General features: G+C 46.7%; 1 protein-coding gene and 1 long non-coding RNA gene across 2 annotated transcripts; one reads left to right on the plus strand and one right to left on the minus strand.

Moving 5' to 3' along the window:
* Window positions 1-16,932: 16,932 nt before the first annotated feature.
* LOC139460584 (uncharacterized) lies at window positions 16,933-47,636 on the minus strand. The gene is made up of 3 exons (XR_011652810.1): window positions 47,556-47,636; window positions 26,875-26,947; window positions 16,933-17,217 (listed from the first exon to the last, which is right to left on the minus strand). It is a non-coding gene; the product is annotated as an uncharacterized lncRNA (long non-coding RNA).
* Window positions 47,637-59,266: 11,630 nt separating this feature from the next.
* LOC139460238 (mucin-2-like) lies at window positions 59,267-68,042 on the plus strand. Its single transcript, XM_071241746.1, has 2 exons — window positions 59,267-59,289; window positions 66,560-68,042. Exons 1-2 carry the CDS (start codon window positions 59,267-59,269, stop codon window positions 68,040-68,042), a joined length of 1,506 nt encoding a protein of 501 aa, XP_071097847.1.
* The last annotated feature ends 4,047 nt before the right edge of the window (window positions 68,043-72,089 follow it).

Here is a 72,089-nt window from a genome sequence, read left to right on the forward strand (position 1 = left end):
AGCTATATTAACCATGTATTAGACACTCCGTGTCTATTGCTATATTAACCGTGTATCAGACATCAGGTGTCTATGGCTATATTAACCGGGTATCAGACATCACGTGCCGGTGGATATATTAACCGGGTATCAGACATCACGTGCCTATTGCTATATTAACCGTGTATCAGACATCAAGTGTCTATGGCTATATTAACCGTGTATCAGACATCACGTGTCTATGGCTATATTAACCGTGTATTAGACACTCCGTGTCTATTGCTATATTAACCGGGTATCAGACATCACGTGTATCTGGCTATATTAACCAGGTATCAAATATCACATGCCGGTGGCTATACTTACTGTGTATCAGACATCACGTGCCGGTGGCTATATTGACCGTGTATCAGACACTCCGTGTCTATTGCTTTATTAACCGTGTATTAGACACCACGTGTATCTGGCTATATTAACCCTGTATCAGACATCTCGGCAGGTGGCTATACTAACCGGGTATCAGACATGAAGTGCCGGTGGCTATACTAACCGGGTATCAGACATTACGTGCCGGATGCTATATTAACCATGTATCAGACATCACGTGCCGGTTGCCATATTAATCATGTATCAGACATCACGTGCCTATGGCTATACTAACCGTGTATCAGACATCACGTGCCAGTTGCTATACTAACAGTGTATTAAACATCACGTGCTGGTGGCTATATTAACTGTGTATCAGATATCACGTGCCGGTGGCTATATTAACCGGGTATCAGACATCACGTGCCGTTGGCTATATTAACCGTGTATCAGACGACATCACGTGCCGGTGGCTATATTACCCGGGTATCAGACATCACGTGCCGGTGGCTATATTAACCATGTATCAGACATCACGTGCCTATGGCTATACTAACAGGGTATCAGATATCACATGCCGGTGGCTATATTAACTGTGTATCAAACATCACGTGCCAGTGGCTATATTAACCGGGTATCAGACATCACGTGCCGGTGGCTATATTAACCAGGTATCAGACATCACGTGCCGGTGGCTATATTAACCGGGTATCAGACATCACGTGCTGGTGGCTATATTAACCATGTATCAGACATCACGTGCCTATGGCTATATTAACCGGGTATCAGACATCACGTGTCGTTGGCTATACTAACCGGGTATCAGACATCACGTGCCGGTGGCTATATTAACCGGGTATCAGACATCACGTGCCGTAGGCTACATTAACCGGGTATCAAACATCACTTGCCGCTGGCTATATTAACCATGTATCAGAAATTACGTGCCTGTGGCTATATTAACCTGGTATCAGACATCACGTTCCGGTGGCTATATTAACCGAGTATCAGTCATCACGTGCCTATGGCTATACTAACCATGTATGACATCAGTTGCCGGTGGCTATATTAACCGGGTATCACACATCACGTGCCGGTGGCTATACTAACTGTGTATCAGGCATCACGTGCCGGTGGCTATATTAACCGGGTATCAGGCATCATGTGCCGGTGGCTATACTAACTGTGTATTAGACATCACGTGCCGTTGGCTATATTAACTGTGTATCAGGTATCACATGCCGGTGGCTATATTAACTGTGTATCAGACATCACGTGCCGGTGGCTATACTAACCGGGTATCAGACATCACGTGCCGTTGGCTATATTAACTGTGTATCAGACGACATCACGTGCCGGTGGCTATATTAACCGGGTATCAGACATAACGTGCCGGTGGTTATATTAACCAGGTATCAGACATCACGTTCCAGTGGCTATATTAACCGGGTATCAGACATCATGTGCTGGTGGCTATATTAACCGGGTATCAGACATGACGTGCCGTAGGCTATATTAACCGGGTATCAGACATCACGTGCTGGTGGCTATATTAACCGGGTATCAGACATCACATGCCTTTGGCTATACTAACCGGGTATCAGACATCACGTGCCATAGACTATATAAACCGGGTATCAGACATCACGTGCCGGTGGCTATATTAACCAGGTATCAGACATCACGTGCTGGTGGCTATATCAACCGGGTATCAGACATCATGTGCCGGTGGCTATATTAACCGGGTATCAGTCATTACGTGTATCTGGCTATATTAACCGTGAATCAGACATCATGTGCCAAAGGCTATATTAACCATGTAGAAGACATCACTTGCCGGTGGCTATATTAACCGGGTATCAGACATCACTTGCCGGTGGCTATACTAACTGGGTATCAGGCATCACGTGCCGGTGGCTATATTCACTGGGTATCAGACATCACGTGCCGGTGGCTATACTAACCGGGTATCAGGCATCACGTGCCTGTGGCTATACTCACTGTGTATCAGGCATCACGTGCCGGTGGCTATATTCACCGGGTATCAGACATCACGTGCCGGTGGCTATACTAACCGGGTATCAGGCATCACGTGCCTGTGGCTATACTCACTGTGTATCAGGCATCACGTGCCGGTGGCTATATTCACCGTGTATCAGACATCACGTGCCGGTGGCTATATTAACCAAGTATCAGACATCACGTGCCGGTGGCTATATTAACCGTGTATCAGACGTCACGTGTCGGTGTCAATATTAACTGGGTATCAGACATCACGTGCCGGTGGCTATATTAACCGTGTATCAGACATCACGTGCCTATGGCTATACTAACAGGGTATCAGACATCACGTGCCGGTGGCTATACTAACTGTGTATTAGACATCACGTGCCTATGGTTATATTAACTGTGTATCAGATATCACATGCCGGTGGCTATATTAACTGTGTATCAAACATCACGTGCCAGTGGCTATATTAACCGGGTATCAGACATCACGTGCCGGTGGCTATATCAACCAGGTATCAGACATCACGTGCCGGTGGCTATATTAACCGGGTATCAGACATCACGTGCTGGTGGCTATATTAACCATGTATCAGACATCACGTGCCTATGGCTATATTAACCGGGTATCAGACATCACGTGTCGTTGGCTATACTAACCGGGTATCAGACATCACGTGCCGGTGGCTATATTAACCGGGTATCAGACATCACGTGCCGTAGGCTACATTAACCGGGTATCAGACATCACTTGCCGCTGGCTATATTAACCATGTATCAGAAATTACGTGCCTGTGGCTATATTAACCTGGTATCAGACATCACGTTCCGGTGGCTATATTAACCGAGTATCAGTCATCACGTGCCTATGGCTATACTAACCATGTATGACATCACTTGCCGGTGGCTATATTAACCGGGTATCAGACATCACGTGCCGGTGGCTATACTAACTGTGTATCAGGCATCACGTGCCGGTGGCTATATTAACCGGTTATCAGGCATCATGTGCCGGTGGCTATACTAACTGTGTATTAGACATCACGTGCCTATGGCTATATTAACTGTGTATCAGGTATCACATGCCGGTGGCTATATTAACTGTGTATCAGACATCACGTGCCGGTGGCTATACTAACCGGGTATCAGACATCACGTGCCGTTGGCTATATTAACTGTGTATCAGACGACATCACGTGCCGGTGGCTATATTAACCGGGTATCAGACATAACGTACCGGTGGTTATATTAACCAGGTATCAGACATCACGTTCCAGTGGCTATATTAACCGGGTATCAGACATCATGTGCTGGTGGCTATATTAACCGGGTATCAGACATGACGTGCCGTAGGCTATATTAACCGGGTATCAGACATCACGTGCTGGTGGCTATATTAACCGGGTATCAGACATCACATGCCTTTGGCTATACTAACCGGGTATCAGACATCACGTGCCATAGACTATATAAACCGGGTATCAGACATCACGTGCCGGTGGCTATATTAACCAGGTATCAGACATCACGTGCTGGTGGCTATATCAACCGGGTATCAGACATCATGTGCCGGTGGCTATATTAACCGGGTATCAGTCATTACGTGTATCTGGCTATATTAACCGTGAATCAGACATCATGTGCCAAAGGCTATATTAACCATGTAGAAGACATCACTTGCCGGTGGCTATATTAACCGGGTATCAGACATCACTTGCCGGTGGCTATACTAACCGGGTATCAGGCATCACGTGCCGGTGGCTATATTCACTGGGTATCAGACATCACGTGCCGGTGGCTATACTAACCGGGTATCAGGCATCACGTGCCTGTGGCTATACTCACTGTGTATCAGGCATCACGTGCCGGTGGCTATATTCACCGTGTATCAGACATCACGTGCCGGTGGCTATATTAACCAAGTATCAGACATCACGTGCCGGTGGCTATATTAACCGTGTATCAGACGTCACGTGTCGGTGTCAATATTAACTGGGTATCAGACATCACGTGCCGGTGGCTATATTAACCGTGTATCAGACATCACGTGCCTATGGCTATACTAACAGGGTATCAGACATCACGTGCCGGTGGCTATACTAACTGTGTATTAGACATCACGTGCCTATGGTTATATTAACTGTGTATCAGATATCACATGCCGGTGGCTATATTAACTGTGTATCAAACATCACGTGCCAGTGGCTATATTAACCGGGTATCAGACATCACGTGCCGGTGGCTATATTAACCAGGTATCAGACATCACGTGCCGGTGGCTATATTAACCGGGTATCAGACATCACGTGCTGGTGGCTATATTAACCATGTATCAGACATCACGTGCCTATGGCTATATTAACCGGGTATCAGACATCACGTGTCGTTGGCTATACTAACCGGGTATCAGACATCACGTGCCGGTGGCTATATTAACCGGGTATCAGACATCACGTGCCGTAGGCTACATTAACCGGGTTTCAGACATCACTTGCCGCTGGCTATATTAACCATGTATCAGAAATTACGTGCCTGTGGCTATATTAACCTGGTATCAGACATCACGTTCCGGTGGCTATATTAACCGAGTATCAGTCATCACGTGCCTATGGCTATACTAACCATGTATGACATCACTTGCCGGTGGCTATATTAACCGGGTATCAGACATCACGTGCCGGTGGCTATACTAACTGTGTATCAGGCATCACGTGCCGGTGGCTATATTAACCGGTTATCAGGCATCATGTGCCGGTGGCTATACTAACTGTGTATTAGACATCACGTGCCTATGGCTATATTAACTGTGTATCAGGTATCACATGCCGGTGGCTATATTAACTGTGTATCAGACATCACGTGCCGGTGGCTATACTAACCGGGTATCAGACATCACGTGCCGTTGGCTATATTAACCGGGTATCAGACATGACGTGCCGTAGGCTATATTAACCGGGTATCAGACATCACGTGCTGGTGGCTATATTAACCGGGTATCAGACATCACATGCCTTTGGCTATACTAACCGGGTATCAGACATCACGTGCCATAGACTATATAAACCGGGTATCAGACATCACGTGCCGGTGGCTATATTAACCAGGTATCAGACATCACGTGCTGGTGGCTATATTAACCGGGTATCAGACATCATGTGCTGGTGGCTATATTAACCGGGTATCAGACATGACGTGCCGTAGGCTATATTAACCGGGTATCAGACATCACGTGCTGGTGGCTATATTAACCGGGTATCAGACATCACATGCCTTTGGCTATACTAACCGGGTATCAGACATCACGTGCCATAGACTATATAAACCGGGTATCAGACATCACGTGCCGGTGGCTATATTAACCAGGTATCAGACATCACGTGCTGGTGGCTATATCAACCGGGTATCAGACATCATGTGCCGGTGGCTATATTAACCGGGTATCAGTCATTACGTGTATCTGGCTATATTAACCGTGAATCAGACATCATGTGCCAAAGGCTATATTAACCATGTAGAAGACATCACTTGCCGGTGGCTATATTAACCGGGTATCAGACATCACTTGCCGGTGGCTATACTAACCGGGTATCAGGCATCACGTGCCGGTGGCTATATTCACTGGGTATCAGACATCACGTGCCGGTGGCTATACTAACCGGGTATCAGGCATCACGTGCCTGTGGCTATACTCACTGTGTATCAGGCATCACGTGCCGGTGGCTATATTCACCGGGTATCAGACATCACGTGCCGGTGGCTATACTAACCGGGTATCAGGCATCACGTGCCTGTGGCTATACTCACTGTGTATCAGGCATCACGTGCCGGTGGCTATATTCACCGTGTATCAGACATCACGTGCCGGTGGCTATATTAACCAAGTATCAGACATCACGTGCCGGTGGCTATATTAACCGTGTATCAGACGTCACGTGTCGGTGTCAATATTAACTGGGTATCAGACATCACGTGCCGGTGGCTATATTAACCGTGTATCAGACATCACGTGCCTATGGCTATACTAACAGGGTATCAGACATCACGTGCCGGTGGCTATACTAACTGTGTATTAGACATCACGTGCCTATGGTTATATTAACTGTGTATCAGATATCACATGCCGGTGGCTATATTAACTGTGTATCAAACATCACGTGCCAGTGGCTATATTAACCGGGTATCAGACATCACGTGCCGGTGGCTATATTAACCAGGTATCAGACATCACGTGCCGGTGGCTATATTAACCGGGTATCAGACATCACGTGCTGGTGGCTATATTAACCATGTATCAGACATCACGTGCCTATGGCTATATTAACCGGGTATCAGACATCACGTGTCGTTGGCTATACTAACCGGGTATCAGACATCACGTGCCGGTGGCTATATTAACCGGGTATCAGACATCACGTGCCGTAGGCTACATTAACCGGGTATCAGACATCACTTGCCGCTGGCTATATTAACCATGTATCAGAAATTACGTGCCTGTGGCTATATTAACCTGGTATCAGACATCACGTTCCGGTGGCTATATTAACCGAGTATCAGTCCTCACGTGCCTATGGCTATACTAACCATGTATGACATCACTTGCCGGTGGCTATATTAACCGGGTATCAGACATCACGTGCCGGTGGCTATACTAACTGTGTATCAGGCATCACGTGCCGGTGGCTATATTAACCGGTTATCAGGCATCATGTGCCGGTGGCTATACTAACTGTGTATTAGACATCACGTGCCTATGGCTATATTAACTGTGTATCAGGTATCACATGCCGGTGGCTATATTAATTGTGTATCAGACATCACGTGCCGGTGGCTATACTAACCGGGTATCAGACATCACGTGCCGTTGGCTATATTAACTGTGTATCAGACGACATCACGTGCCGGTGGCTATATTAACCGGGTATCAGACATAACGTGCCGGTGGCTATATTAACCAGGTATCAGACATCACGTTCCAGTGGCTATATTAACCGGGTATCAGACATCATGTGCTGGTGGCTATATTAACCGGGTATCAGACATCACGTGCCGTAGGCTATATTAACCGGGTATCAGACATCACGTGCCGGTGGCTATATTAACCGGGTATCAGACATCACATGCCTTTGGCTATACTAACCGGGTATCAGACATCACGTGCCATAGACTATATAAACCGGGTATCAGACATCACATGCCGGTGGCTATATTAACCAGGTATCAGACATTACGTGCTGGTGGCTATATCAACCGGGTATCAGACATCATGTGCCGGTGGCTATATTAACCGGGTATCAGTCATTACGTGTATCTGGCTATATTAACCGTGAATCAGACATCATGTGCCGTAGGCTATATTAACCATGTATAAGACATCACTTGCCGGTGGCTATATTAACCGGGTATCAGACATCACGTGCCGGTGGCTATACTAACCGGGTATCAGGCATCACGTGCATGTGGCTATACTCACTGTGTATAAGGCATCACGTGCCGGTGGCTATATTCACCGGGTATCAGACATCACGTGCCGGTGGCTATACTAACCGTGTATCAGGCATCACGTGCCTGTGGCTATACTCACTGTGTATCAGGCATCACGTGCCGGTGGCTATATTCACCGTGTATCAGACATCACGTGCCGGTGGCTATATTAACCAAGTATCAGACATCACGTGCCGGTGGCTATATTAACCGTGTATCAGACGTCACGTGTCGGTGTCTATATTAACTGGGTATTAGACATCATGTGCCGGTGGCTATATTAACCGTGTATCAGACATCACGTGCCGGTTGCTATATTAACCGGGTATCAGACATCACATGCCTTTGGCTATACTAACCGGGTATCAGACATCACGTGCCATAGACTATATAAACCGGGTATCAGACATCACGTGCCGGTGGCTATATTAACCAGGTATCAGATATCACGTGCTGGTGGCTATATCAACCGGGTATCAGACATCATGTGCCGGTGGCTATACTAAACGCGTATCAGTCATTACGTGTATCTGGCTATATTAACTGTGTATCAGACACCACGTGCCTATGGCTATAAAGTAGGTTTTGACGCAGGCCTACAGTTGGTATTGTGTATCTGCGTTTGGTGTGTTCGCATGCAGGTGATGGTGTAGGTGTCCACTGTGAGAACAAGATTGAAGATCAAGGATTAGGTTTTATTATTGACCGATATCATATCATAATTAATAATTATCAGCAGGTGAATCAAATCTTCCCAATCTACTATAGCAGGAATGAAACGTCGCACGGGGTCTCACAGACTAGAAACATGACAACATGTAAATTAAATTGAACGTTTATTCAGTGTACATATGAAGTCCAGCAGCGGGTCACGGAGTGTCCACCCTCTTGCATTGTGGTTTCGGTAGATATGGGCTTTGGTCATTCCGCCGGATGGTCACCCACAAGCCCTTATCAGTTCTCCGTCCAGTGACCAGTAGCACACGGGACGAACAAGTGACAAGGAAACGTGAAATTGGTGATATGATGTCGACCGTCGCCACCCGTCTCTACCCCATGTCATGGCAGCTGAAATTTCAAATGCACGCACTCAGGATTCTCACCAAGCGTTCATAAAATCTCGACACCCGACCTCTCAAAACTCGCATGGACATGCATGCAGTCACACAAAACATGCAGTCACACAAATTATTGGACGAAAAACTGATAAGGTGTACAGGTGGAGATCGAGTATCCTGTAGACGCTTGTAGTCGCCTGAACATGGCCGATGACGTCTGAACCAACAGCTGTGGATAGCTCCAGGGTATGTTCAGTCCTCGGGCGGGTTCAGATCTAGGAAAGTAAAACGTTTGTGACTATAGATGAACACTTTGACTACATTTAAGCGTCAGTCGGATTGGATGAAACAACCAATAGAGTGACCTTGAGGTGGGGGTTCAGAGATAGGGGGCTGACTGGAGTTAAGGTTTGGGGGTTAATGATGGGCTGAGATTCTTTGGGCAGGGGCTCTCAGGCCTAGGTAAACTGGGTTTATGGGGTGGGGAATGTGAGGGGCTGTTGGGGGGGGGGGGGGGCTGTCAGCGGGGCTGGAGTTGTGGAATGTGCAATGTCATGGTTTGAGGGTGGGAGGGACTGTGCTGGGCTAAAGTTCGGGGTGAGACTGTAACCTGTGACTATATAAGGATGAGGTAAGGGGACTGTGAGATGATGGGTTGGGCATCCGGGGCAGGATACTGTAGATTGTAGATGGGGTTAAGATGGTACTGAGGTGGAAGTTATATATATGGTTGAGGTCGGGTTTTGTCGGGTCGGGGTGCAGGAGTGTCTGTGGGAAATGCAATCGGGCTCACTGAGAGGAAGAACTGTTGTACCTAGTCGTTCATTCCCTCATCGATCTAGATCAAGTAGGATAAAGTCACTGAACTCAGAGTGTTGCTGGGTTGGCCTAGATAGTACGCTACTCCCAGCATACTTGAGTGAGAGCTGAAAATCCTCCTCCCTTGACAAGCATAGACACAACCTGCACAGTGACAGTAGCTGGTCTCAACATGAAAGAATGATCAGCTTAACAAGGGGAGGTGACAGGCGAATATAATACACCCGGGCTTCGTGCTGGGAAGATGAGTACAAAAGAGATAGGAAAAGATAACACAGTTTTACCTTTGTCCTAGTTACCTCCCTTGGTATGATCCCAATAATAACGTTGCGGTTTCTCCGCGGCTGGAGTCAGCAGGTTACCGGCGACGTGTCTGTACACATCATCTGGTGGGAGGCAGGGGGCTCCCCTCTCACCTTACCTATTGACTATCTGGCTGGGGATGTTTGTGCAACACTGGGTGCAGGGCAGGCGACTGACACCGTTGAGCCTCCCACACACTGGGTAGGAGAAGGCTACATAGCTATGTGGCCCCTACATCACAATGCTCACTGTAAAGTGGGTTCAAGTGACAAAAACTAGAAAATGGTAATAAAATATAACAACGTTTTTAGGTGCTTGAAAATAGTATATCACATGCAAAAAAACTATAATTACCAAGGTGCAACAGACCATGCGTCAGAGGATACGGTGAAGGAATTCACTTAGTCATGCATTAACTGCAATATTCCACCTTCCGGCACAGCAACGTCCTGCCCCGCGCACTGCGCTCCTGTATATGTCCATCCGTAAAGGTCAAGTTGACTTCCGCCATAGTCACGGCACCAGGCGGTTGAAAGCATTGGCATTTATCTGATTGGCTGTGGTGTGGGATGCAGCTTGTTCATTGGACAGCTAGATGCCAAGCACACGGTCAGAAGAGGAGGTGAAATAGTTGTTGAGGACGCCGCCTAGGAAGTTAAACACAACACGTGCCCTTATCAGTTTTCCGTCCAGTCTCGCTTAACACACGGGACGAAACAGTGACAAGGAAACGTGATCATGTAGTGCGAGATGTTGCGGATCACGTGACACAGTCGAGTGAAACACCACTGAGAAGTGAGCACTTCCGGTAGAAACTGCGGGCCGTGTCTGGCAACTGAAAAGGAAAATGGTACATGTGTTCAATCAGCATCTAAACCTACCATCAACGTGTTGTATATATGGTCAGTGGTCACGGGAGTCCAGCGGTGTTATGCCCGCGGCTACGTGGACCCCTCAATACCAAAAGTCTGAAATAGGGGGGGGGGGGGGGGGGGGGGGACATAATTAATGACGTGGGAAGTGCTCCAGGCCATGCTCTGTCACGGTCAGTGTGGGAAACCTATAGCTTTGACTCACAATGGCTGATGCGACATGTTGGTATCACAGCTGCACTGTATTCTGCATCAGCTGTCAATTAAAGGCTGGCGAGTTGGGTCTGGTCTGATTGTTAATACAGTCCACCAGATAAGCCAGTAGGTTGAGTCAGTTTACCTGTACGTGGATCCAACACACTTGAGTCACCCCTGGGGACGGCCGCCACTACACCGTGGTAACCAGTTCACGACGACACAACTTTAAACACGTCCTTCCGTGACGCAACGCGGGTCATAAACCGCTCCACAGATCTGGGCATCGAGGCATCGACCTTGCCGTGTGAACTCAACCCCTTCATAGTCCTAACCCGAGGTGACGTCGCCCTGCCTCGGTGGAGCTTTATCTATAAACCTGTCTAACAATAGCTGATTCAAGTGAAGGCCCCTATAATCGACTGTCATTTAATACCCAAACACACAGCTGTCGATGTGCCTTAAATAGGCTGCAACATCTGGCGACCTCGTACAGCCACTATACCTGCGCCCTGTCGTGTATATTCAACAGAAACAGTAACATATACACAGACGAAACCTGTACCTTCAAATGTCACCCAGGCGAGAAGAAGTCGAAAACAGACGTGTAACTTGGTGAAAACAGACTAAATAGTTTTCTTTCCAAAACGTACATTGCGCTTGACAATACAGCAAGACCCGAATCTGTACAATGTAAAGTGATGTCCTCTACATAACTGGTGTGGACCAGCTGAGGGGTGAGAGACCGTGTGAACATACCTGCCTCTGGGGGACCGACAGCTAGCCATGTGTGTCATCCCTAGATGTCTATCCCAGTAAAAGCGTCCTGGTGCTGTGGCCACGTGTTTTATCAACTATCCTACTTCTGCAATGGCTGACACAGGGACACACTCCTCCCCCGACCGCCACGACATCACCGTATACATTCATACACCGACCGTCCAGTGACTGGCCTTCATGTCACAATTGATGTGTTATCAACAAATGAAATGAACACCTCCCTCACATCCACCTGAACTTCGTGAAATCACATGACCTACTTCCCTGCACCACGCGCTATGTTGCGTAGGCCATAGGGTCACGACCTTGCAAATTACTACCTTTCGCGCCAATGAAAATATTCATAGGAGATACGCTCCCTAAAATAGCCTCCCTCAGTAAATACTACCCGGTATATTGTATGAGATGATCAAGTTATGCCACCCATGTTTCTCTGTATTATGCTGCATGATTTACATGGGACTTGGTCGGTATGTTTAACCACCACAGCTAACGGGTTTGTCAAAAAATGTGACATAACGTTCATAGCTCGTTTGAACATAAGTGAACATATCATTTTAAACACAAGCCACCAACAAGCAGCTGGCAGACGGATCTGGACATGGGCGCTGTACTCATGTAACTGTATTGAGTCGTGGAGCGAACCAGGAAGGCTGATCGTTGGACACAAACCACAGCGTGGGACACAGGTCGTGAAAAAATGTTTAAAAACGGGGAAGTAAGTTACTTACGTGCAGCGGGCAGCAAGATGAGATGATGGTGTATCTAACTCCCTCGTCAAGTGGTGGATGGTGAACCCGACAAGCATGCCCTTTATATGGGGGACAAAAGGGTGGTCGGTACATTCAGGATAAGCAACACTCGGGGCAAAACAATAGAAGAGAGGAAAGGGGTAGCTACAATCAATCAGCGCTTATAGACAAGGAGGGGTGGGGGAGGGTGGGGTGAACTAGCCCCAGGGATTACCTATTGTGGGTCGTACAGTAGGTGCTGTTTTGTTTGGGTTTATGAATAAGCTATTGTACTCTGCGGGCGTCTGGTAAGTACTTGTGTCAACACAGAAAGCGAGACAAGTTGTTTCAGGCTTATGTCGACATTAAAACTAGACGGTGGAAGTAGATTTTATACGCATTACAGATGGACGAGTTGATTTCATTTCTTTGAATTTATAAGGCTATCTAATCCGTAGCTTCAATAATTCAAAGGGATAATACTCCAGGTCGACACCTTTAGCATGGTATTCTGCTGCTGGGAGATTGGCGATGCCCCATGCCTTTGCAAGACCCAAGCAAGCCTCCACGACTTCCCGAGCCTGTCAAACATGTCTAATGCTTTCCCCAGTACTGACAGGAAAACATACACAACCAGTTACACATCACTGTAGGATTACACCGAGTTACACATCACTGTAGGATTACACCGAGTTACACATCACTGTAGGATTACACTGAGTTACACATCACTGTAGGATTACACCGAGTTACACATCACTGTAGGATTACACTGAGTTACACATCACTGTAGGATTACACCGAGATACACATCACTGTAGGATTACACCGAGTTACACATCACTGTAGGATTACACTGAGTTACACATCACTGTAGGATTACACCAAGTTACACATCACTGTAGGATTACATCGAGTTACACATCACTGTAGGATTACACCAAGTTACACATCACTGTAGGATTACACCGAGTTACACATCACTGTAGGATTACACTGAGTTACACATCACTGTAGGATTACACCGAGTTACACATCACTGTAGGATTACACCGAGTTACACATCACTGTAGGATTACACCGAGTTACACATCATTGTAGGATTACACCGAGTTACACATCACTGAATGAATAAAGTACTTATTGGTGAGAACCAAGCAAGGAATTGCATCGTGATGTTGTACACTGCTTTATCACATGCCGCCCAAACGACTGACAATGCACAGTTATGTCATGGTGCAGGTTTTACGCAAATTACTTTTTTTAATCGCGGAAACCATGCCCACTTTGGTGGGCAGATCAACTGAAGAAGCTGCATGTCAATTGTGTTATTGCCAGACTTTCCGCCAACACAATGCCCCTTTCCTTCGCAGGAGAAACATCACGTGTACCTATTTCAATACTGGTCATGCCGTCAACAGCTCTCAACCCATGTTGGCCATTACCGATGTAATCTCGTGTAGTCAGTTTTTTCAAGCGCGGATGTTAAGTTATTAATATTTTTCTTGCAAACAAAACGCACTTGCAACTTATCTTATACGGGAAATCATCAGTAAATTGCACATCGCAATGAGCAGACTGCACCTCCTAACCAACAGAAGGTAAAGTTGCAACAAGAAATTCAATTACATTAGAGAAGCGAGTCTCCTAAATATAAATGAAATTCCGCTGCAGTGATAATGGGACGTTTTTGATGAAAGTTGCTATGACAATGGACAAGCCCGCGCATGCGTCTGGAGCCCCGAGGGCGTGCTCTGTTTAAGATTTCGCGTGTCTAGTCACAGAGCTAGTTAAATGAGTGGTGATGGTTGCGTAGCAGGAGTAAGTCAACGAAATACTGTCGTATCCCAGACAAGCTAAACTCTGTCATTTTGTTTTGAGATTCCGCTCCGATACTGCACAGGGGCGCTCTCAATGTCACAGTGCTGTTTCGCTTTCACTGATCTCAGGTCCAGCGAAACCGGAGACGATTATTCTCTGGTGTGATAACCTTATCTCACGCAGCACATCGCCCTCTCGGGAAACGCTCTATCATTTAATTCTCAATCACAGGAAAATCGGTTTGATTTTATCTCCGGAATAAATGTAGCATTGTCTGCATAGTGCTGTGTGTTTCTCACAATTGCGTTACACAACGGACTAGTCTGAGGAAATTGCTGTTCCCGATAACGTTATTGTGAACTAGCTCTTATACAAACTGAATAAGGCAAATGTATTCCACAACTTTGATTTCCTTTGACCTTGTCCCTCAATTTGCATTCTGTTAAACATCCTCGCACGTTCGACTTACAAACGACACACACCATCAGATGCTGAGTCCGCTAAGTACACACACCATCATATGATTGACCCCACAAACTACACACACCACCAGATGATTGATTTCACTACGTGCACACACCACCAGATGATTGACCCCACAAAAGACACACACCATCAGCTGATTGACCCCACAAATTACACACACTGTCAGATGATTGACCCCACAAACGACACACACCATCACATGATTGACCCCACAAACTACACACACAATCAGATGATTGACTTCACAAATTACATACACCACCAGATGATTGACTCCACAAACTACACACACCCCCAGATGATTGACCCCACAAACTACACACACCACCAGATGACTGACTCCACAAACGACTCACACCATCAGATGATCGACCCCACAAACTACACACACCATCAGATGATCGACCTCACAAACTACACACACCATCTGATGATTGACCCCACAAATGACACACCCCATTAGATGATTGACCCCACAAACGACACACTCCATCAGATGATTGACTCGACAAACGACACACTCCATCAGATTATTGACTGTATTTACAACACTACACCAACAGTCGATGGAGTGCAATGATTGTAGTAGACCGACTACTCCACGTATAATGTGCCATATCTGAATGTCACAAGAAACACAAAAACTACTGTTTGACAACCAATGCCCTATCTTGTACAGAATGTTCATGGGTTGCTGCCTGTACAACACAACCAGGAGCTCCTTACACTGGCCACCCCCAGTGTCAACTCGTCACACAGCAAACGTCAATCCCCAGTGTCAACTCGTCACACAGCAAATGTCCACCCCCAGTCTCAACTCGTCACACAGCAAACGTCCACCCCCAGTCTCAACTCGTCACACAGCAAACGTCCACCCCCAGTGTCAACTCGTCACACAGCAAACGTCCACCCCCAGTGTCAACTCGTCACACAGCAAACGTCCATCCCCAGTGTCAACTCGTCACACAGCAAACGTCCATCCCCAGTGTCAACTCGTCACACAGCAAACGTCCACTCCCAGTGTCAACTCGTCACACAGCAAACGTCCCCTCCCCAGTGTCAACTCGTCACACAGCAAACGTCCATCCCCAGTGTCAACTCGTCACACAGCAAACGTCCGCTCCCCAGTGTCAACTCGTCACACAGCAAACGTCCATCCCAGTGTCAACTCGTCACACAGCAAACGTCCACTCCCCAGTGTCAACTCGTCACACAGCAAACGTCCACCCCCAGTGTCAACTCGTCACACAGCAAACGTCCACCCCCAGTGTCAACTCGTCACACAGCAAACGTCCATCCCCAGTGTCAACTCGTCACACAGCAAACGTCCATCCCCAGTGTCAACTCGTCACACAGCAAACGTCCACTCCCAGTGTCAACTCGTCACACAGCAAACGTCCCCTCCCCAGTGTCAACTCGTCACACAGCAAACGTCCATCCCCAGTGTCAACTCGTCACACAGCAAACGTCCACTCCCCAGTGTCAACTCGTCACACAGCAAACGTCCGCTCCCCAGTGTCAACTCGTCACACAGCAAACGTCCATCCCAGTGTCAACTCGTCACACAGCAAACGTCCTCTCCCCAGTGTCAACTCGTCACACAGCAAACGTCCACTCCCAGTGTCAACTCGTCACACAGCAAACGTCCACTCCCCAGTGTCAACTCGTCACACAGCAAACGTCCACTCCCCAGTGTCAACTCGTCACACAGCAAACGTTCGCTCCCCAGTGTCAACTCGTCACACAGCAAACGTTCGCTCCCCAGTGACACCTACCCACATACATGTAGTTAACATCATCAATGTCCCAGTCTCACCTACCCATATACATGTACTTAACGTCGTCAATGTCCCAGTCTCACCTACCCACATACATGTACTTAACGTCGTCAATGTCCCAGTGACACCTACCCACATACATGTACTTAAAGTTGTCAATGCGCCAGTGACACCTACCCACATACATGTAGTTAACGTTGTCAATGCGCCAGTGACACCTACCCACATACATGTAGTTAACGTTGTCAATGTCCCAGTCTCACCTACCCACATACATGTAGTTAACCTTGTCAATGCGCCAGTGACACCTTATATTTAGCTATATTTATCCAAGATATAGCAAGAGATAAGTCTGCGAGATTATACCGGGTTGTCATCTGGTCAGGGATGAAACACAACCACACATTGAAGCACGTGCATATCCCCTGTATCTAAGTCCGGTACACTTACTTGATACAGTGAGCCCCATGGTGGTGCCATACTGGTGTTGCGGTAGTTACGTCACCTCGCCGTCCGTCCAGCTCAGAACACCGGCATCATTCTGTTAGAGAAAGATTCACAATTACAACAAGCGTCGAGTCTAACAAAGTATTCGTCAGTTCTTTGTTCGTTGTGTTTGGGGCGTTCCGTTGGTTGTCATAGTAACAGTCTTTGTTGTGGCTAAGTCTCGGGTGAGCGGGCGGGCGGGCGGACAGAGAGGACGGACACACTGGGTGACAGTCGACACCGCGTCTTTACTGACGGGAAGGGAGCGCTCGGGGAGAGGGAAGCTGGGTGTTGGCAAATGACACTAACTGCTACAGATACATAACTGCTAAAAAATCAAACGTCGATACAGTTTACCCCAGTAACTTTTCATTAATGTCTTTGAAGCTAATAATACGTGAAACAACGTTCCGAGGTCTTTCACCATGGACCAATATGTTACCAGGCACACGTTTCTTGAGCTGAACAGCATTGTGACGTTAATATACGATTTTGTTTTTACCTCGTGTGGCTGTAACAGTGGGAAGCGCTTGACGCCAGAGTCACATCAACAAATAGTTTGGCATGACACCCTGATCACTGAGTGTTTCGTGTAATTGTGTCTCGCTCTATGGTTCCGCAAGGTCACAGCGTACAGTGTTACAGACTTGTTACAGACTTATGACAACACAGAGTCCTCAACCGTAATTAAAGGGTTCCAGATATTGGCTTTTACTGTTGTCGCGAGCTTTGATGGCTATATTTAATGGACAGCAATGTTCGGTGGGTTTTAGTCGAATCCATCAGTAATGTCATGAATAATAGGGGCGGAGACGAGGGATCACGCAATCTAAATATATAAAGTTGCACGTGCTCAACAGGGTCCACTCAGACCACACAGCACAGTGCCCCCATAGACGACAGGGTCAACTCAGACCACACAGCACAGTGCCCCCTTAGACGACAGGGTCAACACAGCACCACACAACACAGTGCCCCCTTAGACGACAGGGTCAACTCAGACCACACAGCACAGTGCCCCTTTAGACGACAGGGTCAACACAGCACCATACAGCACAGTGCCCCCGTAGACGACAGGGTCAACACAGCACCACACAACACAACACAGTGGAGCCTTAGACGACAGGGTCAACACAGCACCACACAGCACAGTGCCCCCTTAGACGACAGGGTCAACACAGCACCACACAACACAGTGGCCCCTTAGACGACAGGGTCAACACAGCACCATACAGCACAGTGCCCCCTTAGACGACAGGGACAACACAGCACCACACAACACAGTGCCCCCTTAGACGACAGGGTCAACACAGCACCACACAGCACAACAGAGTGGCCCTTTAGACGACAGGGACAACACAGCACCACACAGCACAGTGCCCCCTTAGACGACAAGGTCAACACAGCACCATACAGCACAGTGCCCCCTTAGACGACAGGGTCAACACAGCACCACACAACACAGTGCCCCCTTAGACGACAGGGACAACACAGCACAGTGGCCCCCTTAGACGACAGGGTCAACACAGCACAGCACAACACAGCACAGTGCCCCCTTAGACGACAGGGTCAACACAGCACCACACAACACAGTGGCCCCCTTAGACGACAGGGACAACACAGCACCACACAGCACAGTGCCCCCTTAGACGACAGGGACAACACAGCACCACACAGCACAACAGAGTGGCCCTTTAGACGACAGGGACAACACAGCACCACACAGCACAGTGCCCCCTTAGACGACAGGGACAACACAGCACCACACAGCACAGTGCCCCCTTAGACGACAGGGACAACACAGCACCACACAGCACAGTGCCCCCTTAGACGACAGGGACAACACAGCACCACACAGCACAGTGCCCCCTTAGACGACAGGGTCAACTCAGCACCATCCACTGGTTTTAAGTAGGCAATGAAAAGTACAGATTTTACGGTCAAAGTGAACATTCTATCAATGTATGCAGTTATGAATGAGAAATAATCACACCGTGTTTGCTTGTGTGTGTGTAAATATTCCAGCTATATGACGGCGGTCTGTAAATAAGCGAGTCTGGACCAGACAATCAACTGATAGACAAGCATAGTCGCCTTTCACAACAAGCATGGGTTTCTAAGGACCAACTCTACAACGCTGTGTGATTCACCAGCTATGTGATGCCCTGTGTGATACACGTGATACCCTGTGTGATACACCAGCTATGTGATGCCCTGTGTGATACACCAGCTATGAATTGCCCTGTGTGATACACCAGCTATATGATGCCCTGTGTGATACACCAGCTATGTGATGCCCTGTGTGATACAGGTGATGCCCTGTGTGATACACGTGATACCCTGTGTGATACACCAGCTATGAGATGCCCTGTGTGATACACCAGCTACATGATGCCCTGTGTGATACACCAGCTACGTGATGCCCTGTGTGATGCCCTGTGTGATACACCAGCTATATGATGCCCTGTGAGATACACCAGCTATGAGATGCCCTAGGTGATACATCAGCTATATGATGCCCTGTGTAATACACCAGCTATGAGATGCCCTATGTGATACACGTGGTGCCCTGTGTGATACACGTTATGCCCTGTGTGATACACCAGCTATATGATGCCCTGTGTGATACATGTGATGCCCTGTGTGATACACCAGCTATGTCATGCCCTCTGAGATACACGTGATGCCCTGTGTGATACACCAGCTATGAGATGCCTTGTGTGATACGTGATACCCTGTGTGATACACCAGCTATGAGATGCCCTGTGTGATACACCAGCTTTGAGATGCCCTGTGAGATACACTAGCTATATGATGCCCTTTGAGATACACCAGCTATATGATGCCCTGTGTCATACACCCGCTATGTGATGCCCTGTGTGATACACGTTATGCCCTGTGTGATACACCAGCTATGTGATGCCCTGTGTGATACACGTGATACCCTGTGTGATAAACCAGCTATGAGATGCCCTGTGTGATACATGTGGTGCCCTGTGTGATACACGTAATGCCCTGTGTGATACACCAGCTATATGATGCCCTGTGTGATACACGTGATGCCCTGTGTCATACACCAGTCATCTGATGTCGTTATACTACACACCCACTTCATACCATGGAAGCAAGGTTAATGAAACCTTCTGATGGGGGTCTTCGAGGTAACAATAAGGAGATTTCATTAGAAAAATGCACATAAACGATAAATAGCCTTTCATAAATATTCCCCCGTTTCTCCAATTACGAGTCTTGAATTAGCATACCTCTGTATTATTACACGTAATATGATCCGGCGACCACAAAATATTGGAAAAGATGAGCTAGAGAGGTAGAATCGATACTCTTAACACAAACGTGATATGTAAATATAATACGTTGCTAGGAAACCAACATTCTAAATCAATATATCTTCTTTATGGAAACACACACAAGATATTCCAGATAATTGGTTTTAGATGCAGATGTGGGCAATATTTAATGATGGCTAGTGCTTAGTTTCCGGGGGAAATTATAGAGTATCTAAACACAGCCTTTCTATATTCAATGGGAACAGCTCTGTCATACAGAAGTGCCCATAAATAAGTCCATATCTACAGTCATGTAAGGGAATATCATCACGGTATTATTTCTCGGGGGAACTATTTTGAAGAGAACACAAACTTGTGATACAGGGAACATTACATTTTCAGACAACAATTTAAATGAGAGTACTTCATGTAAAGTGTCTGTTACTTTAAACAGAGTGTACACAGGAAGATAAAGTATAGAGATTTGTCGCAGTACTGGATGGAATTCTGCAAGCGGAATGCATACCAGATGCTGGCGGTGTAGAAGCATTAGCTGACAATCGATGAGTGTGCCTGGCCCCACACTAAAACAAACCCTGCTAATTATTGCCTTGTCGTGCATGAGGCCACCCAGGGGCGTCTGGAAAACACACAGCCTCATTCGGGCTTCTCTACATCGATTGTATAATCTCTTATGTAAGTAGAAGCGATCGTTTGCTACAGAGTCATGCTGAGAGTTGGGGTGAGATGCTGAGTCGGGGCCGCACGGACACCATAACCAGGCGAGGCAGTCATGCGAGATATTTCAAATATTGAGAAACTTGATAGCCAAATTCAAATACCAAGAAATCATACCCAAAAATAATAGATATAACATGCAACAAAAGAACCGATTGCATCCAACACGAAATGTTCTTCTATTTACTGGGCAATATTTCACAAAAATGTGTTCCATACCTTCACACTATGTGAAAAATCTAAATATCAAACTGGTAATGGTAGACGTGATTATATCCTATTCGACATTCAACGTTATGAAATGCTTGGCATTCAGTCTGATGAATCATTTGAATCATTGACAGACTTAAAAGTTTTTGGAGTACAAAGCCATGTCGATCGGCCTCCAGACAAAACTAGAAGGTTATCTCCCTTGAATTTATGTTGTATGGTGCGAGCGCCTGACCCTGTCCACACCAGTTCGGTTGGTTTGAACACACAAGACCAATTAGTGTGTTTCCTGAGGGGGCTACAGAAGCTGGTGCGACATGTATGAGTTGTTGAGTCCCAGTACTACAGAAGCTGGTGCGACATGTATGAGTTGTTGAGTCCCAGTACTGCAGAAGCTGGTGCGACATGTATGAGTTGTTGAGTCCCAGTACTACAGAAGCTGGTGCGACATGTATGAGTTGCTGAGTCCCAGTACTACAGAAGCTGGTGCGACATGTATGAGTTGCTGAGTCCCAGTACTACAGAAGCTGGTGCGACATGTATGAGTTGTTGAGTCCCAGTACTACAGAAGCTGGTGCGACATGTATGAGTTGCTGAGTCCCAGTACTACAGAAGCTGGTGCGACATGTATGAGTTGTTGAGTCCCAGTACTACAGAAGCTGGTGCGACATGTATGAGTTGCTGAGTCCCAGTACTACAGAAGCTGGTGCGACATGTATGAGTTGTTGAGTCCCAGTACTACAGAAGCTGGTGCGACATGTATGAGTTGCTGAGTCCCAGTACTACAGAAGCTGGTGCGACATGGTGGGCTGTTCTGGAGTAATGAGACTAGATGCCACTAGATACATCTATACGTCCAGCTGTTCTGGAGTAATGAGACTAGATGCCACTAGATACATCTATACGTCTAGATGTTCTGGAGTAATGAGACTAGATGCCACTAGATACATCTATACGTCTAGATGTTCTGGAGTAATAAGACTAGATGCCACTAGATACATATATACGTCTAGATGTTCTGGAGTAATAAGACTAGATGCCACTAGATACATCTATACGTCTAGATGTTCTGGAGTAATAAGACTAGATGCCACTAGATACATCTATACGTCCAGCTGTTCTGGAGTAATGAGACTAGATGCCACTAGATACAACGTGCAACGGAAGTTCATTAACACAGAGGGATTTTGCTTGATGGTGTCGGCGTGGTGTATGGCGAGTTAGTATCTCTAATTAATAATCATAATGATGACGAAGGAGATTGTGAACACGATTCAGTTATAACTAGATTCCCAGGGTAAGGGCGGGTGTGCCCATCATGTGACGTCTTACACGTTCTATCCGGCATGTCGCTACACGTTCAGTGTACATATGGGATTGTGTGTGATCACCCAAACCAACACCATGTACCCCGTTTCACCTTTGTATCTGCAACACTAGGGGGCGTCACAGTTCCTCGCTATCAGTAGCAGCATAAGAGATGTGTTCAAACCTGTTTCCCCGTGGTATGTGGAGACAGGGGACTACCACTCTCCCCGTAGTGATGGGGTGCAGTAACTGTGAGGCGAGGGAGGGGAGGGAGAGGGGTGGGGGGGTGGGGGGGTGGGGGGGGGGTTGTTGCAGTAGTTGAGGGACGCGAGGTGGGGGAGTAGCTGATGGAGACGAGGTAGGGGAGGGGGAGTAGCTGATGGAGACGAGGTAAGGGAGGGGGAGTAGCTGAAGGAGGCGAGGTAGGGGAGGGGGAGTAGCTGTTGGAGGCGAGGTAGGGGAGGGGGAGTAGCTGTTGGCGGCGAGGTAGGGGATGGGGGATCAGCTGAGGAGGCGAGGTAGGGGAGGGGGGATCAGCTGAGGAGGCGAGGTAGGGGAGGGGGAGTAGCTGAAGTAGATGAGGTAGGGGAGGGGGAGTAGCTGTTGGAGGCGAGGTAGGGGAGGGGGAGTAGCTGAAGGAGGCGAGGTAGGGGAGGGGGTAATAGATGTTGGAGGCGAGGTAGGGGAGGGGGAGTAGCTGAAGTAGATGAGGTAGGGGACGGGGAGTAGCTGTTGGAGGCGAGGTAGGGGAGGGGGAGTAGCTGAAGGAGGCGAGGTAGGGGAGGGGGTAATAGATGTTGGAGGCGAGGTAGGGGAGGGGGAGTAGCTGTTGGAGGCGAGGTAAGGGAGGGGGAGTAGCTGTTGGCGGCGAGGTAGGGGAGGGGGGAGTAGCTGAGGAGGCGAGGTAGGGGAGGGGGAGTAGCTGAAGTAGATGAGGTAGGGGAGGGGGGTAGTAGATGTTGGAGGCGAGGTAGGGGAGGGGGAGTAGCTGAAGGAGGCGAGGTAGGGGAGGGGGGAGTAGCTGTTGGAGGCGAGGTAGGGGGGGAGTAGATGTTGGAGGCGAGGTAGGGGAGGGGGAGTAGATGTTGGAGGCGAGGTAGGGGAGGGGGAGTAGATGTTGGAGGCGAGGTAGGGGGGGAGTAGATGTTGGAGGCGAGGTAGGGGAGGGGGAGTAGATGTTGGAGGCGAGGTAGGGGAGGGGGGAGTAGCTGTTGGAGGCGAGGTAGGGGAGGGGGAGTAGCTGAAGTAGATGAGGTAGGGGAGGGGGGTAGTAGATGTTGGAGGCGAGGTAGGGGAGGGGGAGTAGCTGAAGGAGGCGAGGTAGGGGAGGGGGAGTAGCTGTTGGAGGCGAGGTAGGGGGGGAGTAGATGTTGGAGGCGAGGTAGGGGAGGGGGAGTAGATGTTGGAGGCGAGGTAGGGGAGGGGGAGTAGATGTTGGAGGCGAGGTAGGGGGGGAGTAGATGTTGGAGGCGAGGTAGGGGAGGGGGAGTAGATGTTGGAGGCGAGGTAGGGGAGGGGGGAGTAGCTGTTGGAGGCGAGTTAGGGGAGTTTGGGGAGTCTAATGGCTCTTGTAGGTGTGGTCTCATGGATAAGTATGAGCAAATTAAGTGATTGCGAATTGACATTTCAATAATTAATCCAATGATCTGTAAAATGTGTCCGATGCTATAGACGATACGATGTTTGGACTGCCAGCACGTCTAATTGGTTTGTTACTATGCCAGGAACGCGACTTCTGGAGATATGTAAAATGTCACAACCGGCTGGTGAAACAACAAGAAGATAGATTAATCACAAATGTCACGACATGTGGAAATAGCCGGTCACGTGAGCTCATTCCTGTCACCCTAAGGCGTGCAAAGGACAGCTGACCATCACAGAGGAAGAGGGGGTGTGTGGTGTGTGTGTGTGTGTGTGTGTGTGTGTGTGTGTGTGTGTGGGGGGGGGGGGGGGGGGGGGGGGTGTTCTAATTGTCCATGATAAACCTGTCCCGACTCGGTGGAAGTTTAATCTGGAAATCCGAGGTATCTGAGATATCCCATTGCCTATCTATCCGTCTATCTATCGGGCCACACAACTTACCTATGTAACAGTTTGCCCTGCGGGATAGACCAATGTCAATGGGGGTCACGACGGGGGTGAGCACTCTTAGCGTTCATATTTTACACTTACGTCACCGCGCTACGCCCGCCCATTGTTATAATTGCGTCTCTTATCGCCACAGACCTGCATATATGTATACAATTGACTTATTAGTGGCAGAGTCCTTATCAGTGATGCACAAAGGAAATATTGAACTCCTCACCGCCTGACATCAACGCAACAGTTCACGTACAAGAGGCGACTGGGCAGAGCTACATCTCAACATCAGTGGGAGGGGTTCTGACTGGGTAGGGAGCAGTCTATTTGGCGGTGGTAGTTGTATTAGCTATGGATAATGTCTAAACCTGTTCATGCTCCCATTCCCCACATCACGCATTGTTTTATGTATTTGAGTGATGTTGATGCATTTGAATACATTAATATATATTAAAGTAAAACTTGCAAGCTAAGGGCAAAGTTTTAGTTTTCTGATTCGTTGTCAAACGGATTGGAAATACTAAGATTATATTTCTCAAAACGCCTACCCCTTTTTCTGAGATTTCTTTTTAATTTTAGAACACTGTCGCAGAATATCGCTTCAATAAAGTATTAGTCATTTGTCAAAGAGTGATGGGGATGGATGGATAAATGAAATTATATTATCAATGCCGCGCTGTCGTTAAGTAAAACGTTAAGAAAATGGAAGCGCGTCTCAGAAACGCATCCAATAAGCCCGCGCCGGCCGACCGTCATGGTGATGGTGGTGCAGGAGCACGTGCTGCCGCTATGAAGATGAATCTCTATTGATCCAACACACCAAACTGCTCATGTAATTTCCTACCGGCAAAAGAAGCGAAACGAAACTTGGATTCACCAATGACCAACGATTTCTCAGATAACACAGTGGTTTTAATTTCCTCTCGGCTATTAATACCAAACGAAAACGGCGACGTTCGCTCTTACTCGTATGGAACGAAGGATCTCTTCTGCAAGGGGAAATTTTGTCTGAATTGAGAAAGTAAACTGTTCTCTACTTTTCAAATTGTTTCAATAAAAACGGAAATTCGAAAGTTTATTTGCGGGTCTCAGTTCAAAAGGTCAATAACTCTCTTCACAGAGGGCGACGACCTTGTGCGACATTTTATAAAGCTGCATGGGGTGCACGAGCTACAGGGGTGGCCAGGCAGAACAGTCTTGCGAGCGTCGATGTCCATGTATCCGCTGACAACAGTTTACATGGAATTAAAACGCTTCTTTCTCGAAGTATTGCCTCCTCACTCCTCACGCCTACGGTAAAGTACCGAGAAGCACCCTTAAACATTGTATATCAGCTAAACAAGTTGAATCCAAATTTTCTTTTTCACAAAAGACGTTTTCAAAACAATTTACGTAATTCCCTTCCGATGCACATAGCATAATTTCACGAGGAATCGTTACTCTGGACACACGGCACATGTAGATCGAGTCGTTTCAGTTTCAGAAATGTGAAGCATGCATTAAGAACTAATCGCCTTCCGATCATTATGTGACCTTTGAAAGTAAACCAAGTCGCCATCAGCAAGGAACACAAGTCACACTACAACCCGGCTATCGGGAACAAGGACTGTTTGTAATGGCGGAGCAATATATGCTGTTGTGTCGTGACGAGGCATGCCTTTTCACCTTTGTCTATTTAATGAGCGTGCTTATCTTGCGTCGACCTTATTTAAAGAAGCCTTGGCAGAGGAGAGTCAATATTGAGTCAGCGCCATCTTTTCAAACCTCATTTATGACTATCAGTCCGCGCTAATTATTTGAAATATAGTGCATGCCTCTATAAAGCTAATAATGAGACAGTGGGGGGGATACACAACTATTTCCTGGTCAGATATACTGCCGGAAGTCGTGTTTTGTGAAATTTAATCATTGCTGTAAGCTACGTACCACATGAATACTGTCAAAAACATTGGGCCCAGTAGCTTCACTAGGGACAGGGGGTCCAAATGACTGCACAGTATGTGCATATTCGAAAATGAATGACATTATTAAGTGTGAACACTGAATACGCAAATGCATTTGCGTTTAATTCAAGAGATGGTGCAACTTACCTGCATCGGCCTGTTTCTGGGTTATAATCCCCTCACACGGAATCAGAGATAATCCTCGCAACACGGCGGCAGTCTGAAACACAGAGACTGTACTTGAAACACACAGTGTAATGTAGGTGGTAGATTGCGGCAGTGTCACATCGGCACAACGGCCCGCACGCCTGGATAGGGCGTCATCAGCACTGCCTCAACATCGGAACACTGAAGCCAAAAGGCGAAAATTCAGCATACATAACATACTAGAACATTTCCGATATGTATTTTGGGGAGAAACCTGGTGATCAGTGTGGGCGTGTCCGGGACCCGCTGGGTGGTAGTTACACGCTAGGACTACCGACCACGCTGTCACGTTCACAGACGTGCATGTTGTGCCAAGCACGCCAGACATGACTAGATTGAAGATGAGAACAAGTTATCATTCTAAAACAAAGTCTAGCACAGTTATCTCCAGAATGAGGATGTTTCACGGTGGAATTACAGCAGCAGTCGACACCGTGACGCGAGGTGCTGATGCTGCGGTAGTCGACACCGTGACGCGAGGTGCTGATGCTGCAGTAGGCGACACCGTGACGCGAGGTGCTGATGCTGCAGTAGTCGACACCGTGACGCCATCTGGGGATGCTGCAGTAGTCGACACCGTGACGCCATCTGGGGATGCTGCAGTAGTCGACACTGTGACGCGAGGTGCTGATGCTGCAGTAGGCGACACCGTGACGCCATCTGGGGATGCTGCAGAAGTCGACACCGTGACGCGAGGTGCTGATGCTGCAGTAGTCGACACCGTGACGCGAGGTGCTGATGCTGCAGTAGTCGACACCGTGACGCGAGGAGCTAATGCTGCAGTGGGCGACACCGTGACGCGAGCTGGGGATGCTGCAGTAGTCGACACAGTGACGGTAGGCGGTGATGGAGGCGAGAGAGATACTGACCGAGACGGCAAGGGATGAGGCCAATCGCATTGACTGTTCAAACTGACAAATTATACTTGTAAAAACTAGCGCATGAGATTGGAGTAGGGTTGTCTTTCTTTGCGAAAGAACAAATTGGACGTTCTTCTTCCATTACGCTACTTACAGAGGCGGGCGATGTGATGTTGAGATCCCATTATATTTGCAACAAATCGGAACCTGCTAACTATAGAGGTTAATGGATGATCGCCTCTCAGACTAATGTGTGCGCGCAGGTGGCCCGTGCGTAATGTAATATATCCTAATTCCTTGCTTCATCGTCACTGCGGGAAGGTGCTTTACACTTGTGTCGCCCTAGGTGAAAACACAGGGACTCGCGGACACAATGTTTATTGTGGGTCTCTGACGCTCATACTATGTTGCTGATATTCCAGCTAGGTTTAATCCCATACATGCCTCATGCATATTCTAACACACGAGCTGAATATCAATATCGTGTTCAGATTAGGAATTACATGTGGCTGGCGGGATGAGAGAGATTGGACGAGCTAAATGTGCTTGTATGTACCTCGTGAAATACAAGATCTTCACCGTTTATCATACTGAGACTTGCCTTTGCAGACTTTTGTGTGACCGGACCGGATCAATAATGGTATGACATCAAATATTATGACGTCATCATGTCCTTCCGTGTGTCGGGGTTTGTGTCGGTGGGGGTGGGGAGTATTCTCGCTAACCATCTTAGGATATTACAACTCGACATTCACCTTGCCCACTTTCGTCTCGGGTTTGGTATTCACATTGGGATCCTGGTGCCTGACCGTGGTGGACGGACATACACGACTGACTACCAGTAGGGATGTTTATGTTGACAAACACACCCGCGAACTACAGCCGACGTATGTCAACCAGGGGGTACACGCGCTCTGCATACCAAGAATCTACACCTTGGCCGGGGGTGGGCGATGAGAGTGAGGCACACCCTGTACCCACAACAAGGTCCCGTGGTTCCATGAAGTGAGGGTGGTTGTGCAGCGGCCATCTAGTAACCACAGGCCTGCTGTAGAGCGGCGACTTGTACGGCGTGTGCATCAGCTGCGCGGTGACGTGGATGTTCCTGGAAGTAGGATCGGTGACTAACGCGTGTACTGTGCATTTTCCACACTCATCCGGGTTCATTACACGTCTGTTGACATGGTAACGAGCGAACAGTGGATCTCATTTCTAATTGAGTTTATTTGATGAAGGTGTTATTACATTCCAGAGGTTTCAAATCAATCATTTTGATTTTCAGTACAGTGACAGTGATCATGGTTACCCACGCTGTATGTTCCCACAGATGTCGTGGTTCTCCGTGGTATATGTCCCTATAACGTTCTTGTACTCCGTGGAATATGTCCCTATAAGGTTCTTGGTTCTCCGTGGTATATGTCCCTATAACGTTCTTGATTCTCGGTCGTATATGCTCCTATAACATTCTTGGTTCTCCGTGGTATATGTACCTTTAACGATCTTGGTTCTCCGTGGTATATGTACCTTTAACGTTCTTGATTCCCGGTCGTATATGCTCCTATAACGTTCTTGGTTCTCCGTGATATATGTACATTTAACGTTCATGGTTCTCGGTGGTAAATGTACCTTTAACGTTCTTGGTTCTCCGTGGTATATGTACCTATAACGTTCTTGTTCTCCGTGGTATATGTCCCTATAACGTTTTTGGTTCTCGGTGGTAAATGTACCTATAACGTTTTTGGTTTTCTGTGGTATATGTCCCTATAACGTTCTTGGTTCTCTATCTAAACTAATAATGATAATAATAATGGTAACCATATCTATCTTAAATAAATGTTTGGACATGTCTCCATGCCCGACTGGTATATGCAGCTTATACACAGAACCGTTCTCTGCGTCCTCTTACGAAAACAAAACTTGTAATGAAATATATATATTAAATACATTTTATACATCATATTCAATAGAAGAAATGAGGGACCTTATCTGACATTATCGTGTTATAGAGGGAAGCTGAGTCCACACCATGGTGCGTGTGTGGCACACTGATCAGGGTCCCCGCCAGGCGTCTATCTGTGGTGAGGACGCCTGTCACAGGCACTGCCTGTCGCTGAGAGTCTAATCTAAAACGGAATTACCACTTTTGTATAGCACAAACACGTAATCATTTGGCGTAAAAACAAAATGGCCGTTCCCCAGCGCAATTAACTCGGCGAGTTGCAAGACCTGACCAAAGTTGCATAAGCACAAGAAAGAGAGTTGACACTAAAGAAAGACAACTCATAAAACATGCATAACGTCGGTTTATATCCCTGATTCCTAATCAAATTTATCGGTCCGAATCGGAGTTTGCTTGCTTTGCATTGACACACCAGATTGACGGCACGTGTAAATTTCAGTCACTTTTCACCAATCGATCAACTTGTGAAATCCTGGACTCTCGCTTTATCTCGCCACATTCCGGTCTTACAGACGTGAACCATTCTTTCTGACAACTCCAGATTTTGATATCTCGCTTTTTTCGTCTTAGCGACTGCCTCCAAACCATTAATTATATAAACTGACACGTTACGAACATGATACCTCGCGCTGGTTCATTACTGCAAGACTTAAGGGTCGTATAGGCATCTTCCGGTCTGTTTACAAAATATCCGGGCATGCCGAAATGGATGGGATGGGCTGGAGTATCGTTCTTTCTAAGTGTACAGTGTCAGACACCAATGGACATCTGAAAATCTCTCCTAACATAGCATATTATTGTTCACAGAGTAAACCCAGCATCAAAGAAGAACAGATAGCAGAAAGGAATGAAAACCTGATTATAACCCATTTGACCAGAGAACTTAACATTTCTTGAAGTTCCAGAATGTCTAATTACATTTAAATATTTTTATCACACGACTTTGCCTGTTGTTAGGTAACTGATGTATATTTTCTTCACGCGTGCTGTGCAAAGGTCTGCCATCTCCAGCCGCGGTGACTGTGGAATTCTAGACCCCTATCGTGTTCAAACCAGGCCACTAATCCATTAGTCCATCTAATTATAGGGCTTTAAGACACAATCCTATTTTGTTGCTATGCAACGATAATAAACATAAATAAACACATTTCCATAGGAACGAGTGTGTTTGATTATCCCTGTTGTATCCCTCACGTCATGTGTTCTTCTCCTATTGGACTTCAAGGTAAGCGGTGTGTGTCAGACTCGTCCTGTATTGATAGACTACATACTGACCACTGGCCAACCTTAGTCAGGCCTAGTACTTTCAGTTTACCTGTCACTCAAGTTCTCACTCGGCGGTCCAGACTGGTGGTGTGGGAGATACAAGGCCACATGAGAAGAGGCCGACAGTATTGACTGCTACACCAGGGGACAGTATTGACTGCTACACCAGGGGACAGTATTGACTGCTACATCAGGGGACAGTTTTGACTGCTACACCAGGAGACAGTATTGACTGCTACACCAGGGGACAGTATTGACTGCTACACCAGGGGACAGTATTGACTGCTACACCAGGGGACAGCATTGATTGCTACACCAGGAGACAGTATTGACTGCTACACCAGGGGACAGCATTGACTGCTACACTAGGAGACAGTATTGACTGCTACACTAGGAGACAGTATTGACTGCTACACCAGGGGACAGTATTGACTGCTACACTAGGAGACAGTATTGACTGCTACACTAGGAGACAGTATTGACTGCTACACTAAGGGACAGTATTGACTGCTACACCAGGGTACAGTGTTATAAGTTCTATCAGGATCACGAAGCGTGCACCCGGGTTTCATAAGTCCCGCGTTAGATTTTATACAACGAGCCGTAGTGATCCTGTTACAACGAATTTATCTTACCGACATGTTTTAATGTGACATTGTAACAAAATAAAACAAATTCAAAACTGATAAAAGCAGCTGCTCGATTGAGCAGAGGTTAACTGGAAAAAAGCGTCCGGCTTTTTGCTTTGAAGCGGGGTATAAGGGATTTATTCTGACTCTCAGACATTCACGTGCAGCCTGTGTTGTTCGTGGTGGGGTATACGAGGTATTGAGATATGGGCACATTGGCTTGTGGGGGTATTTAGATATGGGCACATCGGCTTGTGGGGGTATTTAGATATGGGCACATCGGCTTGTGGGGGTATTTAGATATGGGCACATCGGCTTGTGGGGGTATTTAGATATGGGCACATCGGCTTGTGGGGGTATTTAGATATGGGCACATCGGCTTGTGGGGGTATTTAGATATGGGCACATCGGCTTGTGGGGGTATTTAGATATGGGCACATCGGCTTGTGGGGGTATTTAGATATGGGCACATCGGCTTGTGGGGGTATTTAGATATGGGCACATCGGCTTGTGGGGGTATTTAGATATGGGCACATCGGCTTGTGGGGGTATTTAGATATGGGCACATCGGCTTGTGGGGGTATTGGGATGTGGGCACATCGGCTTGTGGGGGTATTTAGATGTGGGCACATCGGCTTGAGGGGGTATTGAGATATGGGCACATCGGCTTGTGGGGGTATTTAGATATGGGCACATCGGCTTGTGGGGGTATTTAGATATGGGCACATCGGCTTGTGGGGGTATTTAGATATGGGCACATCGGCTTGTGGGGGTATTTAGATATGGGCACATCGGCTTGTGGGGGTATTTAGATATGGGCACATCGGCTTGTGGGGGTATTTAGATATGGGCACATCGGCTTGTGGGGGTATTGGGATGTGGGCACATCGGCTTGTGGGGGTATTTAGATGTGGGCACATCGGCTTGAGGGGGTATTGAGATATGGGCACATCGGCCTTGTGGGGGTATTTAGATATGGGCACATCGGCTTGTGGGGGTATTGAGATGTGGGCACATCGCCTTTTTGGGGTATTTAGATGTGGGCACATCGGCTTGTGGGGGTATTTAGATATGGGCACATCGGCTTGTGGGGGTATTTAGATGTGGGCACATCGGCTTGTGGGGGTATTTAGATATGGGCTCATCGGCTTGTGGGGGTATTGGGATGTGGGCACATCGGCTTGAGGGTGTATTTAGATGTGGGCACATCGGCTTGTGGGGGTATTTAGATATGGGCACATCGGGTTGTGGGGGTATTTTGATAAGGGCACATCGGCTTGTGGGGGTATTTAGATGTGGGCACATGGGCTTGTGGGGGTATTTAGATATGGGCACATCGGCTTGAGGGAGTATTTAGATGTGGGCACATCGGCTTGAGGGGGTATTGAGATATGGGCACATCGGCTTGTGGGGGTATTGAGATGTGGGCATATCGGCTTGTGGGGGTATTGAGATATGGGCACATCGGCTTGAGGGAGTATTTAGATGTGGGCACATCGGCTTGTGGGGGTATTGAGGTGTGGGCACATCGGCTTGTGGGGGTATTGAGCTGTGGGGTATTAGGACATGTACTCATATCGGGGTGTTGGCATACTAACGTGTAGCTACGTCGGGGTGGAGACACACTTGGTTGTACGGACATTTGGGTGTCGGCATATACATGACGATAAAGTATCAACGTGGATAAAATCGTTGTTTATGTAGAAGTAAGCACGTACTATTACGTTAGTGTCGACCACGCCCTCCCCGGCAGCAGTGCAACTGATTAGCCACCCTGTGTCCTTCATTCACCTAGCTTCCTCAGTTTTCGATAACAGTATTTGCTCAGGAAAGTTAGTACGAGATAAGATAAGATGTAAATTGTTACACGTTGTGTTTCCTGTATTTGCTCGCAGAAGAATGTTATCGACCTTTTCCTTCCTCTATGTTTACGATATACATGCTTACAATGACACGTTTACAGCCATACAGTGCGGCATCAGTGAAACCTACTCACCCCCTATATGTCTGATACAACGTGCAGTGTCTGTACAGCATAAACACTCCTGTATGTCTGATACCATGTGCAGTGTCTGTTCAACATAAACACTCCTGTATGTCTGATACCACGCTAAGTGTCTGTACAACATAAACGCCCCTGTATGTCTGATACCACGTGCAGTGTCTGTACAACATAAACGCCCCTGTATGTCTGATACCACGTGCAGTGTCTGTACAACATAAACGCCCCTGTATGTCTGATACCATGTGGAGTGTCTGTACAACATAAACGCCCCTGTATGTCTGATACCACGTGCAGTGTCTGTACAACATAAACGCCCCTGTATGTCTGATACCATGTGGAGTGTCTGTACAACATAAACGCCCCTGTATGTCTGATACCACGTGCAGTGTCTGTACAACATAAACGCCCCTGTATGTCTGATACCATGTGGAGTGTCTGTACAACATAAACGCCCCTGTATGTCTGATACCACGTGCAGTGTCTGTACAACATAAACGCCCCTGTATGTCTGATACCATGTGGAGTGTCTGTACAACATAAACGCCCCTGTATGTCTGATACCATGTGGAGTGTCTGTACAACATAAACTCCCCTGTATGTCTGATACCACGTGCAGTGTCTGTACAACATAAACGCCCCTTTACTCTGTAAAGTCACATGTATACCGGGGATATCAGTGAGGGTATGCTCCTGGCAAGACACGAAATGTATACAAATTTCACGTCAATACCACTTCCACTTCAATGTTGTGACAGAGGGGCCCAAACTCGGTGTATGTGTGAGGTGAGTGTATTGTGGGTGGAGAAACTGGTTCGACGGTGGTATTTGAAGTCAGTGGGGCATAAGGTGGAATGTGTGTGTGTGTGTGTGTGTGTGTGTGTGTGTGTTGGGGGGGGGGGGGGGGGGTTGCCTGGTGACTAACTGCTGTACACACTAATTATAGCAGCAGGAAGGAGGCCACGGCACATCTCCCTCACAACAGGCAACAGTGCAGAGTTCATGCTTCTATATCGACTGACTTAAATTTCAGTCGATCCAAGTCCCTTAATGGGACTCATTCGACTGGTGCTGGTGCTACTACTGCGATCTATTAGCATTACAACGGGAAGCTTCAACGAGCTGGCATACACAAGTAATGCAATAGACAGCCTGTTTAGAAAACTAATGATTTTATAATAACATATTAACTTTCATTAATTGTGACGACAAGGCTATAAAAAATAATTGATGTTTCTGTGTTCGTTTTATTGCGTGGTTGAAAACGTAGTGCAGGACTTTAACACGGAGGAAGGAAGGACATGTGGAATATGCCCTACAGCAATGCTGTCGGTCACGTGACGCTCATTATGCTGCAACCATTGTTCGAGTACTTTAAAGTAGAGTCATGTGATACATACCCATCACGTGATTTGGATTACGTGAGATTGAATACGAAACCAAAAAGTTCTGTTTCCGCGATAAGCATCAATTTAGCGCCTTCTTCCGGCTGTAGCGAGACTGGGTTGATTTCATGATGGTGGATATACGACGCGACGGTGTTCGTACAACCAACATGAAACTAAGGACATTGGGAATGAGTATGTCCACGTTCGTGTTACGCATTATTCATGATATTGGGAATGTATTCTTCACATCACCAGAGATAGTAGCCAATTAAAATACAGGTCAAACAGAACATGCTTCAGGATACCGTGCACCATGGACAGTGTGATGTGCACGTGTATCATGGTCAATGTGTTGTGTGCTGTGTATCATAGTCAGTGTGTTGTGTACGTGTATCATGGTCAGTGTTTTGTGTGCTGTGTAAGTGTATCATGGTCAGTGTGTTGTGTGTTGTGTACGTGTATCATGGTCAGTGTGTTGTGTGTTGTGTCCGTGTATCATGGTCAGTGTGTTGTGTGTTGTGTATGTGTATCATGGTCAGTGTGTTGTGTGTTGTGTCCGTGTATCATGGTCAGTGTGTTGTGTGTTGTGTCCGTGTATCATGGTCAGTGTGTTGTGCACTGTGTGTTGTGTATCATGGTCAGTGTGTTGTGTCTTGTGTATCATGGTCTGTGTGTTGTGTGTTGTCTACGTGTATCATGGTCAGTGTGTTGTGTACGTGTATCATGGTCAGTGTGTTGTGTACGTGTATCATGGTCAGTGTGTTGTGTGTTGTGTCCGTGTATCATGGTCAGTGTGTTGTGTCCGTGTATCATGGTCAGTGTGTTGTGTGTTGTGTAAGTGTATCATGGTCAGTGTGTTGTATGTACGTGTATCATGGTCTTTGTTATGTGTGTTGTGTAAGTGTATCATGGTCAGTGTGTTGTGTGTTGTGTCCGTGTATCATGGTCAGTGTGTTGTGTCCGTGTATCATGGTCAGTGTGTTGTGTGTCCGTGTATCATGGTCAGTGTGTTGTGTGCTGTGTATGTGTATCATGGTCAGTGTGTTGTGTGTTGTGTAAGTGTATCATGGTCAGTGTGTTGTGTGATGTGTATGTGTATCATGGTCAGTGTGTTGTGTTTTGTGTCCGTGTATCATGGTCAGTGTGTTGTGTGCTGTGTATGTGTATCATGGTCAGTGTGTTGTGTGTTGTGTAAGTGTATCATGGTCAGTGTGTTGTGTGATGTGTATGTGTATCATGGTCAGTGTGTTGTGTGTTGTGTAAGTGTATCATGGTCAGTGTGTTGTGTATGTGTATCATGGTCAGTGTGTTGTGTGCTGTGTATGTGTATCATGGTCAGTGTGTTGTGTGTTGTGTCCGTGTATCATAGTCAGTGTGTTGTGTGTTGTGTACGTGTATTATGGTCAGTGTGTTGTGTCCGTGTATCATGGTCAGTGTGTTGTGTGCTGTGTATGTGTATCATGGTCAGTGTGTTGTGTACGCGTATCATGGTCAGTGTGTTGTGTACGTGTATCATGGCCAGTGTGTTGTGTACGTGTATTATGGTCAGTGTGTTGTGTATGTGTATCATGGTCAGTGTGTTGTGTATGTGTATCATGGTCAGTGTGTTGTGTACGTGTATCATGGTCAGTGTGTTGTGTACGTATATCATGGTCAGTGTGTTGTGTGTTGTGTACGTGTATCATGGTCAGTGTGTTGTGTACGTGTAACATAGGTAGCATTAGATGCAAACGTTGATAGGCTGTTTATACAATTCAAGTGTAAAATCCATGCCTTACAATTCTCAGTTAAAAGTATTTCCTCTCACAAGGCTACTGTATTCAAAAGAGGCACTAGGTTTATTAAAGAAAATGAAGTTCTCTTTTTTCTTTGTTTGAACCGATCGCAACGACATACTTCCACACAGCGACACACCACAGGGTCATTTAACAACTGACATCACCCGCAGAGCAACATCAGTTGTGACCACTGTCTCCAGATGGTGCAAGCCCACCACAGGTGTTGCAGAATTTCAGCGACTTGTCTCACAGCCGCCCATCTCGGAGCACGGCCATTGTTTTATCTGTAAGATTTGTAGTTCTGTTCCTCTGTCTGCCCTGACATTCGCAACTTGCGACACGAGCCGACACACACGTAAGCGAACCGTCACCAACGTACACGAGCCGACATACACACATACACGAGCCGACATACACACATACACGAGCCGACATACATACACGAAACGACACATACACGAGCCGACATACACAAGTACGAGCTGACACACACACATACACGTGCGGACACATATATGCGGGCCGACAGCAAACATTTATACGATCTGACACACACACACATATATATGAGCACACACACACACAATCATATACACACGAGCAAACACATATTTACAGGAGAAGACAGGCACACACGATTATACACTCACACATACACCAGTCAACACACATACACACGAAAACATCATTCCCTATGACTTCGCTGAAGCTCCCATTCTCTATTCCTCTTCCACTCTCCCCCTCTGTGACGTCTCCCATTCTCTATTCCTCTTCCACTCTCCCCCTCTGTGACGTCTCTCATTCTCTATTCCTCTTCCACTCTCCCCCTCTGTGACGTCTCCCATTCTCTATTCCTCTTCCACTCTCCCCCTCTGTGACGTCTCCCATTCTCTATTCCTCTTCCACCCTCCCCCTCTGTGACGTCTCTCATTCTCTATTCCTCTACCACTATCCCCCTCTGTGACGTCTCTCATTCTCTATTCCTCTTCCACTATCCCCCTCTGTGATATCTCCCATTCTCTATTCCCCTTCCACTCTCCCCCTCTGTGACGTCTCCCATTCTCTATTCCCCTTCCACTCTCCCCCTCTGTGACGTCTCCCATTCTCTATTCCCCTTCCACTCTCCCCCTCTCTGACGTCTCTCAATCTCGCATGCTTCCTTCTCTCTCTCTCTCTCTCTCTCTCTCTCTCTCTCTCTCTCTCTCTCTCTCTCTCTCTCTCTCTCTCTCTCACACACACACACACACACACACACACACACACACACATCGCTCCCTGGGTCACACCTGCAGCCTACTCGTCAAGCAGTAGGCTTCCAGCATCAGGGGCGTTCCGTCCCGTGTCACACGACGCGAGGGGACTGAGCACTGACAATACCGCTGACAATCACACTTCTTAAAGTAGGTGTTTAGTTCGGTTACTGGGCACAGGGCTCACGTTCAACAAAGCGTTACATTCCTGTCAGGCGCTGACACAGAATTCCCTGAGACGTCAGGCGAGTGTGAAGGGTGTGACGCGCAGTTCACTGCTACGCTTGGTCCCAGATAATAATACACTCTAACAACATCCACCTTAACCCCCGGCTCCCGGCTCCCGGCGCCCACCACCAGACCAACTCCTAGACAAGGGAACGGACGTAGCGGAGTGAGTACACCATATACCCAGATGTATCACAACCCCACCGACACAGGACGTCATATACCCAGATGTATCACAACCCCACCGACACAGGACGTCACATACCCAGATGTATCACAACCCCACCGACACAGGACGTCACATACCCAGATGTATCACAACCCCACCGACACAGGACGTCACATACCCAGATGTATCACAACCCCACCGACACAGGATGTCACATACCCAGATGTATCACAACCCCACTGACACAGGACGTCACAACCCCACCGACACAGGACGTCACATACCCAGATGTATCACAACCCCACCGACACAGGACGTCACATACCCAGATGTATCACAACCCCACCGACACAGGACGTCACATACCCAGATGTATCACAACCCCACCGACACAGGATGTCACATACCCAGATGTTTCACAACCCCACCGTCACAGGACGTCACATACCCAGATGTATCACAACCCCACCGACACAGGACGTCACATACCCAGATGTATCACAGCCCCACCGACACAGGACGTCACATACCCAGATGTATCACAACCCCACCGACACAGGACGTCACATACCCAGATGTATCACAACCCCACCGACACAGGACGGCACATTCCCAGATGTATCACAACCCCACCGACACAGGACGTCACATACCCAGATGTATCACAACCCCACCGACACAGGACGGCACATACCTTGATGTATCACAACCCCACCGACACAGGACGTCACTTATCGTGATGTATGGTGGTGTGTGGAAATCCACTCCTTATTTATCATTGATGAATCATTATAAATCACATGGCCAATGCAATCAGTTACGCAAGTGTACACTTTTTCTGAGCAATGTGCTTCTCCGATATAGGTCAATGAACTGGTGGCCTTATTTCTCAGAGCAAGTAGTTCGTTGTGTGCACTCTTCTCGCTCAGTTCAGACATTGGGGTTAATGTCAGGGACCGTCGCAACGTTGTATATCTGTAACGCCCATCCCAGGACTGCATGCACACTGCAGTGATACCACTGTACAAGGACCTCTGTCGTACGCCACCAGTACATTTCACTTGTCTCTTGTTTTCAGAAGAACACCCAATTCACAGAGAGCAAATAATATACAACTTGACAATGATTAAACCTACATGCGAGATTTGAGACTGTCCCTTCGGTGATATTAGAGGCTATGGGTGTTCAATGACGGTCCTAATTGACGAACATCCTGTTCAGCTCGCCAAGATACCTAGGTACACGCTTTGGTGCCATTTTGAAATAGGTGAGCGTAATATAGCACTACTTCCCAGTATCTGAACTGCAAACGTCGCTAAACATTTCACTTAGCTTTGCAGAATGTAGAACGATTTCCCAGTATCTGAACTGCAAACGTCGCTAAACATCTAACGCAACCTTGCATAATATAGCGCGACTTCCCAGTATCTGAACTGCGCTGACGTTGAGCAATCCCATCAGCCAGTGATATATCGCCAGGCACATACAGAGTGATATATCGCAAGGCACATACAGGATGATATATCGCCATGCACAAACAGGGTGATATATCGCCAGGCACATACAGAGTAATATATCGCCAGGCACGTACAGGGTGATATATCGCAAGGCACATACAGGGTGATATATCGCCAGGCACGTACAGGGCGATATATGGCCAGGCACATACAGAGTGATATATGGCCAGGCACATACAGAGTGATATATCGCCAGGCACATACAGGGTGATATATCGCCAGGCACGTACAGAGTGATATATCGCCATGCATATACAGGGTGACATATTGCCAGGCACATACAGGGTGATATATCGCCAGGCACATACAGAGTGATATATCGCCAGGCACGTACAGGGTGATATTTCGCCAGGCACAAACAGGGTGATATATCGCCAGGCACATACAGGGTGATATATCGCCAGGCACATACAGGGTGATATATCGCCAGGCACATACAGGATGATATATCGCCAGGCACATACAGGGTGATATATCGCCAGGCACATGCAGGGTGATCCAGCATATAGTTGTTTTCAAAGGGCACACACGAACATGATTAGAGGTAAGCAATATCCCGGAGACGTGTCGTTGTGCGAAGCTAACCCCTGTTAGAGCAGATACTAAGCAGGGGGGAGATCGCAAAGCGCCATACTGCGCTGAAGAGACTCGCGTTATCGATCCTCGATCAAGATCTAACCCTCGACAAGACTAAAATTATGCCACTTAGCAGAAACGTATAATTTATCTTGCCAAGAAAGTTTTTAACTTTGTGCTGAAGAGCCAGTCCGTATCATTTCTGATAAAACTTGGTAAATATCACCCGTAAAGGCTAGTGACTGTTCAGGATTTCTGTAGTAAAATTCACCGCCGACATACTCAAACACGTACTCCAAGGTGACAGCTATACATGCCTTGTACTCCAAGGTGACAGCTATACATGCCTTGTACTCCAAGGTGACAGCTATACATGGCTTGTACTCCAAGGTGACAGCTATACATGCCTTGTACTCCAAGGTGACAGCTATACATGCCTTGTACTCCAAGGTGACAGCTATACATGCCTTGTACTCCAAGGTGACAGATATGCATGGCTTGTACTCCAAGGTGACAGCTATACATGCCTTGTACTCCAAGTTGACAGCTATACATGCCTTGTACTCCAAGGTGACAGCTATACATGCCTTGTACTCCAAGGTGACAGCTATACATGCCTTGTACTCCAAGGTGACAGCTATACATGCCTTGTACTCCAAGTTGACAGGTATACATGGCTTGTACTCCAAGGTGACAGCTATACATGCCTTGTACTCCAAGGTGACAGCTATACATGGCCTGTATTCCAAGGTGACAGCTATACATGCCTTGTACTCCAAGGTGACAGCTATACATGTCTTGTACTCCAAGGTGACAGCTATACATGCCTTGTACTCCAAGGTGACAGCTATACATGCCTTATACTCCAAAGTGACCGCTATACATGCCTTGTACTTCAAGGTGACATGTATACATAGCCTGTACTCCAAGGTGACAGCTATACATGGCTTGTACTCCAAGGTGACAGCTATACATGCCTTGTACTCCAAGGTGACAGCTATACATGCCTTGTATTCCAAGGTGACAGCTATACATGCCTTGTACTCCAAGGTGACAGCTATACATGCCTTGTACTCCAAGGTGACAGCTATACATGCCTTGTACTCCAAGGTGACAGATATGCATGGCTTGTACTCCAAGGTGACAGCTATACATGCCTTGTACTCCAAGTTGACAGCTATACATGCCTTGTACTCCAAGGTGACAGCTATACATGCCTTGTACTCCAAGGTGACAGCTATACATGCCTTGTACTCCAAGGTGACAGGTATACATGACTTGTACTCCAAGGTGACAGCTATACATGCCTTGTACTCCAAGGTGACAGCTATACATGGCCTGTATTCCAAGGTGACAGCTATACATGCCTTGTACTCCAAGGTGACAGCTATACATGTCTTGTACTCCAAGGTGACAGCTATACATGCCTTGTACTCCAAGGTGACAGCTATACATGCCTTATACTCCAAAGTGACCGCTATACATGCCTTGTACTGGGAGGTGACAGGTATACATGCCTTGTACTCCAAGGTGACAGCTTTACATGGCTTGTACTCCAAGGTGACAGCTATACATGCCTTATACTCCAAAGTGACCGCTATACATGCCTTGTACTTCAAGGTGACATGTATACATAGCCTGTACTCCAAGGTGACAGCTATACATGGCTTGTACTCCAAGGTGACAGCTATACATGCCTTGTACTCCAAGGTGACAGCTATACATGCCTTGTATTCCAAGGTGACAGCTATACATGCCTTGTATTCCAAGGTGACAGCTATGCATGCCTTGTATTCCAAGGTGACAGGTAAACATGGCCTGTACTCCAAGGTGACAGCTATACATGCCTTGTACTCCAAGGTGACAGCTATACATGCCTTGTACTCCAAGGTGACAGCTATACATACCTTGTACTCCAAGGTGACAGATATGCATGGCTTGTACTCCAAGGTGACAGCTATACATGCCTTGTACTCCAAGTTGACAGGTATACATGCCTTGTACTCCAAGGTGACAGCTATACATGGCTTGTACTCCAAGGTGACAGCTATACATGCCTTGTACTCCAAGGTGACAGCTATACATGCATTGTACTCCAAGGTGACAGGTATACATGCCTTGTACTCCAAGGTGACAGGTATGCATTGCCTGTACTTCGATTGTCTATATTTGGTTAGGGCTGTCGTCATCAATGGTTTGGGTCTGCTAAATAGTTATCGCGGACTGCTTCTGTTCTACCAATCGACTACTCGTAAACTAGTAAATGCTAAATAAGCCACATTATCATAGTTGATAGTCCAGCGTCAGATAATATAAATATGAGGACCGCCTTTCAAAGTGCAAAGTCTTTGAAACAGTTGAATCTAACTGTGCAATATTCCAGTGGATGCTAGTTTCCAGCACTAGTCCAACTTATGACTGCAGGACACATCCTCTCCAGTCCAGCACGCGGGACACGGACACCACAGATCACCCAGTATACATCATCAAAGCAAGCATCGATTTCCATAGGAAATTATTCACATAAAGCAATGTGGGGGTAGAGAAGGCCGAGCTAATAAATTGTCATTGGCCAAGTTGCAGACACTCCAGAAATCTGTCAGGAACTGACTCGCTTATTTGCCGCTCATTTCGCACTGAACAAAAGCCATTGTCGTGGCCCAAAAGGATTAATTCAATATGTGGAGTAGAATAGCACATCTTCAATCCGCCGCTCTCCACTCCCATTACAGTTCATCAATATTTTATCGATAGTAGCGCCTAACAGTTCCGCGGTGAATAATTTTGACTGCGGAATGGTACGGGTTCGGAAACGTGCGAACGGATCTCTAGAAAATTAGATCAAATTCTTCTCCGGAAGAAGTGCCGGAGTGTAATTAACACTACAACTCATAAATATTTCCACTACTATTTTCCTTTTGTACGCTGATCAAATTTTCCGCTTAAGAAATTCAAAAACTATTGTCCATCAGTGTCAGTATTGACTAAAGCTCCACACAGGTTTCTGCTCACTAAGCTCATTACAGCGACATATCATTACTTCAATATGGATGGCAATTTAATATCGCGTTAGCTGAATGTGTGTCACAAAATGCATATTTCGATGGCTACATCGCAAATTACCTAACTTTTTAATGCAATCTAGAAGTTTTAAATGAACATCTCCATTTTATCCTTATTGATTTTATGCACTTGTGGAAGGGTCACGCTACTGTGCTGCAGTGGTGCCGCGTCACACTGTCTCAGTCATACCACGCTTGTATTTGAATACCCACTTGTGATTTGTCATTTCTTCAAAGGGGAAGTGAGAAGTCAGCCTAAAACTAGTCGCGTCTCACCTGACTGTTACTATGGGGGTAGCCGGGCGAGCAAGCGCTTCCCATTTCCGGGCTGTGTTTGTCAGTACCTCAATACAAGCATGGGAGTCAACAATGTTGGCCAACACACAGCTGAGGCCCTGTTTAGATGTGTCTCACACCACGGCGCTGTAGACTGGCCACCTACAACCCTTTCAGTGCCCCTTTGTTTGGAGTGTACAAACATGCAAGGATAAATGCGTTGTGTACATATACAGTCAGTTCTGTCCGCATATGTAAGTAGCGGTGTTTCGCCCTATGGTCGTCCAGAAACTGTACCCAACATCAGAGGCAGCTTACAACACATGCACGCGTTAAGATGATTGGTGTACATCTGGTTACTTGCGAAACCCGCAGATATATTCTTTGTTTGGTGTCTGTCATCTGGGGTGTCTGTACATCTAGTCGCGGCATATCTGCCATCAAATGAGTAGCACGAGCCAGCTGGGCAATCCATGGGTGACGGAGATCTAGGTCAACGACTTGTGTGCCGAATTCCCTCTGGTATCCCATTCCACTGGACTCCGTACACCGGCGTAATTGTTACCCATTATCTCACTCTAGGCAAATGCCAAGTTACTTTCAGCAATTATATGCTTTGCATTCTATTGGACTCGATACATCCAGCCATCCGACATTTTGTATCAGTCATACGTTTGTGTGAATGCAGGTAGATTATGTGTCTATCATACATACCTATAAATGCATCTCCATTATGCAACGATCCTACAGATGCAAGCAGATGAGTGCACAAACATCATGTATCAACCCTACATTTATACCAGTGCGGATACATCATGTATCAACCTTACATTTATACCAGTGCGGATACATCACGTATCAACCCTACTTTTATACCAGTGCAGGTACATCACGTATTAACCCTACTTTTATACTAGTGCTGATGCATTAGGTGTCTGTTCTACATGGAAATGGCTACAGATGCATCCATTGATCTGACGTAGTCAGTGTTGCCTTATTCTCCACAGGGCAACTAGTCACCAGTTGACGCTGATCTCCACACAAGGAGTAGCCAGTCATATGTAACTGGGTCCAAAGCGTTTTACTGTTTCCGTCAACCCTGCCGTGTCAGACACATTAGGCGAAACCTGGAGCCTCTTGTCGAGATGGTTTGTACCACATTATTATCACATGCAGCAGGCCAGCCACGGTGCACTGGGGCATGTATGCCCACTCTCTCCTTCAGCATACATCCATTGTATGTTTGGTCCCGTACACACTGTATGTTTGGTCCCGTACACACTGTATGTTTGGTCCCGTACACACTGTATGTTTGGTCCCGTACACACTGTATGTTTGGTCCCGTACACACTGTATGTTTGGTCCCGTACACACTGCATGTTTGGTGCCGTACACACTGCATGTTTGGTCCCGTACACACTGTATGTTTGGTCCCGTACACACTGTATGTTTGGTCCCGTACACACTGTATGTTTGGTCCCGTACACACTGCATGTTTGGTCCCGTACACACTGTATGTTTGGTCCCGTACACACTGCATGTTTGGTCCCGTACACACTGTATGTTTGGTCCCGTACACACTGCATGTATTCTCGGGACGAGTGGGAGGGGTTGTTCTTCAGTCTTACATTTGTCACCGAGTCTGAAGTAGATTCCAGGTATTGAGCTGATCGTGAGTGATTTGCCACTACATCAGTACCATGTATATGTATGAATGAGCATATGGATTTGAACAAATTGAACAGATGTTCCGTTAGTCAGCTATACATATTCTGTACGTCCTACCTGCACGCGGGAGCCTCCGTCGACCCTGATGTACCAGAGCAGGAGAGGAAGAAAGCTGAAGAACGTCAATGAAGGATGTGTCAGTCACGTGTGAACTGATACACGTGGACTGAGGCGTCGGCCAGCTTGTTGTGACCATGGCGTGGACTGAGGCGTAGGCCAGCTTGTAGTGACCATGGCGTGGACTGAGGCATAGGCCAACTTGTAGTGACCATGGCGTGGACTGAGGCGTAGGCCAGCTTGTAGTGACCATGGCGTGGACTGAGGCGTAGGCCAGCTTGTAGTGACCATGGCGTAGACTGAGGGGTCGGCCAGCTTGTAGTGACCATGGCGTGGACTGAGGCATAGGCCAGCTTGTAGTGACCATGGCGTGGACTGAGGCGTAGGCCAGCTTGTAGTGACCATGGCGTGGACTGAGGGGTCGGCCAGCTTGTAGTGACCATGGCGTGGACTGAGGCGTAGGCCAGCTTGTAGTGACCATGGCGTGGACTGAGGCGTAGGTCAGCTTGTAGTGACCATAGCGTGGACTGAGGCGTATACCAGCTTGTAGTGACCATGGCGTGGACTGGACACTCAGCGATGATGTATCGACCAGCTACTGTCGACCTTCACCGGGGCAATGCTGCTGACCTGTCTGGGGGGGGGGGGGTCTTGTGGGAGCGGCCGTGAGGGAAGGCGGGGAGCCTAATGTGTCACATGAGTCCGAGGAGAGCTGGCACCACGAGAGAAGGTGTTTTAAATGATAAGGGGCAGCGTGCACGTGGGATACTGTGATGAAGAGGGTGATAGGGAAAGGAAGGGATGGATAGGCAGGGACAGCCGGCACAAGGAGGGGTGTGTGTGTCAAGGTCTCACGAGGAAATGGGAAGGGCATTTCAGATGATGAAGAAGGATTCGGCGGTCGGTGCCAACTAAACATCACAGCAAGACAACCACACTCACTGTGGGTAAACGTACGAGGACATTGCCCTGGCCATAACCGGAAGGCAGGGAAGTAGATATAGACGCATGTAATCCTAAAATTTGTAGAAAAGCGAATCTTGTGTCGGCATGGCCTAGTTGGAAGGGGAACATTAGCAAGTGTGGAGAAGCCATAATTCCTGCTCGTAAAAGCCATTGGGGCACCGGTCTTGACATTTTACAGTTCAGTGAAAACAAAAATCGATATACCGGAGTTTTGTAGCTATTCGTTGAGGCTCAAGTGATGCTGTCACATGCGAGCATAGCACGATCATAATAGCATACATGCGAACTTGCACGATCATTATAGCATTGAGAATATCAGATAGCAACCAGATATGTGGGCAGATATGAATTTCGACACCAATCTTACCCACCTAACAGTCAATCTCGCCGCCTACGCCTCTAGTCTCTATCAGGTCGTGTTTACGTGTACAATATGCAGATGACAGGCGGTGATGAACGACTGTACTTGGAGCGGCACAGTGCATACCCGCCCCTCCGGCTCGGTCTTATCAGCCTCCTCAATACATTGCAGAGGGAGCGACACTCATACCAGCTTTTGTTCCCGGGAAGAAAAAGTTGTGCAAACATATCAGTCGTGTCTCCTTGTCCACCATTTAAACACCACATTGAGCACTAGGCCCGCCGCATATTGTCCCCTAGTTTGAGCCGGCCAGCCACCATACAGCTTCCACACATGGTCCAGCCACCAGCCACACAATAAGTCGGACATTCGGAGATAACCCAGAATGAAACTGATAAAATAATACAAAATACGAGATTTCCCATAAAAATTCTGCAATCAAAACGTTGACATATTGTGTAATGTATGCTGGGAGAATCCGCTCAAGTACTAACCGCAGTGTTCAAAATGTCAAAATAAGTGTAACAGTGAAGTTGTGAAATGCTTACCGTCGACATATCGATAAATCCCTACTGAGGAGAGTCTGGGTTCGACGCTTAAGTGTGGTGTCCTCTCATCATATCGCCTCTATCGTCTGCTATGCCCCTCCATCGCGGCGCGGGAAAGGAGGCAGGCTAGCGATCTGAGCAGACGATGATCAATAGTTGCCAAATATGGGCATAATGTCCATTCATGAGATGCAAGCACGTGACCACCAGCCCTGCGACCTTTGGATCGATGGTGAATCAAGAAGAAGCACTAGCCGGACTAATTTTGCCAAACACGAGGATATTATTCCCACAATGCTATATGTGGCTGTCGTCCGCCGCCTCCTAATTCTCTCTCGTCTGCTCGCCTCTTTACAGCACGTGATCGCGTGCACGGATTCTTCTGCATGCCCGGATGAACAGAGCGACCCTTTAATTTTTCCCACAATACAAGGGGAAACCGGTTTGAAGAGAGGCGATTTCCATTGAAATTAAAAGGAGCGTTAGAGTAATGTCCCTGGATAGATGGAGCTGAAGACCTCCCCGTGGCTAACTGGACGTCTGGTGGACGTCTGGTGGACGTCTGGTGTACCGCTGAAGCAGGGGCTACCAACATCCTCTCCATCACACAACAGCACAACAGCGGAATTTCTGCTGCTACACGCAACCAGAATTACGAGTCTTTTCATGACACACGTCCCCCATCGCTGCTTCACCTGAACCCGCGCAATCACTTCTCGCCTTTAAACACAGTCCAACTGAATCCCGGTGTATACGAGATGCACCGGCGCACACACACACATGGTATGTGGTATGTGTACTAGCATAACTAGCATACCGGAGTCAGTCACTGTAGCCGGAGTCAGTCATTAACATACTGCGAACAGATTTAGTTCACTACTCCAACTGTGTTATGTACAAATATATTCACAACGCGTAGTATACGGCCGAGTATATGTAGTTGATGTGACCAAAGTCCAATATCGTAGCCCGGTCAAGGCACTTGACACTGTGTGGCACACGCCCTCTGTATGTACAGCTCGCATCCCACCATGTATTGTCGGTGCCTACACACGTAACTGTAATTCGAATGTGCGTGGCTTGCAGTTGATATGATGTTCTCCGTTTACTGTGTAGCATTGGGACAACACAACCAGCAACTACAAACATGCTGACGCAACCAATACACAACCAGAAACAATTCCATAGTGTGTGGTTTCCTAATGTAACATGTTGCGCATCCATTAGTAAGCGTAGAATAGTAATGTTCTGCCTTTCGTGTAGCTTCATGCATTAATACAAACCGGGGGAAATGCACATCACATCTTCTTTCTTAGTTCATAGGTCCGGAACATCCTGGATTTGTTTGTTTGTTTAATGCCGGCAATATTCCAGCTGTATGACGGCGGCCCGTAAATAATCGAGTCTGGGCGAGACAATCTCGTTTTAGATATCATGAGCATCGATCTTAGCAATTGGGACACGATGACATGCATCAACCAAGTCAGCGAGCCTGACCACACGATCCGTTAGTCGCCTCTTACAACAAGCATAGTCGCCTCTTACGACAAGCATGGTTTGCTGAAAACTTATTCTAACCCGGATAATCTGACCATCCTAGACCTTTGCAAACATTTGCATATGAGGTGAGGTGAAATGGGGGTTAACGTCGCGTCCAAGATTACAGTGACGTGCATGCACGTGTGTGAATGTCGTTTGTACTGGCTGATGCCGATTTTATAGTGCTAGTCCACTGAGATACCTTCCCGCAGTTTAACATAAATACCCCACTCAGACACAGTGTACTGACTCCGAGCCGACCAGTCCTTGTAGCCCCTTAACGCCGGGCAGGGTAACAAAAAGTACCATCTTTTAATTTCTTATGGTATGACGCGACCCGGGATCGAACCCCGGGCCGGGCGGACGCTCTACCACTTGACCATTTGCATATGATATTGATCTAAGTTTAATAAATGTCTAAGGTGTCACCTATATCCGATGAAACATTGATAAAAAAGCAATGGAAATTATTGGAGATTGACGCAGGTCCTGATTCACATTATATGATGTACAGAAGTAGAGGAAGCAATTGAAATGCTGCTCGAATAATAATGGCTATGAGACACTTCCAAAACATGTGTTGTGATAATCGATTTATGTTTCAGTATTCAATGTGTAGAAAATTGCGAACAAAAGCAAGACGGTTTCGTCATACAACAGTGAGAAGTGATTATTGTGTCTACAGCTCACGATAGCGTCCAAACTTATATCGTTGTATAACTTATATCAATCATCCCGACCTTCACGAAGAACAAGAAAACGAAGGATAATTAGATAATGCGGTCAGTTGTGACACTGTATAACATATTGTGAGTAAGTATTTATCACATAAGTCAGTTGTGACACTGTGTAGCATGTGGCATGTACGTATTCATAACACTGACACTGTGTAACATGTGGTATGTAAGTATTCATCACATCAGTCAGTTTTGACGCTGTGTAACATGTGGTATGTAAGTATTCATCACATCAGTCAGTTTTGACACTGTGTAACATGTGGTATGTAAGTATTCATCACATCAGTCAGTTGTGACACTGTGTAACATGTGGTATGTACGTATTCATCACATCAGTCAGTTGTGACGCAGTGTAACATGTGGTATGTAAGTATTCATAACACCAGTCAGTTGTGACACTGTGTAACATGTGGTATGTAAGTATTCATCACAGAGGTCAGTTGTGATACTAATGTAACATGTGGTATGTGCGTATTCATAACACCAGTCTGTTGTGACACTGTGTAACATGTGGTATGTACGTATTCATAACACCAGTCAGTTGTGATGCTGTGTAACATGAGGTATCTCATTATTCATCAGAGCAGTCAGTTCTGATACTGTGTTACATGTGGTATGTAAGTATTCATCACATCAGTCAGTTGTGATGCAGTGTAACATGAGGCATGTAAGTATTTATAACACCAGTCAGTTGTGACACTGTGTAACATGTGGTATGTACGTATTCATAACACCAGTCAGTTGTGACACTGTGTAACATGTGGTATGTACGTATTCATAACACCAGTCAGTTGTGGCGCTGTGTAACATGATGTATGAAATTATTCATAACACAAGTCAGTTGTGACACTGTGTAACATGAGGTATGTAAGTATTTATAACACCAGTCAGTTGTGACAATGTGTAACATGTGGTATGTAAGTATTCATTACATCAGTCGGTTTTGACGCTGTGTAACATGTGGTATGTAAGTATTCATCACATCAGTCAGTTTTGACGCTGTGTAACATGTGGTATGTAAGTATTCATTACATCAGTCAGTTTTGACGCTGTGTAACATGAGGTATGTAAGTATTCATTACATCAGTCAGTTTTGACGCTGTGTAACATGTGGTATGTAAGTATTCATAAGACCAGTCAGTTGTGACACTGTGTAACATGTTGTATGTACGTATTCATCACATCAGTCAGTTTTGACACTGTGTAACATGTGGTATGTACATATTCATAACACCAGTCAGTTTTGACGCTGCGTAACATGTGGTATGTAAGTATTCATAACACCAGTCAGTTGTGACACTGTGTAACATAGGGTATGTAAGTATTCATCAGAGCAGTCAGTTCTGATACTGTGTTACATGTGGTATGTAAGTATTCATCTCAACAGTCAGTTGTGACGCTGTGTAACATGTTGTATGTACGTATTCATAACACCAGTCAGTTGTGACACTGTGTAACATGTGGTATGTAAGTATTAATAACACCAGTCAGTTGTGATGCAGTGTAATATGAGGCATGTAAGTATTTATAACACCAGTCAGTTGTGACACTGTGTAACATGTGTTATGTACGTATTCATAACACCAGTCAGTTTTGGTGCTGTGTAACATGATGTATGTAATTATTCATAACACCAGTCAGTTGTGACACTGTGTAACATAGGGTATGTAAGTATTCATAACACCAGTCAGTTGTGACACTGTGTAACATGTTGTATGTAAGTATTCATCACATCAGTCAGTTTTGACACTGTGTAACATGTGGTATGTAAGTATTCATAACACCAGTCAGTTGTGACACTGTGTAACATGTGGTATGTAAGTATTCATCACATCAGTCAGTTTTGACGCTGTGTAACATGTGGTATATAAGTATTCATCACATCAGTCAGTTGTGACACTGTGTAACATGTGGTATGTAAGTATTCATCACAACAGTCAGTTGTGACTCTGTGTAACATGTGGTATGTAAGTATTCATCACATCAGTCAGTTTTGACGCTGTGTAACATGTGGTATGTAAGTATTCATTACATCAGTCAGTTGTGACACTGTGTAACATGTGATATGTTCGTGTTCATAACACCAGTCAGTTTTGACGCTCTGTAACATGTGGTATGTAAGTATTCATTACATCAGTCAGTTGTGACGCAGTGTAACATATGGTATGTAAGTATTCATCACATCAGTCAGTTTTGACGCTGTGTAACATGTGGTATGTAAGTATTCATCACATCAGTCAGTTGTGACACTGTGTAACATGTGGTATGTAAGTGTTCATCACATCAGTCAGTTTTGACGCTGTGTAACATGTGGTATGTAAGTATTCATCACATCAGTTAGTTGTGACACTGTGTAACATGTGGTATGTAAGTATTCATCACATCAGTCAGTTTTGACGCTGTGTAACATGTGGTATGTAAGTATTCATCACAGAGGTCAGTTGTGATAATAATGTAACATGTGGTATGTACGTATTCATAACACCAGTCAGTTGTGACACTGTGTAACATGTGGTATGTTAGTATTCATCAAATCAGTCAGTTGTGACTTTGTGTAACATGTGATATCTACGCGTTCATAACACCAGTCAGTTGTGACACTGTGTAACATGTGATATCTACGCGATCATAACACCAGTCAGTTTTGACGCTGTGTAAATGGAGGTATGTAATTATTCATAACACCAGTCAGTTGTGACACTGTGTAACATTTGGCATGTACGTAATTATAACAGCAGTCAGTTGTGACACTGTGTAACATGTGGTATGCAAGTATTCATAACACCAGTCAGTTGTGACACTGTGTAACATGTGGTATGTACGTGTTCATAACACCAGTCAGTTGTGACACTGTGTAACATGTGGTATGTAAGTATTAATAACACCAGTCAGTTGTGATGCAGTGTAATATGAGGCATGTAAGTATTTATAACACCAGTCAGTTGTGACACTGTGTAACATGTGTTATGTACGTATTCATAACACCAGTCAGTTGTGGTGCTGTGTAACATGATGTATGTAATTATTCATAACACCAGTCAGTTGTGACACTGTGTAACATAGGGTATGTAAGTATTCATAACACCAGTCAGTTGTGACACTGTGTAACATGTTGTATGTAAGTATTCATCACATCAGTCAGTTTTGACACTGTGTAACATGTGGTATGTAAGTATTCATAACACCAGTCAGTTGTGACACTGTGTAACATGTGGTATATAAGTATTCATAACACCAGTCAGTTGTGACACTGTGTAACATGTGATATGTTCGTGTTCATAACACCAGTCAGTTTTGACACTGTGTAACATGTGGTATGTACGTATTCATAAGACCAGTCAGTTGTGACACTGTGTAACATGTGGTATGTACGTATTCATCACATCAGTCAGTTTTGACGCTGTGTAACATGTGGTATGTACATATTCATAACACCAGTCAGTTGTGACGCTGCGTAACATGTGGTATGTAAGTATTCATAACACCAGTCAGTTGTGACACTGTGTAACATAAGGTATGTAAGTATTTATAAGAGCAGTCAGTTCTGATACTGTGTAACATGTGGTATGTACGTATTCATAAGACCAGTCAGTTGTGACACTGTGTAACATGTGGTATTTACGTATTCATCACATCAGTCAGTTTTGACGCTGTGTAACATGTGGTATGTACATATTCATAACACCAGTCAGTGGTGACACTGTGTAACATGTGGTATGTAAGTATTAATAACACCAGTCAGTTGTGATGCAGTGTAACATGAGGCATGTAAGTATTTATAACACCAGTCAGTTGTGACACTGTGTAACATGTGTAATGCACGTATTCATAACACCAGTCAGTTGTGGCGCTGTGTAACATGATGTATGTAATTATTCATAACACCAGTCAGTTGTGACACTGTGTAACATGAGGTATGTACGTATTCATAGCACCAGTCAGATGTGACGCTGTGTAACATAGGGTATGTAAGTATTAATAACACCAGTCAGTTGTGACACTGTGTAACATGTGGTATGTAAGTATTCATCACATCAGTCAGTTTTGACGCTGTGTAACATGTGGTATATACGTATTCATAACACCAGTCAGTTGTGACACTGTGTAACGTGTCGTATGTGCGTATTCATCACAGAGGTCAGTTGTGATACTAATGTAACATGTGGTATGTGCGTATTCATAACACCAGTCAGTTGTGACACTGTGTAACATGTGGTATGTACGTATTCATAACACCAGTCTGTTGTGACACTGTGTAACATGAGGTTTGTAAGTATTCATAACACCAGTCAGTTGTGACACTGTGTAACATGTGGTATGTACGTATACATAACACCAGTCAGTTGTGACACTGTGTAACATGTGGTATATACGTATTCATAACACCAGTCAGTTGTGACACTGTGTAACGTGTCGTATGTGCGTATTCATCACAGAGGTCAGTTGTGATACTAATGTAACATGTGGTATGTGCGTATTCATAACACCAGTCAGTTGTGACACTGTGTAACATGTGGTATGTACGTAATCATAACACCAGTCCGTTGTGACCCTGTGTAACATGAGGTTTGTAAGTATTCATAACACCAGTCAGTTGTGACACTGTGTAACATGTGGTATGTACGTATACATAACACCAGTCAGTTGTGACACTGTGTAACATGTGGTATATACGTATTCATAACACCAGTCAGTTGTGACACTGTGTAACGTGTCGTATGTGCGTATTCATCACAGAGGTCAGTTGTGATACTAATGTAACATGTGGTATGTGCGTGTTCATAACACCAGTCTGTTGTGACACTGTGTAACATGTGGTATGTAAGTATTCATAACACCAGTCTGTTGTGACACTGTGTAACATGTGGTATGTAAGTAATCATAACACCAGTCCGTTGTGACCCAGTGTAACATGAGGTTTGTAAGTATTCATAACACCAGTCAGTTGTGACACTGTGTAACATGTGGTATGTACGTATACATTACACCAGTCAGTTGTGACACTGTGTAACATGTGGTATGTAAGTATTCATAACACCAGTCACTTGTGACACTGTGTAACATTAGGTATGTAATTATTTATAACATCAGTCAGTTGTGACACTGTGTAACATGTGGTATGTAAGTATTCATCACATCAGTCAGTTTTGACGCTGTATAACATGTGGTATGTAAGTATTCATTAAATCAGTCAGTTGTGACGCAGTGTAACATGTGGTATATACGTATTCATAACACCAGTTAGTTGTGACGCTGTGTTACATGTGGTATATACGTATTCATAACATCAGTCACTTGTGACGCAGTGTAACATGTGGTATGTACATATTCATAACACCAGTCAGTTGTGAAGCAGTGTAACATGAGGTATGCAAGTATTCATCACAGAAGTCAGTTGTGATACTAATGTAACATGTGGTATGTACGTATTCATAACACCAGTCAGTTGTGAAGCAGTGTAACATGAGGTATGTAAGTATTCATCACAGAGGTCAGTTGTGATACTAATGTTACATGTGGTATGTAAGTATTCATCACACCAGTCAGTTGTGACACTGTGTAACATGTGGTATGTAAGTATTCATAAAGCCAGTCAGTTGTGACACTGTGTAACTTGTGGTATGTGCGTATGCATCTCAGAGGTCAGTTGTGATACTAATGTAACATGTGCTATGTAAGCATGGATCACACCAGTCAGTTGTGACACTGTGTAACATGTGGTATGTAAGTATTCATCAAAGCAGTCAGTTCAGATACTGTGTAACATGTATGTAAGTATTCTTAATATCAGTTAGTTGTGACACTGTGTTACATGTGGTATGTAAGTATTTATCACATACGTCAGTTTTGACACTGTGGAACATGTCGTATGTCCGTATTCATAACACCAGTCAGTTGTGACACTGTTTAACATGTGGTATGGAAGTATTCATAACACCAGTCAGTTGTGACACTGTGTAACATAAAGTATATACGTATTCATAACACCAGTCAGTTATGACACTGTGTAACATGTGGCATGTACGTATTCATAACACCAGTCAGTTGTGACACTGTGTAACATGTGGTATGTAAGTATTCATAACACCAGTCAGTTGTGACACTGTTTACCATGTGGTATGTAAGGATGCACAAAACCTGTCAGTTGTGACACTGTGTAACATGTGGTGTGTAAGAATGCTTAACATCGGCCATTTGTGACACTGTGTAACATGTGGTATGTAAGGATGCATAACACCAGTCGATTGTGACGCAGTGTAACATGAGGTATATATGTATTCATAACACCAGTCAGTTGTGACACTGTGTAAATGGTGGTATGTAAGTATTCATAACACAAGTCAGTTGTGACACTGTGTAACATGTGATATATAAGTATTCATAACACCAATCAGATGTGACACTGTGTAAATGGAGGTATGTAAGTATTCATCAAAGCTGTCAGTTCTGATACTGTGTAACATGTATGTAAGTATTCTTCATATCAGTTAGTTGTGACACTGTGTTACATGTGGTTTGTAAATTTTCCTCACAATAGTCAGTTGTGACACTGTGTAACATGTGGTATGTAAGTATTCATCAAATCAGTCAGTTGTGACTTTTTGTAACATGTGATATCTACGCGTTCATAACACCAGTCAGTTGTGACACTGTGTAACATGTGATATCTACGCGCTCATAACACCAGTCAGTTTTGACGCTGTGTAACATGTGGTATGTAAGTATTCATAACACCAGTCAGTTGTGACACTGTGTAACATGTGGTATGTACGTGTTCATAACACCAGTCAGTTGTGACACTGTGTAACATATGGTATATAAGTATTCATAACACCAGTCAGTTGTGACACTGTGGAACATGTGGTATGTAAGTGTTCATAACACCAGTCAGTTGTGACACTGTGGAACATGTGGTATGTAAGTATTCATAACACCAGTCAGTTGTGACACTGTGTAACATATGGTATATAAGTATTCATAACACCAGTCAGTTGTGACACTGTGGAACATGTGGTATGTAAGTGTTCATAACACCAGTCAGTTGTGACACTGTGTAACATGTGGTATGTAAGTGTTCATAACACCAGTCAGTTGTGACACTGTGTAACATGTGGTATGTAAGGATGCATAACACCAGTCAGTTGTGACACTGTGTAACATGTGGTATGTAAGTATTCATAACACCAGTCAGTTGTGACACTGTGTAACATGTGGTATGTAAGGATGCATAACACCAGTCAGTTGTGACACTGTGTAACATGTGGTATGTAAGGATGCATAACACCAGTCAGTTGTGACACTGTGTAACATGTGGTATGTAAGGATGCATAACACCAGTCAGTTGTGACACTGTGTAACATGTGGTATGTAAGGATGCATAACACCAGTCAGTTGTGACACTGTGTAACATGTGGTATGTAAGTATTCATAACACCAGTCAGTTGTGACACTGTGTAACATGTGGTATGTAAGGATGCATAACACCAGTCAGTTGTGACACTGTGTAACATGTGGTATGTAAGGATGCATAACTCCAGTCAGTTGTGACACTGTGTAACATGTGGTATGTAAGGATGCATAACACCAGTCAGTTGTGACACTGTGTAACATGTGATATATAAGTATTCATAACACCAATCAGATGTGACACTGTGTAAATGGAGGTATGTAAGTATTCATCAAAGCAGTCAGTTCTGATACTGTGTAACATGTATGTAAGTATTCTTCATATCAGTTAGTTGTGACACTGTGTTACATGTGGTTTGTAAATTTTCCTCACAATAGTCAGTTGTGACACTGTGTAACATGTGGTATGTAAGTATTCATCAAATCAGTCAGTTGTGACTTTTTGTAACATGTGATATCTACGCGTTCATAACACCAGTCAGTTGTGACACTGTGTAACATGTGATATCTACGCGCTCATAACACCAGTCAGTTTTGACGCTGTGTAACATGTGGTATGTAAGTATTCATAACACCAGTCAGTTGTGACACTGTGTAACATGTGGTATGTACGTGTTCATAACACCAGTCAGTTGTGACACTGTGTAACATATGGTATATAAGTATTCATAACACCAGTCAGTTGTGACACTGTGGAACATGTGGTATGTAAGTGTTCATAACACCAGTCAGTTGTGACACTGTGGAACATGTGGTATGTAAGTATTCATAACACCAGTCAGTTGTGACACTGTGTAACATATGGTATATAAGTATTCATAACACCAGTCAGTTGTGACACTGTGGAACATGTGGTATGTAAGTGTTCATAACACCAGTCAGTTGTGACACTGTGTAACATGTGGTATGTAAGTGTTCATAACACCAGTCAGTTGTGACACTGTGTAACATGTGGTATGTAAGGATGCATAACACCAGTCAGTTGTGACACTGTGTAACATGTGGTATGTAAGTATTCATAACACCAGTCAGTTGTGACACTGTGTAACATGTGGTATGTAAGGATGCATAACACCAGTCAGTTGTGACACTGTGTAACATGTGGTATGTAAGGATGCATAACACCAGTCAGTTGTGACACTGTGTAACATGTGGTATGTAAGGATGCATAACACCAGTCAGTTGTGACACTGTGTAACATGTGGTATGTAAGGATGCATAACACCAGTCAGTTGTGACACTGTGTAACATGTGGTATGTAAGTATTCATAACACCAGTCAGTTGTGACACTGTGTAACATGTGGTATGTAAGGATGCATAACACCAGTCAGTTGTGACACTGTGTAACATGTGGTATGTAAGGATGCATAACTCCAGTCAGTTGTGACACTGTGTAACATGTGGTATGTAAGGATGCATAACACCAGTCAGTTGTGACACTGTGTAACATGTGGTATGTAAGGATGCATAACACCAGTCAGTTGTGACACTGTGTAACATGTGGTATGTAAGTATTCATAACACCAGTCAGTTGTGACACTGTGTAACATGTGGTATGTAAGGATGCATAACACCAGTCAGTTGTGACACTGTGTAACATGTGGTATGTAAGGATGCATAACACCAGTCAGTTGTGACACTGTGTAACATGTGGTATGTAAGGATGCATAACACCAGTCAGTTGTGACACTGTGTAACATGTGGTATGTAAGGATGCATAACACCAGTCAGTTGTGGTACTCTGCAGAATATGAGACTATCTGTACTATTGCACTATTTCATCACACATTGTGTTGAGTTGCTTGTTCTCCTGCATGGTGTCATACGTTATCTCCTCACTCTGTAATGGAACATTTCCCATATCGCCAAGCCCCACCACACATTACAAACGCTTTAATAGTTTGCAGTTCGCTTCGTTGTACGATAACCAAGACAATGGAAATAAATGTGTTCTGTTTAAGACTACGTCGCCATCTTCAGGGTGGGATGAGCCTGGGGGATTGTTGTCTTCAGCCCGGAGCTGCGACATGATTGATAGCAAGGCAGGGAGGCAAGTGTTGGTCACGTGATAACGTGTAAAAACGTGAAATCTCGATGAGCAGTCAGTTGAGACACTTTGACCAATAACACCAGCTATGGGCCATCGTGTACCGACAGACCTAGAACCACGACCTCCACATAACAATGTTGGCTGGAAAGGGGCTATGTACACTTTCTGTTTGGAACATTTCGTATCACTTATTCCATATTGCCCATTATTCAACTCTTTTTCTGAATATTATGAACATTTTCGAAACAAACGCCCATGGCGTTTGTGTGCGCAGTCACGAGCTACATGCAATATCCAGCGAAAACCTCATTCATATATTGATAGAGGGATGTATATACGGGTAAATAAGGTGATATGACTCACTGTACATACGACACTGTAGACACTTCCATTTGTACAACATACACAACGGCAGATTGACACACTGTACATACGACACTGTAGACACTTCCAGTTGTACAACATACACAACGGCAGATTGACACACTGTACACACGACACTGTAGACACTTCCAGTTGTACAACATACACAACGGCAGATTGACACACTGTACACACGACACTGTAGACACTTCCATTTGTACAACATACACAACGGCAGATTGACACACTGTACATACGACACTGTAGACACTTCCAGTTGTACAACATACACAACGGCAGATTGACACACTGTACACACGACACTGTAGACACTTCCATTTGTACAACATACACAACGGCAGATTGACACACTGTACACACGACACTGTAGACACTTCCAGTTGTACAACATACACAACGGCAGATTGACACACTGTACACACGACACTGTAGACACTTCCAGTTGTACAACATACACAACGGCAGATTGACACACTGTACACACGACACTGTAGACACTTCCAGTTGTACAACATACCCAACGGCAGATTGACAAACTGTACACACGACACTGTAGACACTTCCAGTTGTACAACATACACAACGGCAGATGTGACATGTGGAGAGTACACCACTCCAGGCAAACCTGTCAAGTGTGCAATAAGAACAGTGCTGTGGGACTGGAGCGAAGCGAGTCAGGGGAGATTACTCTGTTATAAACATAAACGTGTGTTTATCTCAGGTGTGTGTGTGGCTCGGTGGCGACGTACAGAAGGTGTGGGGAGTGACCTAACCACTTGGTGCTCATCTCATCATAGCTAGATAAGGTTCAAGGAATGAGATTATAGTTGCATGTAATTTAATCGGCGAGAGAACAATCCCTATTACCATGTAAAAGATGATATTATGATCCTTTGATAAGGATATACCCACCCCGAAGGGCTCCACTCTTATGTCAATACTCTGACACAACACTGCCTCCAGATTTCTTTCGCTCCATACATTACTTGAGTCAGCTACACACTTGTTTGTACCTGCTTCCGTGTGACCAGATTCGAACGTACACACGACCATAAACCAGAATACACGTGAGTCGTTGGTCGAGCTCTTCTGTTGCACACGTGCCTCACTGCAAGCTTATTCCACGTCAAACGCCGCCTTGTCCTACAGTCTACAGAAGTCTATATGCGTATGTTTCTTTAAAAAAAGCCCAGATCCAATTTGAGTGACGGATGTAATATTCCTTCCTTCGCTGCCAAGAATGATTGGTTGAGCTGACACTCCAGAGTTTGCAATGATCACGTCGAGTCTGGCCCCTTGCAGAGGTGACAGCAACACACTGCGTCAGGTAAAGTGCATCGACCAAGTAAAGAGATGGATTCACAATGACGGCGCCCTGTCTGGCACGTACGGGCACACCAAGCTACCCACAAGCTCGTGTCACGTTTCCATTGCCGCCGGTCATTGCCAAAATCAGCATTATAGTCGTTTTAAGCACTTTCTGACGCAACACTGACATAATTTTTTTTAGGAATACGTGTTTTTCAGTCTGTTTACATGTACTTGTTCCTGATTCGCAACCACAAGTGTGCGTGTGTGCTGAACAGTAGCCACATCGTTTGTGTGTGTGTGCTGAACAGTAGCCACAACGTGTGTGTGTGCTGAACAGTAGCCACAACGTGTGTGTGTGCTGAACAGTAGCCACAACGTGTGTGTGTGTGTGTATGCTGAACAGTAGCCACAACGTGTGTGTGTGTGTGTGTGTGTGTACTGAACTGTAGCCACAACGTGTGTGTGTGTACTGAACTGTAGCTACAACGTGTGTGTGTGTACTTAACAGTAGCCACAACGTGTGTGTGTACTGAACAGTAGCCACAACGCGCTTGTGTGTGTGTGTACTGAACTGTAGCCACAACGTGTGTGTGTGTACTGAACTGTAGCCACAACGTGTGTGTGTGTGTGCTTAACAGTAGCCACAACGTGTGTGTGTGTGCTGAACAGAAGCCACAACGTGTGTGTTTGTACTGAACTGTAGCCACAACGTGTCTGTGTGTGTGTGTGTACTGAACTGTAGTCACAACGTGTGTGTGTGCATGCGGAACAGTAGCCACAACGTGTGTGTGTGTGTGCTGAAAGTAGCCACAACGTGTGTGTGTGTGCTGAACAGTAGCCACAATGTGTGTGTGTACTGAACAGTAGCTACAACGTGTGTGTGTGCTGAACAGTATCCACAACGTGTGTGTGTGTACTGAACTGTGGTCACAACGTGTGTGTGTGTGTACTGAAGAGTAGCCACAACGTGTGTGTGTGTGCTGAACAGAAGCCACAACGTGTGTGTTTGAACTGAACTGTAGCCACAACGTGTCTGTGTGTGTGTGTACTGAACTGTAGCCACAACGTGTGTGTGTGTGCATGCTGACTGGAACACAAATCATCTGACTGGAACACAAACCATCTGACTGGAACACAAACCATCTGACTGGAACACAAACCATCTGACTGGAACACATACCATCTGACTGGAACACAAACCATCTGACTGGAACACAAACCATTTGACTGAAACACATATCATCTGACTGGAACACATAACATCTGACTGGAACACAAACCTTCTGACTGGAACACATATCATCTGACTGAAACACATATCATCTGACTGAAACACATACCATCTGACTGGAACACATATCACCTGACTGGAACACATACCATCTGACTGGAACACAGTCCATCTGACTGGAACACAGTCCATCTGACTGAAACACATACCATCTGACTGGAACACATACCATCTGACTGGAACACAGTCCATCTGACTGAAACACATACCATCTGACTGGAACACGTACCATCTGACTGAAACACATATCATCTGACTGGAACACATATCATCTGACTGGAACACAAACCATCTGACTGGAACACATACCATCTGACTGGAACATGTACCATCTGACTGGAACACGTACCATCTGACTGGAACACGTACCATCTGACTGAAACACATACCATCTGACTGAAACACATATCATCTGACTGGAACACATACCATCTGACTGGAACACATATCATCTGACTGGAACACATATCATCTGACTGGAACACATACCATCTGACTGGAACACATATCATCTGACTGGAACACATACCATCTGACTGGAACACATATCATCTGACTGGAACACATATCATCTGACTGGAACACATATCATCTGACTGGAACACATACCACCTGACTGGAACACATACCATCTGACTGGAACACATATCATCTGACTGGAACACATATCATCTGACTGGAACACATAACATCTGACTGAAACACATAACATCTGACTGGAACACAAACCATCTGACTGGAACACGTACAATCTGACTGGAACACATACCATCTGACTGGAACACATACCATCTGACTGGAACACATACCATCTGACTGGAACACATATCATCTGACTGGAACACAAACCATCTGACTGGAACACATATCATCTGACTGGAACACAAACCATCTGACTGGAACACATAACATCTGACTGAAACATATAACATCTGACTGAAACACAAACCATCTGACTGGAACACAAACCATCTGACTGGAACACAAACCATCTGACTGGAACACATACCATCTGACTGGAACACATATCATCTGACTGGAACACATAACATCTGACTGAAACACATAACATCTGACTGGAACACAAACCATCTGACTGGAACACAAACCATCTGACTGGAACACATATCATCTGACTGAAACACATATCATCTGACTGGAACACATATCATCTGACTGGAACACGTACCATCTGACTGGAACACATACCATCTGACTGAAACACATACCATCTGACTGGAACACAAACCATCTGACTGAAACACATACCATCTGACTGGAACACATACCATCTGACTGAAACACATAACATCTGCCTGGAACACAGTCCATCTGACTGGAACACATAACATCTGCCTGGAACACAGTCCATCTGACTGGAACACATACCATCTGACTGAAACACATAACATCTGCCTGGAACACAGTCCATCTGACTGGAACACATATCATCTGACTGGAACACATAACATCTGACTGAAACACAAACCATCTGACTGGAACACATATCTTCTGACTGGAACACATATCATCTGACTGAAACACGTACCATCTGACTGGAACACAAACCATCTGACTGGAACACAAATCATCTGACTGGAACACATATCATCTGACTGGAACATATACTATCTGACGGGAACACGTACCACCTGACTGGAACACATACCATCTGACTGGAACACATATCATCTGACTGGAACACATACCATCTGACTGAAACACGTACCATCAGACTGGAACACGTACCATCTGACTGGAACACAAACCATCTGACTGGAACACAAACCATCTGACTGGAACACATATCATCTGACTGGAACACATACCATCTGACTGAAACACGTACCATCAGACTGGAACACGTACCATCTGACTGGAACACAAACCATCTGACTGGAACACAAACCATCTGCCAGGGACACACGCCATCTGTCTGGGACACTCGCCATCTGCCAGGGACACACACCATCTGCCAGGGACACACGCCATCTGCCAGGGACACGCACCATCTGCCAGGGACAAACACCATCTGCCAGGGACAACACCATCTGCCTGGGACACATACCTTCTGACTGGAATATATACTATCTGACGGGAACATATACATTGTACTATCTGACGGGAACACACACCATCTGACTGGAACACATACCATCAGACTTCGACATATACCATCTGACTGGAACACAAACCATCTGACTGGAACACAAACCATCTGACTGGAACACTTACCATCAGACAGGAACACACACCATCTGTCTGGGACACACACCATCTGCCTGGGACACACACCATCTGCCAGGGACACACACCGTCAGACTGGGACACACACCATCTGTCTGGGACACACACCATCTGTCTGGGACACACACCATCTGCCTGGGAGACACACCATCTGCCAGGGACACACACCATCTGTCTGGGACACACACCATCAGACTGGGACACACACCATCTGTCTGGGACACACACCATCTGTCAGGGACACACACCATCTGCCAGGGACACACACCATCTGCCAGGGACACACACCATCTGTCTGGGACACACACCATCTGCCTGGGACACACACCATCTGCCAGGGACACACACCATCTGCAAGGGACACACACCATCTGTCTGGGACACACACCATCTTCCTTGGACACACACCATCTGCCTGGGACACACACCATCTGCCAGGGACACACACCATCTGTCAGGGACACACACCATCTGCCAGGGACACACACCATCTGCCAGGGACACACACCATCTGCCAGGGACACACACCATCTGCCAGGGACGTGTATCCCCTGACCTGAAGAGACCAATAGCTCCATTGGTTGTGTGACTGAGATACCAGCATACATTCACGTTTTGTTTTGTTTGAAATTGTCCTTCCTGCCGGTGAAATGACCACATTGAAATAATAAACTATTTATCCTAATTATTGGTGGATGTTTTTTTGACAGATTTTATTTGAATATTTATCGGTGAAGAGAATGGGAGGCCTTTCTGCTGGTCATTGTGCTATACACCAGCAACACAGTGCCAGAGAGGCAATTTATTAACATGGATACGCAATTGACTGCACTGAACCACACAACACCTTCTGACCTAATATTTCAAGGTGAAGGACTTTGGAGGTGAACATGGTTACCGAAGATTGATTCTTCCTGCAAGCAAGTCTGGCAGATAAATAAGACTGTAGCAATGTGATTGATCCTTCTGTCTGGGCGGCCCGCTCCCCGCCCGCTGGCACGTTGAGGTGGAGAACAACCTGCCTCACAGACAGGCCGCTCCCCACACCCCGACTCTTGGCACGCTGAGACGGGGTACAACCTACCCCACAGACAGGCCGCTACCCACACCCCGACTCTTGGCACGCTGAGACGGGGTACAACCTGCCTCACAGACAGGCCGCTCCCCACACCCCGACTCTTGGCACGCTGAGACGGGGTACAACCTGCCTCACAGACAGGCCGCTCCCCACACCCTGACTCTTGGCACGCTGATACGGGGTACAAACTTCCTAACAGAGCGGCCGCTCTGGGGGGCATAATTAAAACGCAACACATCACCTCCACAACACCGACACAGCCCATCACCTCCACACAGACACGGCCATTCTCCTCCACAACACCGACACAGCCCATCACCTCCACACAGATACAGCCCATCTCCTCCACAACACCGACACAGCCCATCTCCTCCACAACAACGACAAAGCCCATCACCTCCACACTTACACAACCCATCACGTCTCCAACACCGACAAAGCCCATCACCTTCACACCGACATATCTCATAACTATAACACCGACACAGCCTATCACTTCCACAACACCGACACAGCCTATCACTTCCACAACATCGACACAGCCTATCACTTCCACAACACCGACACAGTCTATCACTTCCACAACACCGACACAGTCAATAACCTCCACACAGAGAGACCATCACCTCAACACTTACACAGCCCATCATCTCAACACACCGACACAGCCCATCACCAGCATACAGACAGGCCATCACTTCCATAACACAGACACAGCCCATCACCTCCACATTGAAAGACCAGCACCTCCACACACCGACACAGACCATCATCTCCACACACAGACACATTCCATCACTTCCACACTGACACAGCCCATCACCTCCACACCTTCACAGCCCATCACCTCCACAATGACAGCCCATCACCTCCACACACCGACACAGCCCATCACCCCCACACAGACACAGCCCATCACTACAACACTTACACAGCCCATCACTTCTACACCTACACAGCCCACCACCTCCACACCCACACAACCCATCACCTCCACACAACGAAACAGCCCATCACCTCCACATCGACACAGCACAACACCTGCACACACCGACACAGCCCACCACCTTCACACAGATAGCCCATCACTTCCACAGCACCAACACAGCCCATCACCTCTACACACTGACACAGCCCATCACTTCCACAACACCAACACAGCCCATCACCTCTACACACAGACACAGCCCATCACCTCAACACTTACACAACCCATCACCTCCACACACCAACACAGCCCATCACCTCCACAACACTGACACAACCCATCACCTCCACACACCGACACAGCCCATCACCTCCACACCGACACAGCACACCGCCTGCACACACCGACACAGCCCACCACCTTCACACAGACAGGCCATCACTTCCACAATACCGACACAGCTCATCACCTCCACACACCGACACAGCCCATCACCTCAACATTTACACAGCCCATCACCTCCACACACCGACACAGCCCATCACCTCCTTAACACCGAGAGATCCCATCACCTCCACACCTACACAGCCCATCACCTCCACACCTACACAGCCTACCACCTCCACACAGACACATCTCATCACCTTCGCACCGACACAGCCCTTCACCATCCACACAGACAGCCTATCACCTCCACACAGACAGCCCTTCACCTCCACAAAGACAGCCCATCACCTCCACACAGACAGCCCATCACTTTCACAACAACGACACAGCCAATCACCTCCACAAACCGAGACAGCCAATCACCTCAATACTTACACAGCCCATCACCTCTCCACACCGACACAGCTCATCACCTCCACACAGACACAGCTCATCACCTCCACACAGACACATTCCATCAACTCCACACAGACAGCCCATCACCTCCACAAAGACAACCCATCACCTCCACACCAACACAGCCCACCACCTCCACACAGACACAGCTCATCACCTCCACACCGACACAGCTCATCACCTCCACACAGACACATTCCATCAACCCCACAGTGACAAAATTCATCAACTCCACACAGACAGCCCATCACCTCCACACAAACAGCCAATCACCTCCACACAGACAGCCCATCACCTCCACACCAACACAGCCCATCACCTCCAAACCTCCACAGTCCATCACCTCCACACGGACACAGCCCACCACCTACACACTGACACAGCCCATCACCTCCACACCTACAGAGCCCTTCACCACCACATTGACACAGCCTATCATCTCCACACCAACACAGCCCATCACCTCCATACCGACACAACCCATCACCTCCACACAGACACAGCCCATCACCTCCATACCGACACAGCCCATCACCTCCACACCTACACAACCTATCACCTCCACACAACGAAACAGCCCATCACCTCCACATCGACACAGCACAACACCTGCACACACCGACACAGCCCACCACCTTCACACAGATAGCCCATCACTTCCACAACACTGACACAGCCCATCACCTCTACACACCGACACAGCCCATCACTTCCACAACACCAACACAGCCCATCAACTCTACACACCGACACAGCCCATCACCTCTACACAACGACACAGCCCATCACCTAAACACTTACACAGCCCATTACCTCCACAACACTGACACAACCCATCACCTTCGCACACCAACAAAGCCCATCACCTCCACACTGACACAGCCTATCATCTCCACACCAACACAGCCCAACACCTCCACACTGACACAACCCACCACCTTCAAACCTACGCAGCCCATCACCTCCACACTGACACAACCCACCACCTTCACACCTACACAGCCCATCACCTCCACACACCAACACAGCTCCACACCTTCAGACAGACAGCCCATCACCTCCACACACCAACACAGCCCATCACCTCCACACACCGACACAGCCCATCACCTCCACAACACAGACACAGCCCATCACCTCTACACACCAACACAACCCATCACCTCCACACACCAACACAGCCCATCACTTCCACAACACTGACACAGCCCATCACCTCTACACACCGACACAGCCCATCACTTCCACAACACTGACACAGCCCATCACCTCCACAACACAGACACAGCCCATCACCACTACACACCAACACAACCCATCACCTCCACAACACCAACACAGCCCATCACCTCCACACTGACACAACCCACCACCTTCACACCTACACAGCCCATCACCTCCACACTGACACAACCCATCACCTTCGCACCGGCACAGCCCTTCACCACCACACTGACACAGCCTATCATCTCCACACCAACACAGCCCAACACCTCCACACTGACACAACCCACCACCTTCACACCTACACAGCCCATCACCTCCACACACCAACACAGCCCATCACCTCCACACACCAACACAGCCCATCACCTCCACAACACAGACACAGCCCATCACCTCCACAACACTGACACAACCCATCACCTCCACAACACCAACACAGCCCATCACCTCCACAACACAGACACAGCCCATCACCTCCACAACACTGACACAACCCATCACCTCCACAACACCTACACAGCCCATCACCTCTACACACCAACACAGCCCATCACCTCCACACACCAACACAGCCCATCACCTCCACACACCAACACAGCCCATCACCTCCACAACACTGACACAACACATCACCTCAACAACACAGACACAGCCCATCACCTCCACACAGACAAAGCCCTTCACCTCCACACAGACAACCCATCACCTCCACACAGACAGCCCATCACCTCCAAAGACAGCCCATCACCTCCACACCAACACAGCCCAACACCTCCACACTGACACAACCCACCACCTTCACACCTACACAGCCCATCACCTCCACACTGACACAACCCACCACCTTCACACCTACACAGCCCATCACCTCCACACACCAACACAGCTCCACACCTTCAGACAGACAGCCCATCACCTCCACACACCAACACAGCCCATCACCTCCACACACCAACACAGCCCATCACCTCCACAACACAGACACAGCCCATCACCTCTACACACCAACACAACCCATCACCTCCACACACCAACACAGCCCATCACTTCCACAACACTGACACAGCCCATCACCTCTACACACCGACACAGCCCATCACTTCAACAACACCAACACAGCCCATCACCTCCACAACACAGACACAGCCCATCACCTCTACACACCAACACAACCCATCACCTCCACAACACCAACACAGCCCATCACCTCCACACTGACACAACCCACCACCTTCACACCTACACAGCCCATCACCTCCACACTGACACAACCCATCACCTTCGCACCGGCACAGCCCTTCACCACCACACTGACACAGCCTATCATCTCCACACCAACAAAGCCCAACACCTCCACACTGACACAACCCACCACCTTCACACCTACACAGCCCATCACCTCCACACACCAACACAGCCCATCACCTCCACACACCAACACAGCCCATCACCTCCACAACACAGACACAGCCCATCACCTCCACAACACTGACACAACCCATCACCTCCACAACACCAACACAGCCCATCACCTCCACAACACAGACACAGCCCATCACCTCCACAACACTGACACAACCCATCACCTCCACAACACCTACACAGCCCATCACCTCTACACACCAACACAGCCCATCACCTCCACACACCAACACAGCCCATCACCTCCACACACCAACACAGCCCATCACCTCCACACACCAACACAGCCCATCACCTCCACAACACTGACACAACCCATCACCTCCACAACACTGACACAACACATCACCTCAACAACACAGACACAGCCCATCACCTCCACACTTACACAGCGCATCACCGCTCCAACACCGACAAAGCCGATCACCTCCACAACACCGAAAAAGCCCATCACCTTCACACCGACACATCTCATCACTACAACACCAACACAGCCCATCACCTCCAGACAGACACAGCCCATCACTTCCAAACCTTCACAGCCCATCATCTCCACACGGACACAGCCCACCACCTACACACCGACACAGCCCATCACCCCCACACACCGACACAGCCCATCACCTCCACACCGACACAGCCCACCACCTACACACCTAAACAGAACATCACTTCCACACACCGACACAGCCCATCACCCCCACACCTACAGAGCCCATCACCTCCACACGTACACAGCCCATCACCTCCACATCAACACCGCCCATCACCTCCACACAACGACACAGCCCCTCTTATTCACACCAACACAGCCCATCACCTCCATACCGACACAACCCATCACCTCCACACAGACACAGCCCATCACCTCAACAACACAGACACAGCCCTTCACCCCCAGACACCGACAAAGCCCATCACCTCCACACGGACACAGCCAACCACCTACACACCTAAACAGCCCATAACCTCCACACACCAACACAGCCCATCACCTCCACAACACTGACACAACCCATCATCTCCACATACCGACACAGCCCATCACCTCCACATCGACACAGCACACCACCTGCACACACCGACACAGCCCACCACCTTCACACAGACAGCCCATCACTTCCACAACACCGACACAGCCCATCACCTCCACACACCGACACAGCCCATCACCTCAACATTTACACAGCCCATCACCTCCACACAGACAAAGCCCTTCACCTCCACACAGACAACCCATCACCTCCACACAGACAGCCCATCACCTCCAAAGACAGCCCATCACCTCCACACAGACAGCCCATCTTTTTCACAACACCGACACAGCAATCACCTCCACAAACCGAGAAAGCCCATCACCTCAATACTCACACAGTCAATCACGTCTCCACACCGACACAGCTCATCACCTCCACAAACTGACACAGCCCATCACCTTAATACTTACACAGTGCATCACCTCTCCACACCGACACAGCCCATCACCTCCACAAACCGACACAGCCCATCACCTCAATACTTACACAGTCCATAACCTCTCCACACAGACACAGCTCATCACTTCCACACCGACACAGCCCATCACCTCCACACAGACACATTCCTTCAACTCCACACTAACACATTCCATCAACTCCACACACATAGCCCATCACCTCCAAAACAGAGCCCATCACCTCCACACCAACACAGCCCACCACCTCCACACCGACACAGCTCATCACCTCCATACCGACACAGCTAATGACCTCCACACCGACACAGCCCATCACCTCCACACAGACACATTCAATCAACTCCACACTGACACATTCCATCAACTCCACACAGACAGCCCATCACCTCCACACGCACAGCCCACCACCTCCACACCAACACAGCTCATCACCTTCACACCGACACAGCCAGTCACCTCCACACAGACACAGCCCATCACCTCCACACTGACATATTCCATCAACTCCACACAGACAGCCCATCACCTCCACACTGACACAGCTCATCACCTCCACATCGGCACAGCCCATCACCTCCACACAGACACAGCCAGTCACCTCCACACAGACACA

Source organism: Haliotis cracherodii, unplaced genomic scaffold (genome assembly GCF_022045235.1).
Source record: "Haliotis cracherodii isolate W230 unplaced genomic scaffold, xgHalCrac1.p SCAF_14, whole genome shotgun sequence".
NCBI classification, from domain to species: Eukaryota; Metazoa; Mollusca; class Gastropoda; order Lepetellida; family Haliotidae; genus Haliotis; species Haliotis cracherodii.

Bases quoted from the DNA above. Each gene is read 5' to 3' on its own strand.
- LOC139460238 (XM_071241746.1), top strand. From the start codon at position 59,267: ATGATTGATAGCAAGGCAGGGAG. The intron at 59,290-66,559 runs GCAAGTGTTGGT...ACACCTACACAG, and splicing joins ATTGATAGCAAGGCAGGGAG to CCCACCACCTCCACACCCAC.